Here is a 70,544-nt window from a genome sequence, read left to right as displayed (position 1 = left end):
CCAAGCATATTTGGATGACCTTTGTCTGGTTGATGGGAGAAACCCATTAAGCAGGTGACATCTCCAGTTTTGGCAGGGTGGGACAACACCAGCTGGGCTCTCCAAACCACTGCTGGGCCCCAGGTGACAAAGCAGAGCACAGGATAGCTTTTAGCATCTTTGAGGTGGTGAACAGCATTGGGGTCATTTTGGGGACCCTCTGCTGTTCATCAAGGAGCCCTCCCAGCAGCCTGGCAGGGTAAACATCCGAGTTCATGGAGCTGGGCACTATGCCTTGGAAAACAGCCCTCTCCCACATCCCCAGGGTGCTGTAAGGCTTTAAAAGACCCATAAAAGCTTCAGGGAGCATAAATGTCTACACTGCCTTTGAGCAACGTCATCGCTCAAACTACCTCAAATCCCCTCAATGACATAAACTTTTAAATCACCTTCAGTTTTCAGTGGGGCTGTGAGCACTTAAATCACTAAAACCACATCAGGCAGGTGTGTGCTTAGTCATGAAACAACTCAAGTCCTGGTGTGACCCTCTGCCTGGTCAGGGCTTGGGGACACATCACAGGAGAGTGGGGGAAGCCATCAGGGCTGTTACAGGATCTAGATTCCTGTGGGTTGGAGCTCGGTCCTGCAGGACCAGGTGATGCTTGTGGATGTGAACATTAATGATGACTGATTTGGATTTTTTGGCCAAAGTCCTGGGGTTTTGCTGGTGATTCTGTCCATGGTTTGTCCCACAGGCTCCTGCTGCAGGTGGGCCTGGTCCTGTCAAAGGGTTGGCGTGTGACCAAGGACTTGGAGATGGAGGGGGTTGATAGGGAACTGCTAAAATACAGGGAGAGGGGGGTAACCTTGTTCACCACTTTTGCTGGGCGCCATCTAATTGCTTTCCCTGTGCTGTAGTGAGGTTAAATCCATGCCAGTGTAGCCAGGCCTGGATTATTTCTGGGACAGACGCTTCCTGTTCAGGAGCACAGCTGGAAACTGGCTCTTCTAAGGATAATAAAAGAAAAAGACACACATGTGTTTATGCTTTTGGGGGCAAAAAATGGATGAGGTGGATTTGCTGTTCGCGTGGACAGCCCCATAAATGAAAAGCCAGTCACTCCAGTCAGACCTGTGCTGCACCAAGCCAGGTAAAGCTAAGGGGATGGGACAAGCCAGCCCAGTCCTGCTCCTTAGAGATGATATTTGGCTGCTGGTGTGGTGATAGTGCTTGTCCAGGGATCCTGAAGAGAATGAGCTGAAGTTCTTAGAGGGAGCAACAGGTTTTCCTGCAGAACGTGTTTCCACCCAAAATTGTCTTTCTTTTTTTCTTTCTTCTTCTATTTTTTTGTTGTTGTTGTTGTTGTTGTTGTTGTTGTGCAACGGTGAAAATGTCCCCTAAATTCAGGCTCTCCTATCTTTGTCACCACTCCTGGGAGAAATTCCGTCCTATAGCATCACCTGTCCATCTTCCAGTGAGCATTTCTACTGACCTATTTTAGAGTAAAATCTCAATTTTGTTGCCTCCAAACCACCCATTTTGTTCCTTGGTTGCAAAGGGAGTCCAACTTGCTTGGAGGAGTTGCCATTTGGGTCACATGTGTCCCAGCATAAAACCAAATCATTACCAAAAAAAAAGTTTTGGGGGAATGTATTTCATCTGGGATTTGGTGGGTGGGATGTGGCCATCAGCTACTCACAGGGAGCAGCATGAAGGCACAGAGCTGTCCTTGCTGTTCTCGTTGCAGTGGGAGGCGACCTTTCATGAGGACCATCTCTTTTTCTCATGTGGCTTCTCCTGGTTGACTTTCAGGGCTGGATACGTTCTGTGACTTCAACGGCAAGAAGTACAGCCCAGGGGAGAGCTGGCACCCCTACCTGGAGCCCCAGGGGCTGATGTACTGCATCCGCTGCAGCTGCTCTGAGGCACGTCCCCTACGAGGGGCCACGGGAGGTGATGGGGATACTCCTGTGCTGGGGCTTTGCTTTGGCACCTAGTTTGACCTGAGTGTCTAATTTGACCTGAGAAGCCCTTTCCAGCCCCATAACGACATCAGATTAATTTCTTCCCTTTTGAAAAAGCTGTCCCATCCCCCTGGTGTTGTTGGGTTGACCTTGTGAGGGAGTTACCATTGACTGTGGGGAGACCTTTTGGTACTTCAAGGGAGCTTGCAAAAAGATGGAGAGGGATATTTTACATGGGCAGATAGTGATAGGACTAAGGGAATGGTTTTAAACCAGAAGAAGAGATATTTAGATTAGATTTTAGGAGGTAATTCTTCCCTATGAGGGTGGTGAGGCCCTGACACAGATTGCCCAGAGAAGCTGTGGCTGCCCCATCCCTGGAAGTGTTCAAGGCCACGTTGGACAGGGCTTGGAGCAATATGGTCTAGTGGAAGGTGTCCCTGGCATGGCAGGGTACAGAATAGGATGATTTTTAAGGTCCCTCGTAACCCAAACAAGTCTGTGATTCCTTGATTCTGTCTCAGTAGTGTTGGTGGGCTGTGAGTGGAAGTGGCTCAGGGCTACTCTTGGACCGCAAGTGGTCTTTGCTGATGATGGACCATGAGCTGGCTGGGTTTGTGCACAATTTGTTGTGATAATGTGGCTACCACCCAACATCTCCCTCCTCTTGCAGGGGTGAACATGAACCGAATGTTCCCTGTGGGCTTAAACGAACCATCTCTGTCTCTCCCCAGAACAACAACATCAGGTGCTACCGGATCCAGTGCCCAGCTCTGCAGTGTGCCAACCCCGTCACGGACCCCCAGCAGTGCTGCCCAAGGTGTCTTGGTAGGTGGACATCCCTCAGGGAGCAGGGGACAAGGTGGCCGTGATCCTGCAGAGTGGTCCCTCAACTACTCACACCTGTGGCAAGGCAGCGATGCTGGGTCTGATCCTGCTCACGGAGTCACGACAGCTCAGGCTGCTCATGATGCTTTTTCCCTCCAAAACCGTAATTTTTGATGGAAAAGGGCTCTCTGCCAGTCCACTTTCTCACCCCCATCCTGAGAGCTTTGTAGGGACAAAATGTTATTTCACACTTCAGGGACAACCCAAAAACTGGTACTTTATTGTGATCATTTGCCAGCAAAATGTCAGGGAAAAAAAAAAAGGGAAGATTTTTAACAACCTCATTATCTACACTGGAGATCATCTCAAGATTTATCCCCAAAATTTTCCCTACCTGTCCACTACTGATGGCTTCAGTTTACCTCAATATGTTCATTCTCTCCCTGTAGATTACTATGATTTCACCCCCATAATTTTCACTACGTGTCCACTACTGATTATGTAATTTTTACCTTAAATCTTCTTTCTCTCTCCTACAGATTAACTCAAATTTTATGCCTGAAGTGTTCATTTTGTCCTCTCAGATTTTTCCCCAAAATATTCCTTGTCCCTTACACTTTACCTCAAGCTTTGACCCCCAAATTTTCCCTAACTCTCCACTACTCAGTTTACCTCAATCTGTTCATTCTCACCCCTATAGATCACCTCACGATTTAGCCCCAAAACTTTTCCTACCTGAGTGCTGGCAAAGCCAGTCAGAAACCATCAGTGATTTGAGAAATTAGGAAGAAAAACTAGGAAAAAAATAAACCCTAAATTTAATTTTTAGCTAATTACCCATGGGTGAAGCCCTTTTTATGTGACTCCATCTGAATTTGAAGATCATTATAACCAGAGGAGGGAAAAAATCAAGAACTTTTTCAGAGGTCAGACTTCCAGATTTTACCTCTGTGCTGAACTCAGTGCAGCCAGGGCAGCCCCATTCCCCAAAAGCTTTTGGGATCATAATTCCCAACCAACCCTAGCTGCTTTCCATGGGAACTGTGGTGTGTAAAGGGCTCCTTGTCCCTTTGGGTTGGGCTCATGGGGAATCTGCAGAGCATCCACGCTCCATCAGGTCCAGGCAGGGCTGCCTCTCATCCTGCTCCATTCTCATGTTCTTTTCCAGAGCCACATTCCCCTTCTGGCCTCCGGGCGCCTGTCAAGTCCTGCCAGTACAATGGGACGACCTACCAGCAAGGAGAGATGTTCACCACCAGCGAGCTGTTCCCCAGCCGCCAGCCCAACCAGTGTGTGCAGTGCAGCTGCTCTGTAAGCCACCTCAGAGCCCACGGGAGGTGGGGAGGGCTTGGGCTCTGCTCCTGAACCACTGTCCCACAAGGTCAAAAACATTGTGAAGACCTGGTGGTACCAGCCCATGGTGGTTTATCATCAGGATAAGATTATCAGTGCAGAAGAGAGATTTGTTGGAGATCACATGGGTCGGTTTTGGGTGGGCCCTGTTGGAGCTTTTTGGGGTGGACAGAGGGACATCTCTGTCCCCATCAAGCATCTCAATGCTCTGGGCCTGTGTCCGACAGCATCCAGCTGGGATGCTGGGCCCCCAGGGAACCTAGGGGAGCTCAATGTGCCTGCAAGGCAACGTGGACATGAGGTGCCAGCGCTTGGGATTCAGAGGTTCTTGGGATCCATAGTTTTGTAGAAAGGCTTAGATTGGAAGGGACTTTAAAGCTTTCTCCATTCCAACCCCCTGCCATGGGCAGGGACACCTTCCACTAGACCACGTTACTCCAAGCCCTGTCCAACCTGGTTGTGAACACTTCCAGGAATTGGGCAGCCACAGCTTCTCTGGGCAACCTGTGCCAGGGCCTGACCCCCCTCACAGGGAAGAATTTCTTTCCACTATCTAAACCAAATCTCTCCACGGAATATTGACCGTCCTGTTGAGCTGCTGGGATTTTGCTGAGCTCCAGAAAGGATTTGTTGGCTCCCAACCACTGCTAGGTGCCTCAGTTTTGAAGGGCCTCCAGCTGCCTCTTGTTCCTGCCCTGCATGGCTAGAGCTCCCCTCAGGGATGACAGCAGAGACACAGGAGTGATGGGCAGTCAGAGATGGCAGTGGGATGGCAATTGGATCTTCACCCCCCTTGCTTGGATTTAGGTGTGGAAGCTGAACCCAGGGCTGAGATGTGCTTGAGAACAAGGAGCTGGGCTCCTCTAGAATCTCCTGCAGTGTTCACCAGCCCTCTGGGCCAGCAGAGATGTGCCCTGCAGGAGGGCTGTGCACGTGCTTTTCAGGATGTCTACAAAAAGCTTTTGCAGGAAGCAGCTCCTTTTCATGCTCACTTCCAATGACCTTTGGCAGGACCATTGTATTCCCTTCTTCCCTGATTGGTCCTGATTGTCCTCCCTGAGGGCTGTGACAGTAGCCAGGGTGTCCTCAGTGTGCATCTCAGTGATCATCCACCCTCGATTGCTAACTCTGTTGGGATGTTGCTTCTCCATGAGCCTCCAGCAATGCCCTGAGACAGGGCTTGGCTCTGTTTTACCCAGCCCTCTCCCAGGGGTTGGGATCCTGTGAAAATCCATCAAAAGCCAAGTTCTGACACCTTCTCAGGAGGCATGAGGTCAGCAGTGATGGGAAGGTGTGTGGAGTGCCAGGAGCTGAGTGTCAGGAGATAAATGGAGCAGCTTCTCCTCCTTGAGATAGAGTGAGGAAGGGGGATTGGAAGTGCTGATACTGGACTTGGACACTGTGAAGAACTGCTCACACTGGCTGCTGCCTCTGCCATGAAAAAGAAAGTGAGTTGCAGGTGTGGCTTTCACCACCCATCATTCAGAGCCCTTGGATGGGTCCAACCTCCACAGCTCCATGAGTTGCAAATAATTGGACCAAGTTTGGCCAGGAAAGAATAAAGAGGCAGGAGAGCCCAAACCACCTCCCTCTCTCATACCAGGAGCACACACACAGGGGTTACACCAGTTAATGCTTGGTAGTAAAGTATCTGTGATACTGGAATAGCTGGTCTGAGCCTCCAGGGCTTTCACACACCTCAGAGCTTGGTGGCGAGAGGAATAGCTCAGATGTAGAAATTATACAGTTTTTGAGGCTGGTTCCTTTCTTAGGGACCCCAGATGGATGGTGGGAAACACCAGGAAGGAGCTCTTGGATCCAGCTCTATGTACCCACCTTACCCTGCTTTCCCACCTTATCCCCAGGAGCCTGTGGAGTTCTGCATCCCTCTCGGCTGTCACTCGGGCTCTGTTTATTCAGTAGGATAATGCTTGGATACGAAGAGGAAAATAAAAGGCTGGCTGTGGAGGGGTCTCTGGGCTGTGTGTGTTGTCAGCTGCTGGAACAGCTGCGGGAACAGCTGGCCTAACCCTCTTTAAAAACCTCCTTGAGACTGGAGCCTCTGGGATAAATCCTGATTTTTATGATATTTGCCCAAGGCAGGTCATTGCTGTGAGCTGCTGGTCAGAAGGAGAAAGAAGGAAGAGGCAGGTCTGGACTCCATGAAGAGAAGAGCGGGGTTTGTTTTGCTGTGACCTCCATCAAATCCTGTCATTTATCAAACTTTCCTCATGCTCCTCATGTTCCTTGTGCAGCCGTTTGGCTTTCTGGTGAGAGAAGAAGCTGCTCTGGTTTGGTTTTCTAAGGATATCCTTGGCTGACCTCTTGGTTTTGGTTGAGTGGGAACTTGTGGACACCCCAGAGAAAATTGCTGTATGAAGAAGAGGACCTTGCTGTTGATCTCTGGCTGCTGAACATCCTTCTTTTACCCTTCTGCAAAACAGCGAAAACTTAGTCTTGCAGTGCAAATCGACTGCCTGAAGTGGGACTGAGATGTACTAAGGTCAAGACTGGCTTTGACCTGTGGTTTTCAGTTTGAATCACTGCAGGAATGAAGTTTCAAACCAACCACCTAGCCAGTGGAAGAAGGTCTACACCTGAATGTCCATCCACAGCTGAGTCTGTGTGCTTGGTTCTGGTGTTATTAAATAACCCCAGCTGGAGGGAGGGCAAAGGTTTGGCATGGACCTGCGTCTGGGTTTGGCATCAGGCTTCCCATTTCCACCTGTCTCCTTCAGGTCCTTTTCCTGGGAAATGTCAGAGAAAATCTTCTTGTAGCCCTTCAAATCAGGGGGTTATTATGCAGAGTTTGAAGGTGTGTCGTGGCTTTTTCAGGTCTGGTAGCACTAATCATTGGTGAGGTTTGAAGATGGACTATCAGGGGGCTTTTGATCATGGAATCACAGAATCACAGGATGGTTTGGTTTGGAAGGGATTTGAAGCTCCTCTAATCCCATCCCCCTACCATGGCAGGGACACCTTCCACTAGACCAGGTTGCTCCAAGCCCCATCCAACCTGGCCTCCAGGGGTGGGGCAGCCACAGCTTCTCTGGGCGATCTGTGCCAGGGCCTCACCACCCTCACAGGGAGGAATTTCTCCCTAATGATTTATGATGGATCTGCAGTTTGAAGTGCTGGTATCCCAACACAGGGGACATACAACCTTTTATAATGCTGACAATGATTTCTTTTTCTTCCTACCATCCTAGGAAGGCCAGATTTACTGTGGCTTGGTGACCTGCCCGACGCTGTTGTGTTCCTCTCCGTTAACCGTGGCGGACTCCTGCTGCCAGGTCTGCAAAGGTAATGAGGCTGGGAGTGAGGGTGGGATATCCCAGTTGGTTGCCACCTGACAGCAGGAGCCATTCCAAGCCGCTTTAGCAGGATTTTGGAAGCCTGTACCATAAATCAGGCCACTTCCTATTTCTTGGTTGAACCAGGGAACAAAACACGGGGGCTCAGGTTTTTCCTTGCACATTTCCCCTCCCTCACTGAGTTGTGATCTGCCTTCCTGCAGCCCAAAAGATGGAAGGGCTGAACTCCTTGCCCTACCACTGGTGCACTGTGCAAGAGATGGGACCTGTGTGGAGGGAAGTCCTCCAGGCCACTCACCCACCAGGATGCAGAACGGACTATGTAAAGGTGGTGCATTCTACTGTTGCTCCAGAGAAGTTTCCGGGACAGTCAGGGAAAAACCCTCTTTCCACCCAGTACAGTGTGGCTGAGCTTCACTCTCACAGCTCACTGTGAGGGACAAACTCTTGAATTTGCTGCTGGTTCCCCTGTCTCACACCTGGGAGAGGGAGGAGAGAGTTAAGCTCCATGTCTCCAGATGAGACAGATCCGAGAGAGGATGGGCAGGTTCACACCCTGCTGACAGTGAAGTCACAGCATAAAATGACTCTTTAATACAAGAGATATTTATGAAGCTGGAAGGCCATGGTGGCCTCCTGGCCATGGACAGAGAATGACCTCTTCCAGGTACCTCCTCCAAACTCTCCTCTTCTGCCATTTGCGTTCCTCTCTCCTGGTTTTCTTTGGTGCAGCTGGGACATGTCACTGACTCAGTGAGAAATGTCTTTGGATTTATTTTTAATCATTCTTCAGGATGTCTTACTTTACTGGTGGGCTATTTTCATGCCACCTAACTTCAGAAACTACAAGGTCATGTCTTTCCTGGAGCTGAGCTGTTGTTGATAGTGGGATAAAATGTTTTTTGAGGTATGGCTCCATTTGCTTTGCGTAATGTGAATTGCGTGTCCCAAAGTTCCCCTCTTTCCACATCTCCCAGGTGGGCCAGCATCCAGAGGAGAGCTGCCTCCAGCCAAAGAGAGAGCAAATCTTCACCCAGCATCTCACAGGACAATGTTTTTCCCTTGCAGATGGCTCCTATGAGAAGTCCACAGAGGAGGAACCCCTGCAGTTAAACAGAGGTGTTGTACGTGATATTTGCATTTTAAAACTCAGATTATTGCTTCTGGCACACTGCAATTAAGCAGCTCAAAGAATGCCCTTGGCCATTGCCTTCTACAAAGAAATGACCCCCAGCAGCTCTTGGAGGGCATTCCAGTCCTTGGACTGCAGAACCATGGACACCTGGTTTGCAGGGGAATCATGTCTTGGAATTGAGTCTAGGTGAGGGATATCAGCACAGGTGAGACCTCAGACCACCAGGGAAAGACTGTTCTCTTCATCTGAAGCATCTTGAGGACGTGGTTTAGTGGTGGACTTGGCAGAGCCAGGTTAAGGGTTGGACTCGATGACCTTAAAGATCTTTTCCAACCTAAATGATTCTATGACCTCTTATGTCTTTGGAAGAGCAAAAGGCCTTTGCAAACTGAAAATCTTGGACAGTTCTCCTCCTTGTTTGCTGAGGTTCCTTCATGGTGACATTTCAGAGCCAGGTCTGTGGGATTAGGTCACTTAGCTCTTGGCTCTGCCCTTCTCCCTACTGCTCCACTAGCTATAAAACCTCCAAAATAGGCACAAGGGGACCCTTTGTGCTGCGTGTCTTGTCCCAGAACTTTGCTCTTGGAAGCCTGGGATGTTCTTGGGATGTTCCTGGGATTTCAGTCCTGCTGGATGGCAGCCCCACACCAGGTGGGAGAGCAGGATATGGCCCATTCTTACCTTTCTTACCCTGTTTGGGTCACACAGATGCCAGTCCTCAGTTTCCCAGTGGGTATCTCGGAAAAACCAGCCCGTTTCCCTGCCTGTGTCAGGGATGTAGGACCTCACCTGCTTCTCTGAGGGCTTTGGGTTGAGCATGGGGAGAGAAAGCTGCTGTCCCAATGAAGGTGACCCACTCATAGCTTAAGGAGGAACACCAGTGTGGGGCCTTGACTCCAATTACTCAGTGCTCCTTGGGCAGTGGCAGCAGCAAGATGGGGAAGGGTCTGGAGCACCAGGAGCAGCTGAGGGAGATGGGGGGGCTCAGCCTGGAGAAAAGGAGGCTCAGGGGGGAACTTCTAGCTCTCTACAACTCCCTGACAGGAGGGTGGAGCTAGGTGGGAGGTGGCCTCTGCTCCTAGGGAACAAGGGACAGGATGAGAGGAAATGGCCTTGAAGTGTGCCAGAGGAAATTCAGGTTGTATATTGGGAAAAATTCTTCCCTGAAAGGGTTATCCAGACCTGGCATAGGCTGCCCATGGCAGCGGTGGAGTCCTCATCCCTGGAGGGATTTAACAGCCATGTGGATGTGGCAGTTGGGGATATGGGCCAGTGGTGGCCTTGGCAGTGCTGGGGGAATGGTTGGACTCAATGATCTTGGAGAGATTTTCCAACATAAATGATTCTGTGATTCTATGGCTTCTGGGTCATTGCTTATCCCTGTGGTCTGTGGACCTTCCACTCCTGATGGAAGGCGAGCAGGACACTGCATGGCTTTCTCCAGCATGCTTTGGAGTGATAACAACTCAACTGCCTGGATCTGAGCCCCCTCCTTTTCTCTGACTGCTCACAGAGGCACTCACAAGACCAGTGCTTGGGGGAGGTGATGGGCAGGAAGCCACCCGGAGCCACTGTGTCCACTGTTCTCAGTTCTTCCCTGGAGTTCATTCCCAGAAGCTTCAAACCGAAGGGGGCAGGTGGCACCACCGTGAAGATCGTCTTGAAAGAGAAGCACAAGAAAGGTAAGGAATGGAGAGGCTGAGAAGTCTGTGTGTGGCTTGAGGTGACTTCTCCAGAACTTTGAATTCCCCAAGGAATCTGTTTCAGCAGCAGGTTTCCAGCAGCAAGTCTTACTTCCCACTTCTCCACTGCCAGCCTCCCCCTGCTATCTCAGTCCTGGAGCCCAGAGCCTCTTGACTGCATGAATCTCCCACTTTCCAAAAAGAGTTGGAAGGAAATGGGTCCTTGGAGCATTTTGGAGATCTGGGACCTGGGAAGCAAGGTGCTCAGCTGGAAGGCTCCACATGAACCTTCCAGTACAGTGCCACAGAGGGACAGGATGTTCCTCCTCGCACCTACCTGCCACATGCTGGGTCTGTCCCAGGTGTTCCTTCTGGAGGAGAGAGTAGGAAAGTGAGACAAGGAGGCAACCCCCTTGATCCAAAGGGGAAATAACAGGTCCTTTCTCCTCCTGGCGGCTCTTCCACTATTGTGCCTCCAGAAAAACTCTTTCCAGTCCTTGGAGACGAAGCCCTAGAGGAAATTTTGGGACCTCCAAAAATTTCCGTGGTGGAGTCAGCAGGTGGCACTCTTCACTGTGCTTCATTTTGCAACAGCCTCCGAGGGACCCTGGGCTTCCAGAGGTTGGGAGGCAGGTGAGGTCCTGCCCACACTTACCCCCGCCCACACCAGGGTGGTCAAGCCCAGCAGCCTCCATCTCCTGGTGCCTGGTCCCTCTGCCCCATGGCACCTCCTGGGCAGGGTGCCTGCAATATCCCAGTTCCCACTGCTGCCGAATCCACTGCTGGATCCTGTTCTCGAGGCAGCAGGACCACCCACGTGTGAGGTGGTGAAATGTGTTGAGCTCCACCAAGCCCTGGGTTTGCAAAGAGGAGGAGGGTTTATTTGCACCAGCAGATCTTTTCTCTGTCTCCTCCAGCTTGTGTTTACAACGGGAAGACCTATTCCCACGGGGAAGTATGGCACCCTGTCTTTCGGCTCTACGGCCTCCTGCCCTGCATCCTCTGCACTTGCAGGGACGGTGTCCAGGACTGCCAGAAGATCACGTGCCCCAAGGAATATCCATGTGACTATCCAGAAAAAGTAGATGGGAAATGCTGTAAAATATGTCCAGGTAGGTGGGATCCCACCTGCTCCTGCAACTGGCTTCCAGATCCTTCCCTACCTTAGTTTAAAGCCCTGGGATAGATGTGTACATTTCACATTGCTAGTGTCTTGAATCCACATCGGATGAGTTCAAATGGAAGGACTGGCTTGTCTTGGAGGGCAGCAGGACTTTCCCAAGGTGAGGAAGTTGCAGTGACCCCCAGTAAGTTCCATCTGTTGGAAGGGTGGAGTCTGGAGGAAGACACTGAAGGAGGGACATGCTCAGACAGACAGAAGGTGCTTTCTGGGGAGAGGGCATGTGGTCTGTTCTTCAGAGCTCCACGTGGGACAAAAAGTCATAGGGTTAAATTGTGGCAGGTGAGATGTTGGTGAAAGGAGAAGGAGAATATTTCCCAGGAATGGGGTTATCTGTGGTACTCACGATTTGTTGGAATGAGAGTTCCCCATACCTGGAAATGGAGGTTGGACACACAGCTGGAGTGGGCCAGGGGGAACTGGACTGGTGCTGGGACATGGGAAAGGGTCTGGAGCACAGGTCTGATGAGGAGTGGCTGAGGGAGCTGGGGGGGGCTCAGCCTGGAGAAAAGGAGGCTCGGGGGGGACCTTCTTGCTCTACATCTGCTTGACAGGCGGGCTTTGCTCCCAGGGAACAAGGAACAGGACAAGAGGAAATGGGCTCAAGTTGTACCAGGGGAGGTTTAGGTTGGATATTGGGAAAATTTCTTCCCCAAAAGGGTGTCCAGCCCTGGCACAGGCTGTTCAGGTTGGTGGTGGGAGCTCCCATCCATGGAAGGATTCAACAGCCATGTGGATGTGGCACTTGGAAACATGGGTGGCCTTGGCAGTGCTGGGGAAACGGTTGGACTGGATGATCTTTGAGGACTTTTCCAATCTTAATGATTCTGTGATTCCACGGTGGAGAAGACCTCTTTCCTTTTTTAATGTTCAGTGTGTTTTGGGTCTCTCAGCTGCTCCTTGGTCTTTGGAAAACTGTTTTCCTTGAACCACAGACCTGGCAAAGATGTGGCAGGGCTTGATATCTCCTCCTGTTCCCACTGGAGAATCTTTTCCAGGTTATACCTGTCTGTACTTTCACTTATCAGGAGATGTTCAGCTGATGGATCACCCACTGCTTCCCTCCGGAGACTTTGAGTGTCTTTGAGCCTGGCTGGAGGTCTAGCAGGTTCTCTGTGATCTCTTCTGATGAGTATCTTCAAGGGGGCTTTGTGGAAGGATCTCACCAGGGAGAACAACCAAGGGGCACTGCCACATTTTGGAATTGGGGCAAAGAGGCTGCAAAATCATTTGAGCTGCGATTTTCAAGGTTTTCCAGCCTTTGGGCAGGGAGGTTCTGGGATGGCCTCCATGGGGGAGCAAAGGGCAGAAGCTCAGCTTGTTTTAATAAGGTTTCTGATATGTTTATGAGCAGGATTTATGATGTGGTGCCTAGTGGGAATGGGATGTGATGACTGAGCAGAGCCCTTCCATTCTTGCATTCCTATTATTTTGGGTCTCTCTGCTTTCAAGTCGACAACTTTCCCTGCTTGGATCTCTTGTCTGCTGTTCAGTATTCTTTTTATTTCCAGTTAAACACCCTGATGCAGGCAAAATGATTTTGTTCTTGCTTTCCAGTTCTCCCAGACAGTGATCACACACACACATTGCTCAGCCAACTTACATCTTTGCCCTTTCCTTCACTGCACGGAGGTTTTGCCCATCTACTTTCTCCAGGCAGTTTCTGCAACTGTTCTCCCCTTCCTCCTTGTATCCAGTAGTTTGGAGAGAAACACTGGGTGATTTCTGCTTGCTAAAGGGATGCTGATCCCGGGATTGTGACCATGCATTGTTTGGATGGGGAGGTCATCGGAGCTGCTGTGGGCAGAACTAGTGACCTCGACCCATGTCCCTGCTTCTCCTTTCCAATGCTGTTGGGCCATTGAGTGGCTCCAGAGTGAAGCTCCAAAGCTGTTAAATGCCTGTTGAATACGGGGTTCCTTCCTTGGCTTGAAGGTGGGGCTTTAATCAAGGACTCCATGACCTTAGAGGTCTTTTGCAACTTTAGCAGCTCCATGATTCTATGAATGCCCTGGAGCAGGTGAAGTTTAATAGTCTGGGGCAGAGGTTTTCCTGCACCCTGACCCTGTGGTGGAAAGGATGAGGGTGCTGGGCTGTGGTTTTCCCCCTTCACCTCATGCTGAGCCTGCAGAGCTGAACGCTTGTATTCCTGGTGCTTATCCCTTTAAACTGGGATTTCCATCCCCTCTTGGAGAAAAGGAGCTCGGGACCACCTCAGAAAGCCTGGGGGAGAGCAGAATCAGGCCTGAAATAACTGTCCTACTAAAATATACCCCATGCATCTATTTATAGCCAAACTTTCTTTCGAGTAGCGTAAAAAGTTTCAGCGTCCAAAATGGCTGGGAGAACAAGGCTAAATTCAGCAGGGCTGGGCTCCTCTGCCTTCCAAGGCTCACAACCAAAGGCAATAAATCTCCTTCCAAAACCATGGGGGTTTCTTAATTACTCCAGATATATTAAAAAAAAAAAAAGTGAAATGTTAGCAGCTCTTCTTTACCGAGGATGTTGCAGAAGTCACGTAGGGCCCCGGTGTGGGTGGCACCCCACATGGGGAGAATGCTGGGGATGGTGCTGAGCTGGGCATGCTGCCCAGGCAGCCCAGCCACAGCTCTGGATCCTACACTGCTGGCTCATCCCTTTGCTTCCCTGGTGTTCCTCCTCCAGGACAGCAGTTGGAGTGAGATGGGAAATGGGGAATCCAGCCTGGGCTTTGTGGTGATGGTGGCACCAAGGTCCCTGTGGTGAGATCCAGGTGCTGAAAATCCCCTGCCCTGTTGCCTGAGTCAGAGGGAATGGAAAACATCAGGATGAGCAGGTCCACAGGTCCTTTACTATCATCTCCCTTCGCTACCAGTGCTGGGGATCAGATCAAGGTCCTATTCAGAGACGCAGCTGTGTCCAATGGCACCAAACCCAACCAGATGCCTTTTCCATGGCCTGGGTGCTGAGGCAGCTCCTCCAGTCTCCTTCCTGCCCTGATTTCATGAACTCTGTCCTTGTTTTTGCCCAGAAACTAGAGTCAAACCCACGGATGAAATAGTCACCACCCGGTGTGGCAAGAACCCCAGCCATGTCCTGGTGTACATGTTCGTGCCACCGCGCTTGGAGAACTCCAAGGAGATCCTCAGGACAATGGCCATTGAGAAGGAGCTGACGGAGGAGGTGGAAATCTACAACTGGAAGCTGATTAAAGGTGAGTACCATAACAAAACCAGCCAGGAGTACAAGGAGTATGTGGAAACCTGAAGCTTTCCAAGCTTTGGTCAATTTTTCAGGCTTTTCTAACAGTGCTCCAGCCCCTGTGGGGTGAATCAAAACCTTCTGACAGCAGGGTGGCTCTTCTGGCTCCCTCATTTCACCCTCTTTTCCTGCAGTTCTATGCAGATCAGGGGCTGGAAACCACTTTTGGCCCCACCACGAGCTGCAACACTATCTGGAGGCACAGCACGTGGGCAAACAAGACAAGGGCCATGGGGCTGTTCCCCTAAACCTCCCTGTTTTCATGCCAAATGCACGTGGAAAACAAACAAACAAAAAATTGTTCTGGCACTCCATGTTTTTGCTTTTGTTCTTTTTTTTAACCCTAGTCCACCCATAGCTTCTGAAGGGGGAATGAATTGTCCCCAACCTACTTTTCGGATGGGTGGATTTGGATGCTCCTCTTGGTGTGACCTCCAGAGGTTAAAGCATGGCAAATACATTGTCTCTTGCTCTCTCCCTATACCTTCAGCTTTGCAACACTGTTATGGACCAGAGGATCCCAGGGACTCCTGGTCCAGTAGATATTTGTGTTGAGTTTCTCTTGGGTCCAGGAAAGCATCATGGTGCCCCAACCCTGAGTTTCTGTTGGATGTTCTCTATCCAAAAAACTTGAGCATTTGAGGTTGGTTGTACCTTTCCTATGGATACAATGGCCCTCAGTCCAGGTGTTCTGGACATGTGTAGGCAAATGTTCTGGTCTCTTGCTTATGGTCATGTGTCACCTCACTCCCTAGGGAGACCTCAGCCAGGCTCTTCCCGACCACAAAGGGTGGGCGCAGATGGATATTAGCCAGAGAAAATAACCCCAGAGATGGACCCCTGGTTGCCACCATGATTCCATCCTCCCCCTGCCATTCTCCATCCTCCATGGTGCCCCTCTCTCCGTCCTCCCCCTCTTCTCCTTCACAATGGCACCTTGTAGCTAGAGGACAGCTCTGAGCCCACACTGTCTGGGCCCCACCGTTTCCTCTCCTCGCTCCTTGGCAGAAGTTGCCACCCAAACCTTCTTGGTACCTTCTGAGGCCAAAAGCTTCATGCCTGCATGGAGCTCCCGAGCCCTGCCAGCTGGGGACAGGGAAGGCCCTTGTCCCTGAGGCCAACACAGCTCTTTTGCTTGGCAGAGCGAAGTGTTGTTATTGGGAAAGAGTCACATATGGATTCCACCTCTCCATGGTCCATCTACTCTACCAACAGTGCAGCATGTGTGGAGTAAAGAGGCTGCAAGTCACATCTGGACCTCGTCCATCTGCCTTTGTATGGGCTTGTGATACCTATACGGCCTTCTCTGTTTCTGTCCTGGGAGGGTTTTCTCCATGAAGCAGGAGCTGAGAGGAGAAACCAGTGCCAACACCCAGCCAAAAGTCTTACCCAGCTGGCTGGTGGTGCACGACCAGCCTCCAGAAGAGCTGCAGTAGGGGCTTCCCCATGTTTTTAGGGGTCTGAAAACCACCAGGAGCTTTGAAAAGTGACTTTCCAGTGTTTTTGAGCAGGAGTTATCATGGGGAGAGAGGACAACAAAGGAACAGGCAGGATCAAAGAGGGGCCAGCATAGTTTGGAGGCTCTGCTGTCAATTCCTGCCCTATACCTGGATTAGAGGTGTGGTACATCCATGGACTCCTTTTCCACATTTACCCTGCCAGGCTGTTGATTAGACAGTGATCAAAATGCTCCTTTCTATCCTGAAAACTGACAGCTCTAAGACCTCCAGCCATCCCTGGGGTTTCACCATGCTCGTATTCCCTCACACCTGGGCTGGAGGAGACCTGCAGGGTTCACACCAGCCATCCCCATGCTTCTCTGGTGTTTTCTTCTGACATGGAGACTCTACAGCCCACCTACTTTCTTCCAGAGCCACAAACTCCTTCCTAAGGGAAGACTTTTCCCAGTGTGCAGCTCAAGCTCATACCTTCTCGTCCTCTCCACTGCAGATGTGAAGAGCACAGTCCTTTCCTCTGAAGATGGCATCAGCTCCCATCTCTGCCCTCTCTTACATGGTTTAAGAACTTGAATATTTTCATTCTTTCCTTGATTTTTGAAATTTCCGATCCTTTGGTCCTTCCCATAGCTCTGCTTTGGACTCTGTGTGTCTTTCTTGAAATGCAGAGCCCAAACCAGGGTGTGGGTCTCTGGCCAAAGGTTGTGTCCTGCTAGGATGGGTCTCATACTCCCATGTGCACCCAGGCTGCCACCTCCGACCACCCACCAAGGCTTTGTTTTGCAGATGATTTAGAAAGTCTTGAGACCAGTTTCTTGAACCAAACTTGCTTCACTCCCCAGCTCAGCATTAAGTACTGGTAATGCTGGATTCCCATGTAGCCAGCAGAGAGAATTATGGTATGTCCACCCATTTCAGGATGGGAAGGAAGGCGCTGCAGAAAAGCCTGTCTCTCCAAAATTAGGAAGGATGAGCTGCTCCATTAATTCATTCCTTGTGCTCTTCTGTACTTCACTTCTATTTGGATCCTGAGGCAACACCTAAAGCACAGAATTATCGAATCATAAACTGGTTTGTGTTGGAAGGGACCTTAAAGATCATCCTGTTCCAACACCCTGCCATGGACAGGGACACCTTCCACTAGGCCAGGTTTCTCCCCATCCAACCTGATCTGGAACATTTCCAGGGATGTGGCAGCCACAGCTTCTCTGGACAGCCTGTGCTGGGGGCCTCACCACTCTCACCATAAAAATTTTCTTCCTCCTATCTAGTTTTAATCTCCCCTTTTTTAGTTTAAAACAATCACCCACTGTCCTCTCTCTACAAGGCCTATTAAAAAGTCTGTCCCCATCTTCCTGATAAATCCCCTTTAAAGCACCAAGGAAGGTGGCAAGTGCTTGGCAGCCCCACCACCTCCCTTCATCTCAGCCAAAACGTTGCAAGGAATGATCCTGCCCGTTGGATGGGATCTGCTTGACAGGAAGTGGCACTGCTCTTTCGCAGCTCCATCCCCTCCTGTCTCTCTGGTGGGTGGACTGTTCTTATCTGCGCTGCCCTGTGCTCTCCTTGTGCCTGCTGGAGCATCCTCTGCATTCCTACACTGCTCCCCACCTCCTGGCATCTGTCAGGAACGGTTATCCCAGGGCAGGCAAAGGTCTCAGCCAGCTCTGAGAGAGCTCTTGGGGGAGCATTATCTGGGTCCGTTGATTAAAATTGTTTATCTCTCCTAGCTCTTGTTTAAATATCCTCTTCATTACTAATGTGCTGGAAAGTGCTTCATCAGCCGTGGGGACTGCAAGCACGGCCTCCTGCCCCTTTCTAAGTATAGACCAGAAGGATTTATTGAACACTTGTGCCTTTCTTGTGTCGTTAACAGTTATATTACCTCCATCCAGTATCTTCTTTTGTTACTGGTAGGACTTCTTTTCCCAACCCACTGAAAGGACTTATTAATAGTCCAAATATCCACATATTTCTCTGTATGTCTTTGACTTCCTGTATTAATTTTCCACAGTCCATAACATCTCATTTAGATGGATTGCAAGCTGGTTCCCTTTCATGACGTACTCTTTTTATGTGTAATTGCTGCTGGGAATCAGGGAAAGTGTCTTAACCAAATAAGGGGGACCACATTGCCTCTCACATCTGCTGGCAGCAAGAGGCTGGATGCTCTGGGAGCCTGGGTGAGAGGTGGGGAAGGATATGCCAGGCATACCTACCTGGTTTGTCATGCTTCGGAATATCGTAACCCCTAATCCCACAGAAAGGTCACTTCCATTGCTAAATGCAGGTTCTGGTTTGCTTGGGTCAAACGCCTGAGTCAGGCACCTCTACTAATGGGATGATGCTGGCACGGCCAGAAATATCAATCTCTGCTGAGGTCACTCGTGTTTTTTCCTGTCCTGGAGGAATTTCAGGGCTGGTGACTGAGAGATGGAAAACTTTGGTCCCTGGCTGCTTCCAGGAAAGGAAAACATCCTGGATGGAGGGGTCTCAGCAGTCAGGGGAGATAGGTGGTCGAGAGAGAGCAGAGGGGACAGGGATCTCAGCATCTTCTTGGTCTCACCTTTATTTCTTTTTTGGTTTTTGGGGAAGATTAGAACCTCTCCAGCATGAGATGTTTTCTGGAGCAACAAAATCTTACTGTTTTCACCTGCTTCACGGTGTCCCTGCTGTGTCCTGATTTAGTGACCAGTACTGTTTGCATTGAACCATAGGATCATGGAATGGTTTAGGTTGGAAGGGATTTAAAGCCCATCCAGTTCCACCTCCCTTCCATGGGCAGTGACACCTTCCACTAGGTTGCTCCAAGCCCCATCCAACCTGGCCTTGAACACTTCCAGGGATGGGGCAGCTTCTTTGGGCAACCTGTGCCAGGGCCTCACCATCCTCACAAGGAAGAATTGCTTCCTAATATTCAATCTAATATTCAAATGAGATCTCTCCTGACCTTGGCCAGCCTTGGTTTCATTCCCAAACTCCCACTAGGCTTCGTCAGCAGGTCCTGCACCGAACCAGGACCCCAGGGCATCCAGGGCAGACAGTTTCCCCTTTGCATCTCAGGAGGCGACAGAACATCCAAACCTGTGTGAGCCCTAGATCAAGAATCTGATGCCCTGTGTTCCCCTCTGCAGGAATATTCCATCTGATCCAAACCAAGAAGATCAGCAAACAAGAATTCAAGCAAGAAGCACAAAACTTCAGGCTGATTACCAGGACAAACGAAGGTAGGGAAAGAAAAATCCCTTTTCCTCACTCGTCCGGCACATCCTGCCCCAAACAACCCGCTATTTTCCTGCTCTGCTCTGGCCATTCCAAAAAGACTGCATAAATCCCGACACGGCATGGGGAGCTGAACCATAGGGAAAAGGCTTGTGCAAGCTTAGCAGGGCTGGAACTGACCTGTTTTCACACCCATATGCAACACTCCTGGTTAACAGCCACTTTATGGTATTGGAAAGGGCAGCCAGCTTTCTAAAAGTGGATGCACCCTTGTGAAATCCAAAGGATTTGTCTCTCCAAAGCCCATAAAACTGTTTGATTTTTATACCTAATCCATCTGGTCTTAAAGGGTGGGGGGATGAGGGAGAAAAAAAATAAATGATGCAAGGGATTAGAAAGAAAATAAACTGTTGAAGTGTTTTTAAAAATCACTCTGAGTGTTCTTGGATGTGCGTAAATGTTGCGAAAAGCAGGAATGCCAGTGCACATGCCGGGAGCGCCTGTACGGAGTGAAACTGCCATGCTATTTCCTGCTGGCTGCCTCTCCTCCTGGGCTGTGTTGGAGTTTAGTGGGATAGGCTGGGATCAGAGCCATTCCCATATTGTCCAGCACCCACAGGTCACTGGGTCAGTCTGGAACAGCTCTGCTGCCCAGTGCACCCAGTGCACCAGGGAGGCTGGAGATTTGTTTTCACCCCCAATCCGCCTGGGATGACATCTCTTGAGCAAACACTGGGTGATTTTCCAGTCCCTGCTCCTAGGTTGTGTTTCACACCTTCATGGAGTAATGTGCTGGCTTCTTCTTGCCTCAGTTTCCCCTGGCAAATAATCCTGTTGAGAATCTGCAGCTCGCTGGTGAGGCTGTTGGGAATTGAGGGGGGTTCCTTCTCCTTCTGCAGTAGGATTTTCCTGTACCATAGGTAGAAGGGCCAGGGCTGATGCAGCAGCAGGAAAATGAATACAAGTGTAGGGGCTTTGAGCAAGCCACCCCAAAGAAATGGGGCTGACAGAAGGGAGGAGAGAAACCTACCTGCCCACTGCCTATGAAACTGAAATTTTGGCTTTCTGAGGGTGAGACAGAGGACAAGCAAAATGCTTCTTCCCCCTGAGAGGCAGGGAGTCATCCCAAATCACAGATGGGCCAGGCAGGACATGGCCCTTGATCATATCAAAGCACCTTTTGAGGAGGTAGAGAGAGGGATTTATCCCTGTTTCAATCTGAGCTCCTTTTCTTATAAGACCATGTGAGGGTTTACCAGGAAAAGCATTGGAAGTGCCATTGATTGTGCTATTAATTGCATTGCACTGGGTAAGAAAGCCCTTCTTGACCACAAATACAATTTTAACTTCAAGATGACAAAGTCTAGAGCTGGATGATGAATCACTGATGAGCTGCTCTGGCCATGGCTGGTGTTGTGGGTAGATCTCTATCCCAGCCTCTCTCCCAGCATGGTCCTTGTGGATCCTCCAGCAGAGAGTGTGCTACTCATGGGGGAAATTGTGCTTTCCTGCTCCAAGGTTGTTGCTAATGTGTGTCCCTCTGCTCATCCAGGTCACTGGAATATCTTCCGAGCCCAGACGTCAGAGCTGAGGATGACAGAGAGCCCAGAGAAGGAAACAAAGAACTTGTAAAGCTAAAAAACTTTACCCCCGCTTTTGATTTATCTACACCCCCACACATACACATATATATGAGAACCAGAGCTGCATTATTAAATAGACTGGCACTTCAATAAAGGATACACTAGTGTAAGTTCCAGAAACTTCAGATCCCAGTTGATCCATGTGAAAGCCGCAGCCATGGAGGTGCCTCTCTCCGCTCTCTCTCCATCTTCTGCTATCCTTGGATACGCAGAGGGAAGAGGGCGAACCGGCAGAGGTGTGAGACCTGGTGTGACATGAAGAGGTGGAATACATCCCTGACACCCCGGCATTCTCAAAGAGCACCAGGAGCAAAGCTTGACTGAGCATCTTTCCAATCACCGATGCAAAGATGACCTGCAAGGAAAGAAAAATCATTCTTATTTCTTTTCCTGGAGCCCCTGTGATCTGTAAAGGGTTTCTTTGGCTGAAAACCCTCCAAAGGGTGTTTTGTGAAAAGTCTTCTGTCTTTCCTCCTCTGTTCCAGCTGGGAGGATCCTTTTCCCTTCTTTGCAGATCTTGTGAAGATGTAGTTTTTGGGAGGACCCACCTGCTGACAGGGTCTGGGACCCTGAACACTGCACTAAGGTTGCTACTAAGCAGGTTATTATGCTATATATTTATATATATCCTACATAATATCTACTGGGCTGTATTCACTGGAGGCGCATCTCCCAGAGAGTCAACAGGACCATTTCTGCAGCGTGGGGAGGAGGGTGTGCAGCAGCATCACCTTCCCCCTGTCTGGAAACAGCTTTGGGGGATTTTCAAGTTGGTTTTGGTATGTGTATTTATCCTTGGATTCTTGTTTTATTCTGTTTTGATAAATCTATTTATTTGGAGATCCAAATCTGTCTGATAAATCTAATTAAAGCATCTTCTTGATTCAGCTTCCTGTGCTGGTTTTCCTTTCCCTCTACGGTCTGTATTACATCTCTGGAAGGGACCCCATCCTAGTGGGGTCTGACCCCCTTGACCTCTCAGAGTAGGGATACAGGATCCCATGGATGCTTTGCTCATCAGCAGGGGATCATCCTTTCCCATTTCCTTGTGGTCTGCACATGGTTTTGGGCTGAAAACAGATCTTAGGGCTGGTGATGGGCATGGGGGGACAGGTCATAAGCCCAGATCAGGAAATGGGAAGTCCTGGAATGCTGGCCAGGAGCCCAAGCAAGCTGCTGAGTGCAGGAACTCTGTCTTGGACAGGCAACCACTCACATGGGACTATGAAAGGATCAACGTGAGCAGCTCTCATCCCATGCTTTCCCCTTCTCTCTTCATTATGCTCCAAAAAACCAGAGTTGGTAGATACAAAGTGGATGGAAACAGGTGCCAAAACTTGGAGGAATGAAAGAGGACCCACAGCAAGGAGCAACCAGGGACAACTGGAGTAGCCAGCAGGCACTGAGCTGGCAGCACTCGCCAGAGCCAGGCAATGATCTTGGGGCTGAGCTGGTTCAGCTTGTCCATGAAAAAATCCCACTGATGCTTTGGGTGTTAGGAGTGTTTCCCATGGCACGAGGTAAAGGGAGAGGGGCAAAGCGACCCCCTCGCCTGCATGGCTGTAGCTGCAGGGAGGATGCTGCCAGCCCTGGGCAGAGCCTGAGCCCTTGCTCGTCAGCCTAATTAACTCACCCTTGCTGATCTAATTGGAGCTGAGCAGAGGTGCAATTTGTACTCATTTACCAGAAGCAGCAGGAGTTTCAAAAAAAGCTGCTTTGTTGGGTTCATGGGGAAGGCTGGGAGAAAGTCAGCAAGAATTCTCATCCATATGAGGTTTCCTGCAGGTATCTCTGGGTTACTGAGCCCATGCAGGTTGTACTGGGCCCATATAAGTTCTACTGAGCCCATATAGGTTATATGGAACCTATACAGGTTGTACTGAGCACATAAAGGTTATTCTGAGGCCATATATGTTGTACTGAGCCCATACAGGTTTTACTGAGTCCATGTAAGTTCTACTGAGCTCATAAAGGTTATACTGAGCTCATCTAGGTTGTACTGGGCTCATCTAGGTTGTACTGGGCCCATAAAGGCTGTACTGAGCCCAGACACAGACAGATCTCTTGGGTTCCATGAGTGAGCTGAGTTCCATGCACACAGAGCTCCTCTACCATGTCCAGGAGGGTGGTGGATGCTTCCAGATGTTCCATGACCAGGAGAAACCCTTTGGAGAGCAACAACAGAGGAACCCTCATGGAGTTGGTAATTTTTCCCAGGTAACAAGTGATAGGGCAGGAGGAAATGGCCTCAAGTTACACCAGAGGAGGTTTGGGTTGGATATTAGGAAAAATTTCTTCTTCAAAAGGTTGTCCAGCCCTGGCACAGGCTACCCAGGGCAGTGGTGGAGTCTCCACTGTCCCGGAGGGATTTAAGAGACATGTTGATGTAGCACCTGGGGACATGGGTCAGTGGTGGCCTTGGCAGTGCTGGGGGAAGGATTGGACTTGATGGTCTTAGAGGGCTTTTCCAGCCTTAATAGCTCTATGATTCCATAATTCTGTGGATGTGCTCCCTGCTATCCCTCACTGAGTAATCCCTACCCACTGCGTGGTGCTTTGTATTTCTTCCCAAAAGCACCACTTGTCTGAAGTGACCACAGATCTGCATCACCCCAGTGCTGCCTTGCCTGGAGCCCTGGCTGAGCTCTGCCTTGGGCAGGGAGGTTTGGGGATTAACAGTGATGTACATGATAGAGGTTCATGGGGACACAAGATGGAGATGGAAAAGCAGTCTCATCCTAGGGAGCATCCCACCAAGAGATGAAGCTGCTGCCTGGTCCCTCCCTGGGAAACATGCATGTCAATGTCCTGGTGCAGATGCTCTGAGGTGCGCTGGGGTGGCTCTGCTCCTTCTTCTGCTGTTGTCCTTGCACTGAAAGTGGTCCCAGCAAACAGGGTTTGGTGCTGAGTTGGTGTTCAGTGCTCCCATCACGAACTGGAGATGTGGAAGTCTCCAAAGATGCTGTTTGAGCGATGTGGCTGTTCCATCCTCCCGTAACTTTCTTTATTGCCCAGACCCATCACATCCACTTTCCCTGGCTGCCTCCAAACATCATCTCATCTTTTGTGGTATCAGCTTCTCCCCCGCCATCAGGCATCATGCCCCTGCCAGCTCTTTGTTGGTGGGAGTCAGGCTTTTTGCTGCCTCTCAGTTACCCCTTTACTGCAGCCCTGCTTTGGAACACTGTCATAAAAGGCACCCCATAAATTTTATATGGAACAGTAAAACGTTTTCGCCTTGGCTGCAGTTCCCTTGCTGTTCACTTGCTCCGGCAGCAAAGACCAAAGGCATGAGCTCCAAGCTCCATATCTCGCTGCTGGCTCCTAGCAGACAAAACTGGGATGACATTGCTTTTTGATGGTTTGGTTGGAGGAATAAGCCTTGCACTGGTCATGGAGCAACACTGATGCCTTCTGTCTGAGGGATGCAGCCATGGGGGCACAGGACATCTGGTCTCCAAAAGGAGACCCATAAGTCTCCCCTCTGCTCTCTGCAATGAGGCAGGAAGGGCTCTTAACCCTAACCACAGCCCTAACCCTAACTCTAACTCTAATCCTAATTATGAATCAGAGAATCACAAATAGATTTGGGTTGGAAGCGACCTTAAAGCTCATCCAATCCCACTCCCTGCCATGAGGAGGGATACCTTCCACTAGACCAAGTTGCTCCAAGCCCTATCCAATCTGGCCTTGAACACTTCCAGTGGTGGGGCAGCCACAACTTCTCTGGGCAACCTGTGCCAGGGCCTCACCACCCTCACAGGGAAGAATTTCCTCCCAGTATCCCATCTAACCCTGCCCTCTGGCAGTGGGAAGCCATTCCCCCTTGTCCTGGCACTCCACGCCCATGTCCAAAGTCCCTCTCCAGCTCTCTTGGAGCCCCTTTAGGCACTGGAAGAGGCTTAAAATTCTCCCTTGGAGCCTTCTCTTCTGTGGGCTGAATACCCCCAGCTCTCCCAGCCTGTCTCCAGAGCAGAGGGGCTCCAGCCCCTCAGAGCATCTCTGTGGCCTCCTCTGGACTTGCTCCAGCAACTCCACATCCTTCTGATGTTGGGACTCCCACAGCTGGAGGCAGCACTGCAGGTGGGGTCTCACCTGAGCAGAGTAAATGTGACCCCTGATCCAACAGGGATGTGAGGGGTGGGCTGAGCTTTCCCTTCAGACAACAGAAGTGCAACCATGGGTCCCCATTCATCATCCCTGTCCATTATTATCCAGCCAGCCAGCTGTCTATCCACATCCGTACTTTTCCAGACATAACTTTTTGGGTGCTTTGGCTTTCCCTTCCCTGAAGTGGCATGGAAGAGAGAAGAGCTTCACCTTGGTTTACCCCGAATGCTGACCAGTATCAAAGCCCTTTGTTTCTCCTAGGACTGTAAAGAACCATCCCAGAGGAGCTCTGGGAACACACACAAAGGCCACGTGGGCTGGTGACCACCCTCTGCTCACAGCAGCTAATGACCGGGAGCCTGCCCTAATGACCACACCTCCCCACAGGGGACCTCTCAGAGGCCACCTTCCCCGAGGGGGTGTCTCTGGGGATTAACCCTTTTAATTGGATCAGCAGCCACAGATCAGAAGCCAACACTTCGCCGTGGGTGGCATTGCCTTCCTTGCCCTGCTCCTCCTCCCTGCGTCCGTTTGCCTCGGCAGGGATCACCCCATTTCCACCCCGAGCTGTGAAGATGGGGCTGATCCGGGGGCTGAGCTGACACAGTGCCATGGGACCTTTCATCTCTTGCAACACTGGCTGTGTTTGCACAACTGTGAGTGAGGAGAAACCTCAGCTTGTGGTTGCAGAGATGATCATGGAAGTGTAGAACTGGGTTTGAAAAGATCTTCTCACTCTCCACAGGAGGCTGGAGTCAGGTGGGGTTTGGGCTTTTCTTCCGTGTGACAGGACAAGGGGAAATGACCTCAAGTTGTGTCAGGGGATATTTAGGTTGGATATTAGGGAAAATTTCTTCCCCAAAAGGTTATTCAGCCCTGGCACAGGCTGCCCAGGGCAGTGGTGGAGTCCCCATCCCTGGAGGGATTTAACAGCCACATGGATGTGGCACTTGGGGATATGGGCCAGTGGTGACCTTGGCAGTGCTGAGGGAATGGTTGGACTACATGATCTCAGGAGGGCTTTTGCAACCTAAATGATTCTATAATCAGCTCAGTCATGGATTGTTTGGGAAAAGATGAAGCTTTCCAAGACCTCTCTGCATAACCTGGCTGACACATCAGAAGGAGTTTCAGCCAGCCTGGACCTTTGCTTATATGGATAAAATCCATGATAAGAAATCCAGCACCAGCTGGTTGCACCACCAAGCTGGAGGAGTGTCATGGGTCTCGATGGTGTCCCATGGAGGCAGCCTGATGTCTTTAGAGCAAAAAAACCTCACAGCAAACACCCAAACCCAACTTTGGGATTTCAAATATCTTGTCCAAGAGAACCTGGCGTGGACTCAGACACCGTCTCTGACCCAAGCCAGGAGGAGAGGGGGACATCAGCTCTTCTCGATCCTCAGGGAGATGTCATGATTTAATTGCTGCTTCTACAGGATTTGCATCTCCTGGCACTTCTGCAGGACCCAGATCTCCTGCTGCATCTTCCCTGGGACCTGTGTTTCCTGCCAGCCCTCTTGTAGTCATCTCTCCTTCTTCTGTGGTCTGCTTGGAGTTCAATAAGTGTGTCAGGTCTCCCATGGCTGGTCCAACCTGTGCTGAGACACCTCTGGACTCCGCAGAGAGCGTTTGGGCAGTGGGCACAGTTTGGGTCCCCAGTACTAGGCAGGCAGGGATTGGCTGGACCCAGTCCAGCTGGAAGATAAACCAAAAACGTTTTCCCCTTCAGAAATGCTGGAACTGCGACCAAGGGAAGGAGGGGCATCCCATCCTTGGAGAAACTCAGCTTTTGCCTGGACACAACCCTGAGCAACCTGCTATAACTTAAAAGTTATCCCTGCTTGGAGCCAGAGGTTGGACCAGGGACCTCCTGGGGTCCCATCCAACCTGAATTGCCCCATGGCTATGTGCTCCAGGATGGATGGCAAGTCACCATCAGAAATCTTGGCTCTACCTCTGGGGTCTTAGGGCTTTTTTATGTCAGAGCTGTGCTATTTCATGCTCTATTATCAGGTCAGTCAAAATACTTCTCCAAACTATATGTCCATGCCAGCTACACTCACTTCCTTGGCTCCTGCTGTTTTCCATTGCATCAGATTTTCAGTCATGCAAAATATCTACTTTCACCTTTATCTGCCTGAAGGGGAAGCCAATACCTCTTGGTTATGTTCACTGGACTCTCGTTCCCCACTGGGCAAGACGGGAAGAGCCAGTGCTGGTGACGTGCACTGCTCAGTTTGAAGTGTCACTGCATCATTAGGGTTCTGCTATGGGGAAATAAAGTCACATAAATGAAGGCTTTGTTGGGTTTGGTGCTGCTCCAAATGTCCTAGGTGAACCTCTGGATATGGGTTGAATTTTTAAGCATCTCCCAATGAACTGGGATGTGCATTTTCATGTCACCTTCCCCCAGCCAAAGCGGGGGGGGGGAATTTCTCCTGAAAGGGATAGGATTTGTCTTAAAACAGGGCTTGCAGCTCTCCATAGAGACCCACGTGCCATGTTGGCTCTCCTCTGTGCATCCTTTTCTTTTTCAGCCATGAGAAATGGAGAAACCAGAGGGCTGTCCGTGCCGCACAGCTCACACGCTGTTCTCGTGCCACCACAGACCTGTCTCCTCTCCAGACTAAACAGTCCTAACATTTCCTGTCTCTTCTCACAGAGAAATGTGTCTGTGATCACTGTTTTCTCCTGTTTCTGCACCTTTTTGGATGCCGGAGCAGCTCAGGGTGTACCTAATCTGGGGGGTTGTCCGAGCTGCTGGGGAAATGAGCTCGCATTTCCTCGCCTCCATCTTTGTCAAAGCTCCCCAAAGCTGAGAAGCAAAGAAATCCCTGCAGAGAAAAGCTTTGCCAGCAAGTCAGGAAGGACTAACTAGACACTGGAAAAAGCCCCTGACTGCCTGGAACATGGGTGCAGGGAAAGAGGTGATGAGAAAAACAGGGAAATCCTTGGAGATGGTGGCTGGTGGGGCTGGAGGTAGAGGAGGGATGGGAGGTGGAGGAAATGTGACCAGCATGGCATGACCAAAACCCCGTAGGTCCTTTCCTCCGTCATGATGCTTCTCTGCTTTCCACGTGTGATGTGGCCATCCCCAAATGTGGGGTTTCCAAAGGACAGACCAGTGGCACAAAGGAGCTGGTGGATTATCCCATGGTTGTCCTGGCCTGTGGGATGTGGGAGAGCCACCCACAGGGAGGGTTTTTCTCCCTCTCCTATTTTTTTGGCCATGCAGTCCCCGGGCGAGACCCCTGTTTGTACAGGCTGGATAAATGTGAAGGGAACTGCTTACAAGTCCTTCTCACCAGCGTTGCCAAAAGACCATGATTCAGTGCTGTTTTTTAGGGTAGAAATGAATTAGTTCAGGCCCATCACAATTATCTAACTCAACAGGCACAACAATAGCCCACTGTTTAATGGTTGTTCATGGCCCTTTAGCACCATCTGGGTCGTCTGATCAGGGACTTTGAGAACAGTTGAAAATGAAGTAAGAAGGATTGCTTGGCCCAGACACCCCTTTTTGCCTCCCAGCTGCACAGACAATGAAAATAATCCCGATGGACCCATTAGACACAGGGAGAGGGACTGTGGAGCAAACATCAACACATGCCCTCTGAGCTGCAGGTCAGTGTCCCCAAGTGATGGGTGGCGGCCTTCGGAGAAGTAGGGGAGAAAAGCTGGCCACATGTCTAAATAGCAAAGAGTTGCACCCTAGACATGCTCCTCTTCAAGCTTCGGGGGTTGAGTTTGAGTGGGTGACGCCTGAGATATTCCCGTGGCAAGGCTGGGGGTTGAAGAGGTCTCTGCTGCTGCTCAGAAGGACTCGGACCACTCTGGAGATGGGGCCGTTTCTTGTGCATGCTGGAAGATGGATTTGGAGGTTTGCCAAGTTGGGCTTGGGCTTCCCTCAAGGTGGGAGGGCAGCTGGGTGCTCACCAGGTGCAAAGCTACCCTGCAAGGGGCTTGGAGCCTGATGGGAATCCAGGACAGGCTCACTTAGTCTGCCCTTGTGTGGCCACTTGAGAAACAAGGCTCCCATATCGTGTAAGTGAAGTGATGCCACCCCTGATAGCCCCTGCCATGGCCTTCCCAGCCGCCAGCCTCCAGGTCCCAAGGTCTCTCCAGTAGCTGGCTGTGATCTCCCAGTCCCACCAGTCCCAACTTCCAGCCCCACAATCTCTCCAGTCTCCATCCCAGCTTCTCCAACACCCAGCTGTGAGCTGTGTCACTGGCACCCAGACCTCCAAACACACACACACGTACCTGCAGAATAGAGCCAGGACAGGGAAAACAGTCGGAAATGGAGCTCAACAAAGGAAATGGAGATTAATGAGACAAACTGCTCTAACTGGGGACAAATGCAGTGCCCATCCAGCTGCTTTGACAGAACTGGCCCATTTATCTCCTTATCCCTCTATTTCCACATTTGTTTCTCTCCAGACCCTCTTCATTCCTCCCTTTGCCCACGATCAATCTGTCTGGATAGGAAATGTAAGCAAGTGTGTGTGTCCCCCTCCCCTGCAGTGTCAGTGTCCATCCAAACAGGCCAAATTTAGTTTTTATTAATTTCTTTTTACACCCTGCCTGTCTCTGTGTCTAGTTTTAGCTTGGTGCTGAGTGCTCCAGGCTGCAATTTTCACAGGAAAACCTGGTAAAGTGGAGTTTTGCTCACTGAGGCAGGAGTTTACAAGGAGGATTTGGCAGGGCGGCTGCAGAGAGACCCTCGGGGGCTCCTCCAAACCCTGTCAGGCTTCCGGCTCCTGTTCTGTGGCAGGACAATCCTCTTGAATAATGAATAATGAATGGAAATATTGATCCCCTTCCAAACTACTTTTAGCACGTCCCGAGAAGTTACGCAGACACCGTTGTGGGCTCCTTCTCCTCCCAAGTGGAGTGAGGGAATCTGTATCCTACTGACGCAGCAGAGGAGAGCTGCACATTGTCCTGCCCTCCATGACCTTCCTGGGAAGTCAGGAAGACCCAGTTCCACAATGGGTGGAGGCTTTTAATACGTGACCGTGGTTGCATCGATCCATGGTGAGGCTGTCAGGGATCACCACCTGGGCCAAGAGGTTTCCAGGGGAAAACCTGGAACTGGAAATCACTTTGCTGCCTTCTCAAGATTGATTATTGGCATTTGAAGCCGAATGTGAATCTCAAAAATGAATAAAAAAATGTCAGTTAGAATTGAATATAATTTGGCCCTTCACCTAAACAACCATCAGCCAGTGACAGATTCCCAGAATTACTGGGACAAACTCCCCAGACAGTGTTCTGCTAATAAAAAAGAGATCACGTGACTGGCATTGGATTTCCAGATCAGCCTCACCAAATGCTGACCATGGTCCCCCAAAAAGGCATTTGGATGCCTCTTGCCCTTGAACCTGCCCCGCAGATCTGAGCAGCTCTGGTGCAAATCAGGAAACAATCCAAGGGAGTTTTTTCCTTCACGGCATGGCCAGAGTTAACTCTAACACATCCCAAAGAATTTGAGGAAGGTTTTATCTTTGAAATGGCAACTTAACCCTTTCTAGCTGATCATTGCCTTGGTAGAATCCTCTTCCCATGAGCCAAAACTTGAGTTTTACCTCTCTTCCTTGGCCAGGCCAAGGAAGAACTTGGTGGCCCTTGGGGTCATGTTACAGGTCCCAGGGGAAGACAGAGTATGGGCAGCATGTGGAGCAGTTGTGGGAGCTGGAACTGGCTTGGTTCTGGCTCATTGCTCTTTCTTTTGGTGAGACCAGCCTGATCTCTGCATGAGGCTCCAAAATAAGCCTAGGGTGATGCTCTTACCAACCCCTGTTCGTGGTGGGGATGGTCCCTCCTCCCCCTTGAAATTTTGCACCCCCGGGGAGCAGCCGTGCTCTCCACACCTGGTCTAGGGAGGAGGGATAACGTCATCCACAGCTCCTTGGCACACAGGCGATGGCAAAATCCCAGCCAGAGGAGAGGCCAGCTGGGGGAAAACTTGTGGGTGAGCCCACGCCAAGTCTCCCAGCTGGGAATTGGTGGGGAGGGCTCAGGCTCTGCTCCTCACAGGGCCTGCGGTTTAATTCCCTTTACACCAAGGTAAGGGCAGGGGGGAGGAAACTCCTGCAAGCAAAAAAACCCCCAGGATTTTGTTCTTCAAATGTCCTGGTTAGGGATGATCCAGAGGGGAATGTCAGTGGAAGATTTGTGGGAAATGACATCCCGGTGGCCCTTTGGGATGGACTCAGCAGGGTGGGCGCCCCAGGACTCTGTGCATGCTCCTCTCCTGTGTCCTTGTCTTCTTCCTTCTCTCCGTTGTTTGGGTTTTTGACAAATCCTAGAGCTTTTTTAAAGACTCATCAGAGCATTGTGATGGGTCAGATGGGCTCCAGTCCTCGCTTTGATGCCAGCAGGGCAGAGTCTGCTCCCTTTCTAGCCTGCTGGAAGAGGTGGGATGTTGGGGAGCAAATGCTGCTTCTTGGGTGGTTTTTTTTCCCACTGTAGTGAGTTTTGAAGTTCCCAACCCCTGGCTGTGGCCCTGCTGAGACTGACAGAGGGGAGTGTGCAGACACCCCACCCCTACAGCCTTGTCTCCCCAAACTAAGGAAAAACACAAGAAACAGGGTGGGTAGGAGTTTCCCCTTCCTTGGGGTGATTCCCCTCTCCAAATTCCTTGCAGGAGATGGGTCAGGGCTTGGATGAGGATGTCACATCCCAAACCATCATGCTCAATAGCCAGGGACTAACCTGGTACCCCCCATTTGAACCCACCCATAGTTTTTGGTCTTGGAAAAGGTCTGAATTCAAGGCTGCAGCACCAGGAACAACTTTGGCCCCCAGTTTTAGGCCTTTTTCAACCTAAGTGACTCTATAATTATACTCCTGATTTGCACCCAAGTGAGTGACACTCCCAGCACTTGGAGATCAGGTTAGAAATGCTTTTCTTTATATATGATATTCCTGAGTTTCCATCTCAAGAAGAAATCAGAGGCTTTTTCCCGCCTGGTAGACATCATTCAACCAGCCCAGAAAACCAAAATGCTGTTTCCCAGCCCATAGGAACCGGATTTTCTTTCAAGCACTCAGCTTTGAGACAGGATCCAGGCAGTCCTGGCATAGGGAAGCCTTTTTTCCCCAGCTTTATCCACACAAGTGGCAGTGCTGGTGTGGGATGGACTTGGATGGACAGAGTGAACTCCCTGAAACCCATCCTTAATTTTGCCCTCCACAAAGACTTGGAGAAGTTTCGAAGGTGGGTCCAAGCACGGATCAGGACCAACCCAACCAGGGATGGGATACGCTGGGATTTTAGCAAAGCTTTTGGTATCATCTCTACCAGCATCCTCATGGTCAAAACTGGGGTGATGTGGAGTGATGGGGACACTCCTACTGCAGGAATCCCAGGGATACAGGGATGGGACTGGCTCAGGTTGGTTGTGGGTGATGTAGCTGGGCTCCTTTGCAGCACATCTGCCAAGTCCCATACCTCCCAAATTTACTACCCAAATCCTTTCCTAGATGAACACAATGAGTGTGGGTAAAAAGGGTTGGGGAGTTGTGGCCATTAATATTTGAATATTAAAATATAAAATGTATGGTGAAAATGGCTGTGGTCGTGGTGGGTGAGCAGGACCTGGAGCAGCAGCAGCAGAAGAGGAGGAGAAGGATGAGGAGGAGTAAGAGGAGGAGGAGGGTCAGATCTCCTCTTGGATAAACAGGTCAAAAGCCTTCAAGACCCCAAATTTAGCAGTTTGGGTGACCCCAAATTTAGCAGGACTAGGGTGTGCAGGTGCCATGGTGGTGATGTGATGATGTGCTGTGCATCCACAGTGTGGATGCAGCCACCAAACCCATGGAAACAACTCTCAAAAATCTGCAAACAGCCCCTTGGCACCTACAACACAAAGGGTAGGTGAAGGAGGAGATTTAATTCCCTGGGGAAGGGGGTGCTGTGTCCCAGCTCCAGCATCCCTGGGTGGGTGTAGCCCCTCAGTTTAGCTCCATTGGCTACACCAACGGGTAAGGTTGTTTCACTGCTGGAGCTACAACAACATCCCAGAAAGTTAATTCTGGCACCTCCTGCCTTGGCACAGGGCAGGCACCACATGGCACTGAGCCAGACCCTCTGCGATGCCGGGAGGGAGCGGTATCAGCATCAGCCATGCCAGGCACCCCATCCCAGGGCTGTGTTCCTTTGTCAGGGAGGTGGCCTGGGGGCAATGGAGTGGCCTTTGGGGATGTGGCTGGGATACAGGGGCATGAGAAGGAGTGCAGGGCTGAGATCCCAGATTTTAGGGGCCAGATCTTCCCATTAATGCCTCTCTGGCCTCCCTGAGTGGCTCTGCCTGAGGCGTTTCAAGGACCATGGACAGGCCTTGGTACAGAAATGGGGCTCAGCCCCAGGGACGCACTGCCGGCTATCCTGTGAACCACAAGGGACCTGAGAAGAGCAGGGATGTCCCTGGGTTGGCTCAGACCTTGCAGCTGGTGTCTGTACTCCCCCAGCAGACACAGCTCTCCAAATTGGCAGGACCAGTCCCCACAAGCATCCCTGTCACTGGGGATGACACCATTCATCAGCAGCTGGCACTGAGCTCTGCCACCCCTCCCCAGCCTCAGTCACACCTTTCTGTGTGCAGGGAAGGGTAACATCCCAGTGCCAGCTCCCCAAACTCCCCTGACAGGAGGCTGACGAGTCCCCTGCACCAGGGTCCTCTCCAGCTGCCTGCACACCCCCTCAGAGCAGAGCCGGTAGCCGAGAACCTGTGCCGGGACCAGAAGCCCGTCCAGGGAATATAATAAAATTAAAGCTCATTAAGCACTTAGAGAAGGGTTTGCATTGAGGGGGTGTGGGCGGGGGGGCTGGTGGGGCCGTGCATCTCAATACTGGGCTATTTAGAAGGGAGAATTTAATAACAGGGGGGGTTGGTTTTTATGGCAATAGATTTATTCCACCTGGGCTAAGAAATACATTCCACATCTGCCGAGCCGTGTAACCAGACTCTAATTAAAATCGTGTGCCAAGCGAGGGCCTGGCTGGAAAACACAAAGCTGGCTTTTAGAGCGGCTGGGAACCACGGCCGCGCCGAGCCCGGCCCGGGGCCAGGCGGCTGTGGGGCGACGGTGGCAGGCACTGGTGGCAGGCACTGGTGGCAGGCACTGGTGGCAGGAGCTGGTGGCAGGAGATGGTGGCAGGAGGTGGTGGCTAGCATGATGGGTAAGGAGCTGGTGGAGGGGCTGTGCCACCGCTTGCCTTCCCCATGGTGGGGTAGGAGGGGTGGTGGAGGGCGGGTGATGTCCGTGTGAGGACCCTGGGACAAGGTGGCATCTGCGTGTGTGCCAAGGCCTTGGGGACAGAGTGATGTCCATGTGTGTGCAGGGACCCTGAGACAAGGTGACGTTCCTGTGTGTGGTGACTATGGGGACAAGGTGATGCCTGTGTGTACACAGGGTCCCGGGAACAAGGTGACATCTCTCTTTATGCAGTGACCATGGAGATGAGGTGACACCTACGTGTGTGCAGGCACTGAAGGACAAGGTGACATCTCTCTGTATGTAGTGACCACAGGGACAGAGCGACACCCATGTGTGTGCAGGCACCATGGGGCAGGGCCATGTCCATGTGTGTACAGGGATCCCTGGGGACAGGGTGACATTGTGTACATGGTGACAGTGACACCTGTGGACATGTGGTGACGGTGGGATGGGGCAATGTCCTCGTGTGCATGGTGGCCACAGAGGCAGGGGTTTGTCCCTGCACAGGCAGTGACAGGGGGACAGGGCGATGTCTCCAGGTATGTTGTGTCCTCAGGGACAAGGCAGGTGGTGGTTGTGCACAGTGGTGGTGACACCCATCTGGGGGATGGACCATGGGATGGCTGATGTCCCTGCACAAGCAGTGCCACGCGGATGGGGTGACACCCACACGTGTGTAGCAGCAGCGGGGACAGCTTGACACCCCTGTGTATCTGCAGTGATAACAGGGAGAGGGTGACACCCATTTGTCCATGGTGTCCACAAACATAGGGTGACATCAATGCATGTAGCACCATGTGGGTGACATCCACGCACCTATAACGATCACGGGATGGGGTGACACGCTGCGCTAGTGACATGGGGACAGGGTGATGGCCATATGTATGCTGTGACCACAGTGACATCCACAGTGTGGGATGTGTGATGCCCCTGAACAAGCAGTGCCACGGGGATGGGGTGACACTCGTGACAGGGTGACATTGGTGATAGGGTGACACTGGTGACCTGGTGTCCACACAGCTGCTGGCACTGGAGCGACAGTTATGGGGCTGAAAGGCCGCCCTGTGCGCCCCAACACGGGACAAATTTTACAGTCCTGCTAAGTCAAGCCTAAAATGTCCTGAACAAACAGCAGTTCTGTCTCGGGTTTAATAGCCCTGTCCTCCAGACAGCGGCAGGAGCGCCAGTTCTGATGGAGAAACTCATGAAACCTTTGAAATAGTTTGTACGGGAGTAGTGAAGTGAGAAAAAACCCCAGAGCACTGGCTGCCAAGGAAAACACACTTACCTAGTAAAGCATGAGTAATAAGTGGCATTTTTTACAGTGTGAAGATATAACTTTTCATGAAAATACCAAATAAGGCTCCGTGCAAAAAGTGGACGGCCTTTCTAGTTGATTTTTTTTTTTCTTCCCTTCTCTTTCTTCCCTTTCTTTTCGTTCTCAAGGCACACGTGTGTTTTCCCCAGCGCCCGTTTTGCAGGAGCCTGTTTACAGCGCCGCCTTCCCGCCACTCCCGGGTTCCTCCGCCGTGAGATGAAATTGAGGAGGGAATGGAAAAACAAGGGCTGCTGTTCTGTGAGACTTTCTATTTTTAAAAGGTTAAAAATATCTATTTTCAGACACTCAGCCCAGGAAGCTGGGGTGAAGCGACGCGGCAGGACGGGAGGAGTAAACAAGCGCCGGGACGTGCCGGGAGGCGCGGGAGCTGCGGCTCCGGGGATGCTCAGGGGACGGGGACAGCACGGGGCACCACGAGCCGTGGGCGTGGCCACAAGGAGATGTGGGATCACATAAACCTGCAGGGCTCGGTGCCAGTGGGGATGCTCAGCCCCGAGGGAGGATGCTCTGCAACAAGGTGGGATGTTCAGCCCCTCAAGGGAAGGTGGTCCACATCCAGGGGGATGCTCAGCCCCCAGAGGGATGGTTTGCACCCATGGAGGATGCTCAGCATCAAGACAGGGTGCTTGGATCCTGAGGGGGGATGTTCAGCACCCAGAGGGAATGCCCAGCTCTTGAGGGGGATGCTCAGCATCCAGGCAGAACGGTTTATCTCCCTCCACATCACAGGTCTTGGAGCCCCCATGGCTAAGTGTGAGGGATGGAATGCTTGGCTACTGCACATGGAACCCACTTCCTCCTCATGAGAGGAAGGATGTGGAAAAACCATCTCCAAAATCTCACAGATGCTTTTTCTCCCTGCGTTTTGCAGCTTTGCTCCTCTCTCCACCAAGGTGAAGGTCCCGGTGATGCTCTCTGGGCTGGCTCCAGCAGGGGCTGTGCCCTTGTGCTCATCCCTTGGCCACACCTGGGCACCTTTTCCTGTGGTTTTCTGTTGCAGACATCAAACGTGCCACATCACAGCCCAACAGTGATTTTAGGGGTGACCTAATTGGGGCCTTCCAGGACCTGAAGGGAGCCTACAACGAGGCTGCGGGGGGACTTTGGACAGGGGCCTGGAGTGACAGGACAAGGGGGAATGGCTTTAAACTGACAGAGAGGAAGGTTCAGATTGGATATTAGGAGGAAGTTCTTCCCTGTGAGGGTGGTGAGGCCTTGGCCCAGGTTGCCCAGAGAAGGGTTGTTAAACATTGGAAGGGGTTGCCCAGGGAGGTGGAAGAGTCCTCATCCCTGGAGGTGTTCAAGGAACAACCGGACGTGGTACTCAGTGCTCTGGTCTGGTTGACAAGGTGGGGATCAGTCACAGATTGGACCCGATGATCTCAGAGGCCCTTCCCAATCTACCTGATCCTGTGAGTCCATGATCCACAGCACTGACACACAGCCCTGGCCCTGGACCGCTCTCCCCTCTGCCAGCGCTGGGACTCGCTGAGCAGTGTTTTGCTTCCTTATAAGGCCCTGCTGTTCCCTGCTCCAGTATCTTAGCTGGCATTGTCTGTTGGGAGGGCAAACAATTCCCAGCAGGCTGTCAGGACACCCTCCTGCCCAGCTCAGTTATCCTGGATTAGCAGCACTTCCCCACATCCCTCCTGTTTTCCTTTTATCTCCCCCCTGAGCGGGAAGAGCTGGAGGGTATTTTCTGAGCAGGCTGCCTGTGGGAAGGAGGGTTGTAAATCAGCTCTGCTATCTCCTGAATATGAGATGGGGATTTTTCATCCCTTGGAGCAGCGTTTCCAGCCCCTTCCCAGGGGCTGCTGGTTCTCAGGTACCTTGCTCCGACTGGAGCCTGGTGCATCAAAAGTTCTAGCCCAGAGGAAGGTACAGCTTCTTAGCCCACCTGGAAAACAAGGATGAAATTTCCTCTGCCTGAAAAAAAGGCTTTCAGGGAGCGAAGAAACACTATAAAGCACGCTTTATTTAATACATGAACAAATACCCTCTCCCACTGCCTCTTCTGAGGCTCTTCCAAGGGTGTAAATGTGGTGGGAAGGGAGATCCAGGGGGAAGAGGAGAGGAGGTCCCCCTTGGACATGGATCTCCAGCTATAAATCACACATACACAAATATAAAGACCTCTGCATCTCCAGGAGGAGGTTTTGGACCCTGAGCCCCTCAAATACCACATCCCGAGGTAGATGTGCTCCCTGCTCCAAGAGCCAGAGCCTGACTCCTGGACATTTCACCCCCTGCCAGCCCCCAGGTGACAAATGGATGACATCCACCCACAAAGGAGCCTTCTCCCTCTAACCAGTTCCAATTTCTTGCTCCCAGGCAGTGTCTGGGGACACTTTCAGCCTCGGCTGAGGGGGCATCCAGGGACCTGAGGCCCCCCTGGGGCTGGCAGACCACAGAGTGTGGGAGTGGGGAGTATTAGATCATAATTTTTAGAAGTCTGAAGTTTGCCCAGGTCCTGCTCCTTCAGACATTAAGTCATTTTCCTGAGGAAGTGGCGTGTGACGTTGATCTGGTTATAGAGGGAATATAGGGGTGGAGCAGGGAGCTCCAGGGAGACCACGGCAGAGATGAGGACCAAGAGCACTGGGACACCATGTCCTGTCAACATCTGCCACAGGAATAGGACTCTAGGGGTCCAAATTCAATACAAATCCTGCTATTTTGAGGTTTCAGATGCCCTACAATGCTCAGTTCAAAGCTTCCAGTTTTGATGGAAGAACTCTTTATACACTTCACCAGGGAAACATCTTTGATTTCCATGCAGTCAAATACCATGCTGACCCTTGGAATCCAGGATGTGACAAATCATTTAATGAATACAGACAATAGAAAAAAATACCTGTGTTTAATGGGATTTTTGACTTATTGTTACCTTTGAAAATACACCCTCTACTCTATCAAGATAAACAAAAACACTACAGCAGGGTGGGTTTTTCTTCTAATAGTTAACTTTTTGTTTTTTCTTTCCCTGGGACACCGCAGGGGCACAAACCCAGCGATGCCACTGGTTTGCAGGGGATCCTCTCACACCTCTTGGGGGTACAAACTGCCTTGGGCGACATCACTTCAATCCAGCCAACTGGTCACAACTGGTGTGTGCTGGGATTTCCCCAGTCCCTAACCCAATCTCCAGGTCAGAATGACTGTAAACACACTCAGTTGGCCCTTTTACTGACCACAGGTCAGGACATTTTCAGCTGGGTGGCATTTGTTTCATTGTCACAGTCTCCACATTATATCTCTCTGCCAACCACAAACCCTTTATAAACCAGCGTGTACATCCATATCCATACATATGTCAGGCTCACACCACTCAACCAACCACTGGTTGGACATTGTTTGGGAGCACTCACTGGCCCAAGCTTCAGAAATGCTCAGCATCAATCCTTTGGGAAAATCTGGTTTTTTACATCTGTCTATCAACTGAAGCACCAGAAAAGCAGGAGGCACCCAAAACAACAGCTCCTTTCTGATTTACAGGCCCGTGGTGATTTACTCCTCTCCATTAACCAGGTTCCTCAGGACCATGTGCTGTGACACGCTGCCTTCAGCAGGCAGATGACGAGGTGTCCCAGAAAACTCTTCTCTTGTCTGGGTTATGCCTGTAAAAACCACTTCAGGCAACCCCAAACCTAGCAACCCCAAAATGCAGCAGGTGCCTGCCTGGTGTTACCAGCAGTGCCCTCTAATCACTCTCCCCTCTCACTCATCAGCCTTCAAGGTTAAAGATCCAGTTGCTTTCCCAACAACAGCAAAGCCTTCCTCCAATTCCTCTGCAGCCAATTGGGTGGGAAGTCTCAAAGCTGTTTTTGTCAAGCCAGAGCACCAACAGTGTCCTGATCTATAATTAGGCATCTGAGCAGCTTACAGGGGATACATTCAAGGAAGAAAAGAGTAAGAGGGTTTTATACGCACTTTTTTGTCCAAAAAAAAGGTTATGAAAGGCAGGGCAAAAACTATTTACCAGTCTTAGGGGAGAAATTAAATTCATTTCATTCAGTTAAAGCTGAAGCAGATGTTCAATATTTGTGCCTGTGTCTGAAGACCTGCTACGTTACGGCTTCTACCCAACGTGAACGTTCAGAACAATCTGGAGAGCTGAGGGTGTAAAAAGAGAGGAGAAAAATGCCACAGCTCATCTAACTTAGCAACAAACAGGTGAAAGGCCAGATAAAAAAATATAATTTCATGTGAACAGATTAACAGTCTTCCAAGAGTTCCTCTAGATGTTGCTTCTGGCTGGCAGTTCCCACACTGCTTAGTGAAGATGATTGAAGTTATTGCAGTAACAAATAAAAAAACTTTTCTCTAATACAAAATCTAGTCCAGAGGGCTTCCTTACACAGTAAGCAGGATCCCTTATGTAACCCAGGGTTGCACGTTGTCTTCCTCCCCCAGCAGCAGCAGCTGCTTGCAGAGAGATGCACAAAACCAGGGAGCTACACTCCCAAGCTGCCAAGAGGACCAGGAGAAAGATCCAGTTCATTTCTTGTGGAAAAAGCCCATGATGGAGACCTGTTTGTTGGCTCTGTTGGCAGGAGCTGCTCCTTTCTTCAGGGTCTTCCTTTCTTCCTTCGGTTCTTTCTTCATGGGCAGCACAGGCTGTTTGTGTGCAGCTGGTGGCTTGGGCTTGGGGAACTCCTCCTCGCTGTCTGTGCAGGATTCACTCTCATATACCTTCTCAGTCACTGGTGGGAGGAAGAGAAGAGCAGATGATGATGATGATGGTTAAGGCTGCATACCAAGGAGTAGAGACCTCCCCACCACAGCCTTCCCATGGCATTTCTGGAAAGGAACATTTTGGGTTCAAGGAGCACGTGTCAGACACAGGAATTAAGTCCATTGCTCAAGCTTAAGCAGTAGGAAATGGCCTCAGGTTGTGCCAGAGGAGGTTTAGATTGGATATTAGGGACATGGAAAAGGTTTTCCAGCCCTGGCACAGGCTGCTCAGGACAGTGGTGGGGTCCCCATCCCTGGAGGGATTTAACAGCCATGTGAATGTGGCACTTGGGGACATGGGTTAGTGGTGGCCTTGGCTGTGCTGGGGAAACGGACTCAGTGATCTTAGAGGGCTTTTCCAACCCTCAGTGATCCTGTGATTTGAATTCATCTTGCAGAGGCTGACAAACAGCCATGAGAAAGTGATGAATCTGAACGAATCAGTTTAGCAGTAGATGATGGAACATCTATTTTATGGTTAAAAACCACCATTCTGACTTGGTCTGATTTTCCACAGGGGCCAAAACAATGAGATTGTCCAGAAATCCAGACAAGACAACCTATAGACAGCCCCAGCTTCCCCTCACCAGCACATCAGACAGTCAGGGAAGACCAAGCAGTTTTCACTCAACTCACAAGAGACAGAGTAAAAAACCTTTGGGGCAGCTTCTTTCCACAGAGGTGGCCAAACGTGGCAGATATAAAAAAATCCTTTTGGAAGAAATAAAACCAAAGCCGTGGCTGAAATCAGGGATATGCCTGAAGGGGATTGCCAGCTCACTGCTGTCAGCGTTCGGTGATGGAAAGCCCAGGGATATAAAAGCAGGCTCACGGAAATTAAACTGGAGGCAGCTCCCCTGATGAAAGCCACCGTCAGATACTGGTAAGTGTTGTTATATCAGCTTTCCCAGCAGCGTTCTGGGATTCTTCTACTAAAGCTATTTTTCTTTAGCAACTGTATTCTTTTAAATAAATGTCTTAACTTCCCTTCTTCTGGGAAATGGGCTTTCACTTGTATTAATGCATCAAATTTAAGAATGTTTTCTACGTAACCAGAGATCGGGAAGAGGAATGCTATGAAATCCTGCTCGGCAGCACTGAGAGAACCTCAAACAGGGACTGGAAACCAAGCAACCTCCCTTCAGAGGTAACAGGCTTTTCAGGGAGCAGCTTTCACAAACCACTGGCCACTGGGTGAGCTTTAAAAACTTATTGTGTTGTCCACCACTGCAAGGAATCACTGGGAAACTCCCAAAGTGTGCATTTAATCCCCTCCAACTGCAAGATAACAGTTTAGATCAACTTTCTTTGACTGCAATCTCAGCTGAACTTAAAAGGTCTGTATTTGCAGCATACAGATACAGTAATTGATGCCCCACTACCAGCCAGACTCCCCAAAAATCACAGTAACTCAAACATGAGCTCTAAAATGCTGTCAAACAAGTATCTCTCCAATGCACATGTCTATATTCCAATACTCAAGCCCACACGTGTCCTTTCAAGCTCCAGAAAGTGCAAGGTAGAAGTGCTCTAGTTTAAACCTTGGTAATTCCCCTTTATTATAGACTAAGAGCAGAAACTCAATCCATGAAATCCCTGTTGATACATGGGAACATGTCTTGTGCTTAACTCCACACATACTTTAATTGCACAATTTCCCTCAGGGCTAATCCCTAAATTAGTTTTGCTTTTTGACACCAATTCCTTGCTATTGCAGCTATTGTGAAAACCATCACTCAAAATTGTGGGGAAATATAAAGTACAGCCTCATTCTAATGTTAGGATTTAAAGTCTCTTAAAATCTAGTCCTGGTTTAAAACAAAAAACCCCGCCCCTATATTTCAAAGAATAACAACAATCCACATTACTCCGGGAAATGTGCGAGTTATTTAGCCTTTGAATTATTAGACTTGTGCGTGGAAAGGGTGGGGGAAGGAAGGGAGGGGAGAAACTGGGCAATAACCAGACAGCCAAGTTCTGCACTACAGGCTTGGAGGGTTTTTAGTAGGGAAAGCAGCATCTCCTCCCTAGTTCCTCAGTATCCCGGCATCCCTGTCTATCCCAGAGGATCTGTCTCCCAGGGGCACAACAGGGGCTTGCATTTCCCTTTTCATCAAATGGTAGTGGATGTGAACTATAAAACCTAAACTCTAGATTTCCCAAGGGACTATGAAACCCCATGGGGGTGAAGAGCAAAGAAAGAAAGGCAATATTCCAGGAGTGTTCCATTGGGAAAGGCTGAAGAGAGGGAGAAGAGCACTATTTGCTGGAAGCTGAACCCGGAACAGTCATTCCTCTGCTCTGGACGCAGAGCTTGTTCAGCTCAGCTCCCCAGCTAATGCTATTTTGTTCCATTTTCCTTCCAAGTGTTTTAATGGTTCTATCTGGGATGGGAAACCAAAACACTCCCTCATGTCAGGAGCCAAAACTGTCAGTAACCTTGTGCAAGTCCAATTCTTGGACAGAAATCCAGACCTTGGGATTTCAGTCCCTAGTGCAGCCAGTTGCTGAGTGCTAGAGCTTTACATTTCTTTAAAGGAGACACACACCAAGTTAATAGGAAACATAAGATCCAGCTCTGCAGACAGGTGCAAACAGACACAGGCTGACTCGGGGCCAGGCAGCTCCGGAGCCGGGCCAGGAATGCCCGTGTCTGTCCATGCTCAGGCACCACAACAGACCTGGACAACAGCACCACATCATGTCCCAGAACCGGTTGAGCTCCCTTGACATCCCCTCTGATCATCAAGGCTGGAGAATGTTAAGCATCCTACACAACTGTGTTGACAACAGCATTATGAAACATACATTCCACACTCTTAAATGTATAAAACCTTTAAAAAAACAAACAGCGAGACCCAAACTAACGTTATTCTGAACTTTTGCAGCTCTACTTCAATGTCAGAACACAGAGGAAAAAAGTACAGCAACTTTCTCCAGGTCACAGGAGGAAGCAGTGTCCAGTCAGGCTGGAATTCAAAGCCTGTGGCTCCCTGGACTTCTGTAGGGACTCTCTTCCCTCTCTTTCCTCCACCTTCATCAGAAACATAAACCCTCTAAAGTATTTAACCCCCAGCTTATTCCTTGTTTATCTGGGATAATGGAAGTTTCTTTAATATATAATCAAGTTCTGTTGCATAGCTCTGGATTTATCCCCAAAGGAAAAAAAAAAAAACAACAACCCCAAACTTATCTCAGCCAGAATTTATCCCAAACCCTAAACCTCTTTCTGCACCACCTTGAAAAGCTTGCAGCTTTGGAGAGCAGAGTACATGAAGGTGGTGCTCATGCTGGCAAGAGGAAAGGGAAAAAAACTGAAAGAAAAATCTAAGGATAATCAAAAAGGGGTAAGGATTCAGTTCCAGCTCCCTGACTCCCTACCCAGGCCTTCACCAGAAGGGCAGTTCCCTCAGTCTGAGAGCACAAGTTCCATGTGGAATAACAAAGTGACTTCATGAACCTGTAAAAGTCATCAATAAAGTGAGCTCCACTGAGGGGTAGGGCACAGCCAGCCTTACCCATGCAGCCTTCTTCTTCATCAATAAACATCTTGGATTTCAGCACACGCTTCCGCTTCCTCTTCCTCCCTCCAGCTGACACCTGAAGGGCATGGCAGCATTGTGAGAAACCAAGAGTTAAGGCCCCATCACGTACATAGGTCATAAAAGTGTCAGCTCCAGGCGGGAAATTGGTCTCTCTAATGAAGATGAGCATGATTTGATAACTAATTTTGCCCTTTCCCAGGATATCTTAGTCAAAATACAACCTCAATGAGACAGCAAGCTCTCCTGGTGCCAGCACAGGGAGAACATTCCTCCTCTGAGACACGAGACGTTTGGAGATGTGTTTGGTTATGTGAGAAGGGATGTCCCATCACACCTCCAAAGAATGAGGAAAGGACAAGGTGTCCAGGACAAACTGTTGAGATTTCATAGAATCCTGGAATGATTTGGGTTGGAAGGGACCTTAAGTATCATCCATTTCCACTCCCTGCCATGGACAGGGACACCTTCCACTAGACCATGTTGCTCCAAGCCCCATCCAACCTGGCCTTGGACACTTCCAGAGATGGAGCAACCACAGCTTCTCTGGGCAATCTGTGTGAGGGCCTCCCCACCCTCACAGGGAAGAATTTTTCCATCTATCTAACTCAAATTTCCCCTCTTTCAGTAAAGCTACACCTATTTTCTCAACTCAGAGTTTAACTTCTTGCCAATCTCCCTCATGTAGCAGCTCCCTTGCGATAAAAGGTTGAATACCAAGACTGTCTGGTTTAATTTCTGTAAGTTAATCACTTAATTTGCTCTTACCTCCATGGTTGCAGGCTCCAGTTCAGTTTTCAGAGCAGGTACAGGTGGTGGAGATGGAGCTTTCTCTTCCTCAGGTGTGGGAGGTGGTGGGACATCTGCTAAGAAGAACACCTTGATAGCACACGGGTCTAATGGCCCCCTTCGGCTCCTCTTTTGTCTCAAACAATTCCATTTAACTCATTCAACCTGTGTTTAGACCAAGGTTTACAATTTCTCACTCGGATTTGTTGAATTCAAATCAGGACACATCACTGGAAGCAGTCAGAGAAGGTTTACCCTGTGCTAAGGTACGACATGCTGCAGTTCCCAAAGAAAGGAGGGTGGGATAGGATGGGAGAAGTGCATTTGGGATTTTTGCCAAGGCAAAACAATCAGTTCCACCAAATGAAGCTTTAAAAACAGGCACAGAAACTGGCTTGTTTAAGCCATACATTTCACTTGCACATTAAAAGAGTGACTGTAATTGTTCAGAAGTCAAGAGAGTCAGGGTATAGTAAAACAGTTGTTGCTTCACTAGTGGTGCTACACATCCCAAATGATCCAAGAATTAAGAGCAACATACTACTACTCATCCTAAAAGATTGTTGGGGGTCTTGTGGTTTTTTTTTTTGAAAAAAAAAGACCCAAAATCACAAAACCCCAAAACAGTACAAAAAAAGAAGCCCATTCTCTCTTTGTGCCATCTCCTTGCTCTCCTCTGGGTACAAGGACAGGGACACTGAAATCCACTCAATGCCAAGACTAACTGAACCATTCAAGGACACCTTCACAAGTTTGTATGGAGCAAAAGGCAAATGAGCAAGGCAGGGTAACCCTTCCATGAGGCTTGAAGAGCTCCAAGAGATCCAAGTGAGAAACAGTGTCACGTAAGCTCCCAGTGTGTGGCAGAGCTGGGAATGTGGGGGAAGAAACTCCTCATCTGACCTATTGCTTCATCCCAACAAGGATGTGGTTGGCTGGGAGGACAGAGGCTGCTTGGCTCCTGCTCCCAGCCCTGCTGGCTGTGGCACCGCCTCCATCCCGCTGGCCTGACACGGATTCGGGATCCGTAGCTGTCCCAGAAGATTAGGTCAGTGTGAAGAGTTATGGCCCTGCCAGGCACGTGGCCAACTGACCTTCAAGGGTTAAGAAGGGCTCAAGTGAAACAGTGGTTGGCTGCCAAGGCTGAATAACAAATTACATTCTTCAAACAAGGACTCAGCCTCCCAACTACTTCAGTAAGCGAGGTACGGAAACGCAAATGGAGTGGGATAACATGACTCGGGGTTTCACCTTACTCCAGAGGGCTGGGGCTGGCAAAGATAAAGCCAAACAACAGCTCTGCTCTGAGGTGTAAGTGCTGGGGCGGCCAAGGAGCTGCGGGGAGCTCAAAACTCTCAATATTTTATTTATCACAGTCTCACGGCAACTGCTGAGCACCAAACCTGCTTCATGCACTGCCCAGCCTGGCCATGTCCATTTGAAATGCATTTTTAAGGGAGGACAGGCTAAGAAGGGCTGAAAACCAGCCTCCAGCAGAGGCTGCTAAAGGTTATTTTCAGTGTGCCCGCTCCACTATGGGGGGAAATTTCCACCTGGGGGAAATTTGGGCTTCTTTGGGTTTTTTTCCAGCCTTCTTGAAAAAAGTTCCCCCAGCTTTTGGCCAGCAGAAGGTACCTTCTCCCCACGTCAGTGTTTAGGACTATTATCAAGCTCTTTATTACTTTATTATCCTCCTCTAGCCAACACAGCCCTCTGACATGTGATAACTCCTGAGTCAACCTCTTGCTGCTGCCCACAGTTTACTCAACAGGAACAGCTGCATGAAATGGATACAAGTTGGGCAACTGGATGTACCAAAGATGTAAATCCTGGCTTTGTTTGGTTTGCTCTGACCCTGCCTGGAAAAACTGTGAGAAGCTTTAGTGCTTCTGCTGTGGCTCTAAAACCCACAGAGTTTGCAGGTTACAGTGCCACTGAAATCACCCTCCAAAGTGGCTGTAAAACACTTGTCAACACTGCGAAAGCTGCCTGTGTTCATACGGCTGAAGCTGCCAAAACCTCCTGTCCTCTGTGGGCACATTTGTGGAGTTTATTCTGGCACTGGAAGCAAAACAACCTACACTGACTAAGGAACCCTCGTACCAATATAACTTTTTAATGAAAAATCATTTAAATGGAGAGGATTGTGCCTTATGCCCTCTGTACTTGCTACAATGTGCTGACGCTGGTGTAAGAAGAGCTTATTTTGGGCTCCTTTCAGTACACCAAGAGCAGATTAATACAGAACAACGCAAAAGACTTGCCCTGACATAAAAGTGCCCATACAGTGCTTTGCATCAGCCGTATGGGCTGAGCCTCAAACCCACAAAACCTTCCTAAGTCTGCCTGAAAACAGGGGCCGTGGTTTTCATAGAATCAATCATAGAATGACAGACTGGTTTGGGTTGGAAGGGACCATAAAGCTCATCTCATCCCACCCCCTGCCATGGACAGGAACACCTTCCACTAGACCACGTTGCTCCAAGCCCCATCCAACCTGGCCTGGAACACTTCCAGGGATGGGGCAGCCACAGCTTCTCTGGGCAACCTGTGCCAGGGCCTCACCACCCTCACAGGGAAGAATTTCTTCCCAATATTCCATCTAACCCTGCCCTCTGGCAGTTTGAAGCCATCCCCCTTGTCCTGTCACTCCAGGACCCTTTAAAGTCTCTCTCCATCTTTCTTGCAGGCCCCTTTCAGGTCCTGGAAGGCTGCAATTATGTATATGTATATTGTTATTTTTTAAATGATTTGTTTCATCCAACTCACATTCTTCTACTTGAATACTGAATGTAATATTACCAGTTTGGATTCATTATGAATATTCCAAAGAATTCCAATCTACCTTCTTTCATCCAGTTGGATTTAGAAGGGCAAGTAGCAGGACCAAAGGGCTGAGCTCTCCCAGTTCTCACTTTCCCTTTTGAAAGGGGCAATCTGAGGGATATCCAAATTTGTATACATGTGTTGTAATTTGCATACATTTACAATTCTAATGCACAACACAAAGAAATAAAGAGGAGGAGCAACAGCAGTGACAAAAAAAACTTCTCCAGTGCCTGACCAGCCTCTGGGAGAAGAACCTTTTCCTGATATTCAACCTAATCCTCTCCTGACACAGCTCCAGTCATTCCCTCAGGTCCTGTCACTGGTCACAGAGAGAATAAACAAAAACCATGGAATAAATGAGACCCCACATACAAAAGCATTAACTGTTCAGCACATGTTATGGTCCCACAGGTATTCTACAGGAGACCAGAGAGCTCTAATATTCCAGAATCCCGCCTGCTCCCACTCTCTCTCACTGAGAGATTCCAGCCCAGCATGGACAGGCTGATTTCAATGTTCCCTCTTCAGAGCTAAACAACGTGGTAGGTGAGTGATGAGGAAATGGAATGGTAAACCTTTAGAGAAATAAATACCAGAGTGTGGACATGTACGCATTTTTTTTACAGCCAAACAAGAAGCTCCACACAGGAATTTGATGAAATTAAGGCTGATCATGAAGAATAACTTCCTGAGAGATTTATCATCCTGTGGAATAGTCTAAGGAGAGGTGATGACAAAGTTCACTTGAAATTATGCTGGGTAGAAGAGACAAAAACAGGCCTAAAGGTGGCATGGAGACTGCAGAGATATCCAACAGAAGCCTCCTCTCTCACTTGTATTGCAGATTCTCCTGATTTCCCAGTTGTTTCCAATGTGGCAGCCACACTAAATGAGGAAACAGCACCAGCTCTCCTGCTGGACCCCTCCTCCTCACCAATACAACCCATTTGCTGTTTCACTTTCTTTTACTGGAGCTCTACACCAAACTGGTGGTTTCAATTATTCGCCCATAATGATCCCCAAATTCTTTCCCTGATCAGCTCGTTGGATGCCAGTTCCATCTCGCACATACTCCAGAGCTCAATCCCCACTTATTTTCCAGTTATCTGTACTGAACGGCATTTGACGCCTCAATTATCCACATTCTTTGGAATCCAGCCCTGCTGTTCCTTACTGTAAGCCCAAATCTTGAGATGTTCTGGGCACCCAACTCCTGTCAAAGCCAACAGCTACTGAGGAGACGCCAAGTCGCATCAGCTCAACTGCTTTGCCTCCAGTTTCCCTATTATCTGGTTTTTGGGTTTTTTTTTTGGAAGTCTTGCTTCCAACACTGTCTTCCAAACCATTTCTATAAACAGACAGAATAAAGATACTAAAAGTGACCCTGGGAGGAGGGGAAGGTCACTTTGTGAGTGTTTACTCACCAAATAAACTGGTTATGACCAGTCCTGTGATTTTGGAAGGTGTCATATCTTTCACAAGAGATTTGGGAACCTCTTTCTCACATGTCCATGTGACTGATAGCACACTTGGGGAGGAGACAGCCAGGTCTGAGCTAAGCTAAAACAAAGACTGAGGCATCTCAACTCTATGGCCAAGTGCTTGCACAGCACAAAGATAAACAGAGAGCTCAACCTAAAGCCATTTCCATGGTCTTTAGTCCTCTAAACTATTCCCTCAATCACTGACCAGCAGTCTTGGATAGTCATGTTGTGGAAATCAGGCCCCTGACCTACATGACTGGTTTGTTTACAGATCTTTTTACCTTCCTCATCACTGCTGTCAGACTGAAGTTGTTTGATTCGCTTCCTCTTTCTCTTTGCGTTCTCGGGATCTCTTTCCTCCTCGTTATCTGACCTGTCCACATGCTTCGTTCTACTGCCACAAAAAAGGGAAAAAAAGGGAAGGAACACCTGTTATCTCTTATGTGTGCATAAAAGCATCATGTGTATTTGGCTAAGCACATTCATTATGGAAGGAACTCAAATACCTCTGTACCTCCTAAAAACATGAGGTGAACTATACACTCCCCTACACAATCAGGAATAGGTGCACCAGCATTTCCAAGCCTCTCATCCTAACCCATATCCAGCTCTCCAAAACAAGGAAGGTTTATTTAGCCCCTCTGCAGTTCAGCCCAGTACCTCACCTCGCTTGGCCACGGCAACAGCCTATTTCTGATCTTGTCTCTTTAGCTCAGGCTCCCGATGTCCCCAAAAGCATCACTCAGAAGCTCTTTTGACAGACTGCTTGCCACTGACTGACTATGAGGTAGTGTCTCAGAATCCTGGAGCCATTTTTAAAGACTACTGGAAAAATAAAATAGCTTCTTTCTTTTTAATGTTGGCGAGACACGTCAGACCAACAAGCCTGGAGGCTACAGGCCCACGTATCCTCAAAGAGCTGGGACAGCCCCAGTGGCTTTCCCAAATCCATGCTGCCAACACCTCCAGGCCCTTGGCTTTTTGCACAAGACTATCAATAAGACAAGCAGTTAGTGCTCAGTGTGATGGTGGGCTGGGTGGTGTGCTTACCTATTTAGTAAGAAATGGATTGAGACCACCAATTAATTACTCATAGGCCACCAGAGAGCCATCAGACTTAGTGATTCCTTGTCTCTGTCAGTTTGGGTTGGATTACACACAAAAGGCTGAACTTAAAATTTACCTGGAGCCTCAGCCCAAAGTAAACCAGGGGCACTGAAAGCAGCAGTGCATTAGCTATGGGAACCAACAAGCAGAACTTTGTGTGCTGGAAGCTGTGTACATATAAGCTTGGGAATATACCACCTTCCCTGCAGGACAGGTGCTCCTGCCAGTCCTCAGGTCTATCCTAAATCTGCTCACAGTGTGAGGTTGTCTCATGGAAAGCCACCCCCTTCCACTGAAGACAACCTGGACTGTGTCTCTTCCCATATGTAATTGCCCTGAGGCACCTACAGCACCAAAGGAAAAGAAACACCAGGAAGGAGTTCTCGGAGAGATAATTTTAGCCAGGTTTAATGCAATTTAGTAGCTGGAAACAGGAGGTGAGCCAACATCGTACGACCAGACAGCTCCACGCAGACCACCAACAACCAGGTTCCCAAGTGACAGGGACACTCAAAGGCACAACCTACCTTTTTCTGTCCTTTTGTTGAATTCTAGCAGACTCTGTTCTCTTCCCAGGTTTCTCTACTACAGGATTAGGGGATGACTCTGGTTCTGCTACAGCAACTGAAGGCTTGACTACTTCTTTCTCCTCCTTTGGCTGCTCGGGCACAGGGTTGACTTTGAGTTTATCTGTGAATAAACCATTCAAAAAGAACAAACACTGAGCATTCAGTATGAATGAAACTTAGAGAGGAGCTGGCTGGCTCTGTGCATCAAGAATACAGAAAACACTCCAGATGATGTATTTAGGGATCTAGACTGCATTGGGGATTTAGCAATCCCTAATTTAGATTAGGGATCTAGATTGGTCAAACTGTGTCATACATGGGAAAAAAAGGGCATGATTAAATTTCCACCTGATTTCCCATGGTTCTGCTGTTCCTGATGCTAAGCCACTGGTACTGCAGCAGTGAAAACTCTGTGGAAGAGGGTTGGGAAGCAGTGGCAGAAGCCCTTATAGTCTCCAGGTGCCAAGGCACTGCAGAAGGATTGGGAGCCCCTCTTCTAGACACTCCTTTGACACAACACTACATCTGTTTTCAGACTCAGTTTATCCCTTCTGAATTTCACTTATAGTTAAGCACAAACATGGCCAGAAACAGGAGAATTAGGACTGATGAAGAGAACAAGAGGTGTGTGCAGTCTCCTTGCATAACATTACAACCCATGATTAGTATTTTCAGTAGTACAGCAGCTTGTTGTCCCACCCCAATATGAACATGATCAACAATCTCAGAATGGTTTGGGTTGGAAGGGACCTTAAAGATCCTCTTGGCAGAGAGGTTGGAATCAGCCTCTTTTGCCTATGCAGCATCACATATAAGGACAATTCTGCTTCAAAAGGCTTCACTTTGTACCAGAGAAGAGATAGTAGATGGGAGTAGACAACAAAATAATATATTTATCAATATAACCATCTAAATACAGTCTGTGAGCTTCATCCAGCAGTTTTCCACACCTCCACAAGAGAGGAGCAGGTGAGATAGAAACCTGTGTTACCCCAAGCATGAAATGCCCAAGAAAAAAGAAAATATTGAGCAGTGAGATCAACCGGATCATCAGCAGGGTCAGAGGCTGCCGGGAGGGTGATGACTCCATGCCAAAGCCTTTCTGGCAGTGCTTGGAAAACACTTGCTGCTTCCTGGAGCAAGGGCAAACATCTCCTACACCAGCACTTGAATGACAGCTCTTGTCTATGATCAACAGCAGAAAGCCCAAGGACCCTATCACTGGTAATTTAGGACTTTCTGGCAATGGTGGAATCTTTGAAGCCAGGAGAGACGTACATGTAGGGAATAAATCTTCCTCCTGGAATCCCCCTCTCTCTTCTATGCACATAATCATTTCCAGTTCTGCTCGGTTTGCTCCTTCCCTGTTCCCACCTCAATCTTTCCTTGATGTGCTCCAGGACAGGACTCAGCAGAGAAGGGAAACCCTTTGGAAATTGTGGAAATGCATGCAACAAGAATTCCCCATCCTCAGTGGGTTACTTTTACCATGCCATTCCAACTGATTGGGTTTTCAACACATGAACTTTGGTGTAGGGCTCTTCTCAGACCTTCAGAATTTACTCTGGTTAATTGTGGTGACTGTCCTCAGGCTGAGCGTCCTCAACTCCCTCAGGCTCACCAAAACAGGGACTCAAAGATTCCCAACAGGGCTGTGCCTTGTGTGCTCAGTGCTGGAACTGTCACCTGCAAACTCTGTCAGATGCCTTTTAGAAAGTGAACTTTGTTGCTTACTCTCTTCCAAAATTCTTCTTTGAAGCCTCCTGTACTCACTGTTGTAAGGGAATCTTTGAAGGAGGTCCTACAGTCCTTTTCCAACATCTATTTAAAAGCTTCAGCATATTTTCTTAGAATTGGATAATTCAGAAGGGATCTCCAGAGGCCACCTAGTCGAAAGCTCAGCTCAAAGGGGAAGGCCACCCTTCATTTTTACTCTCCAGTTGTTAGTCCTTTAGTTTTTTGGAAAAAAATTAAAAAACTAACTATGGACTCCTCAGCACTGTGTGATGAAAAGCAAGCACTATTAACATGCCCTGCAAAACAGGTTTTGGCAAATATCTCCCCAATAGCTGATCTTCCAGCCAGGAGTACTCACTTTAAATCAGATTTCTTCTGCACTAAAAAATCCTTCCTGGGTTAGTCTGCACAAATATGTCATTTTAATTGATCTCCCTCCAGCAAGCTTTTTGTCTGAAAAACTCTACTGAAAAGTCTTAATTTTTGCCTTAAGAGTTGCATGCCAAAACATTAACCCCTCTAAGGCCAAAAGAGCAAAACAGTATGGAAGAATATTGGGATAGAGGGAATATAAAAAAAAATCCAATGAGTCTGGCAGTGTGGGGATCGGAAGGAAGAGTTCTGCTCTTTTCTATATGTCTCCCATTACAGCTCTTTAACAAAACACTTGATTCCACTGAATATTTTTTAATTGCTACCCAGATTAAATAATATATATATATTAAAAAAAAGAGATAAAGAGATTTCCCAGAACCCTCAGGTTTGGGTTTGTTTGTTTTCTTTTTTTTTTTTTTTAACTACACCAGGCTGTTCCCTGACCACCTCTGAAAACAGAAAAGCACTTACTCATAGCAGCTTTCCCAAAGAAGTTGTTGATGATGTTGTTTTTTGTTGGTGGTTTGCTGCTAGCTGTGGAGACCTAGGAGCAAACAGAGGAGTAACCACAGGAACTGTTCACAGCCCTCAAATGCACAGAACTGCTTCTGGACAAGCAAAATAAACAGGTATGATTTGTTCACCACCGTCTTTAGCATTTAGGAGAATTTGAAGATACTTACTAGATACTACAGGCATCAAAGGGGTGAGAGTAAGTTACTAAGGACTCCTTAGCCAGGCCTTCAAATCTAACTTGGGGCACATTCCCATCTGATGGTGTTGCTGAAATAAGTGCTTGGGACTTGGGTCAGTTCCCAGGAAAGAACTGTTCTTTTTGCAAACTATCAGTGCCTCAATTCACAGCAACAGAGGAAAGAACATGGATTGACCACACCAGAAAGGTTTTATCCAGCTCCTCTGGCACGTAGGCTGTTTGCAGAGGAATATCACTGCTCTTTTCCACCAGTACAGCCACCATTCAAGTAAAAAATCACACACAGACCCAGGAAGTATGGCCTCCTAACCCCATTAATTCCCATGCAAATAAAAGGCAACCAAACACTAAAGTTGCCAAAACACGCACATTTCACCAGTTCTAAATTCACTATAAAAATCAGAAAAAGGAACCAAAATGTACTCAGCTGTTATAAAAAACCCAAACCATACACAGGGAACGTTACCATTTAAACACTCATTTTTCTGGCCAAATAGCTTTAAAAACAATTCTACTAATTAAAATTAAAACGTAATCCTATCCTGGAAAAACAGCAGTGGAGAAGATAAACAATTTAGTCTTGCACAGGTCAAGTTCTGAGACTTCCCTCGCAGCCTAAGTTTAAACACCTTGATACTTTTAAGACCTGAGCTTCTCACATTTCACGTATTGCTCAAAACAAATCCTTTTAAGCACAATGGGGAGAGCAAGATCCTCAACTGGTGTATATATTGGGATAGCTGGAGACAACGGAATAATTGTCTCCATAAGGCAGCTATGCTGGTTTATACTCACCGGAGACTCGGCTCAAGGGGGAATGTCAAAATTATTGCAAATACACTTTTGTGGAGAGATCAAGAGTGTGGCACAAGGTATTTTTGCCCCAGATGACTGCACATAGTTAAACACTTTCAGAGGGTCACTGAGCATTCCCAGTGGGATGTGAGTTTAGCAGGAGGAGCAGCACTAGGTGGTTGAGGTTACTGAGGTGGTGTAAAAGCGGTTCATTAAAGCCATTAACCCAGGGGGGGTCTGAGGTAACTTACACCTGAGGCCTCTGCTTTGGTCTCCTTATTTGTGTCCTGGGGTTTGGAAGCCGCTTTGGCTGCAAACATTCCCATGATCCCTTTGTGCTGCTGCGAGGGGTGTTTGGCAGCCAGCGGCCCGTGGCCATTGACTGCAGGAGCGCTGGGAGCACCAGTGTCATTTTCCCTCTGGGAACTGCCCTGCAGGGACGTCTGTGCTCTGGGAATGTCAGGCGGCATCCTGGGGACTGCGGCGTCACAGTGGATGGCACTGAACCTGGGTGATGGAGAAAAAAATTCAATTAGCCTTTTCAACTCCTGAGTTTTCAGCTCGTTTTTTCCCTGTTTCTCCGGTCCTGCATTTTCCTGTTATGGAAAAAAGAGCAGTTTAATCTGTGTATGGGACAAGAAAGAAAGGCTTGCACAGAACAAGAGACCTCTGATGAAAAGATCAGCTGGACCTGTCAGCAAGAGGCAGAGCATTCCCATGCTAAACAAGTTGTTCAGCTTTCCTGGGGGGAAAAGAGCCTTCTCCATACCCAGGGTGGAGAGAGAGCAGGCTGCATTTTATTCCTAAATGGGTTAGAGTTTGTGGCATAAGTTGTATGGCTGTGTGAGGATCTGAAACATTTACAGCCTTCAGATGCTCTGACAGAGGCCACAAGGGTTGCAACTTCCCAGGTAAGTAAAACAACTGAAACTGAACGAAGCACAGAAGATATTCCAACTTAACTATATAAAGTCATTTCCATGTAATCCCTGGTAGACAGAGGTGCAACTCAGCTTATAATACTTGATTGTTTGGGGATATGGAGATACAAGAACCAAATGACATGCCTGCAGTTACAGCACAACTCACTGACAGTCAGGAATAGCAGTTCCCAAAAATAACTGAACTCTGCTCCCCACTGTGCAAATCACAGGCGACGCTTTCCAGATTTCCCACAGAAATGCCACAAAAGAGCCCAGGCTCACGCCTCCCAACCCACTGAATTACACAGCAGATTTCTATTTGCATAAGTAACAAACCAGTTCATTTCTGTGCCTCAGCACTGGCCGCTCACGTGCACAGGCCACTTCACTCAGATCAGGGTCTGTAATGTATTAACCAAACAACACCATCTCTACGGCATTCCCAGGCTGCAGCAGCAACCTCTTGACATTCAAACCTTTAAAGGAACGAAAAGAGACATTGAAGGAAAATATTCCTGCTCTCCTTTATACTTTTAACATGGTTAATATGGCTCTCAGGACAGCTTGTGCTCCAAATCTAAACACCATCAATCCTCCAGATTACAAATAATATTGTCACCAACCTTCTAGGTTACAAATAATATTGTCAATGATATTGACTGTGCAGCAGAGCTCAGCTAAACTTCCCATATTCCAAATCAGCTTGCCTTGATGCTGCCATGCGACTGTAGCTTATGGGCTTGCCTCAAAATTCACTAGAAAATCACTGAAAATATAAGCAATGCTTGAACTATGCTCTGCCAACAAGGAGCTGCTTCCAGTTGATGATGGCAACAGGCACTAAATTCAGTTACTGATATCAATTAGTACATCTAGTTACCTCCAATATCCCCACAGCAAAGGAGGTCCTATAGAAACACGGAAGGGAATAAAGATCCTTCTCCTAGAGCTGTGAGATATTTGGACTCACAGGGAGCCTCTGTTTGCTACAAACCTCACACAAAAACCCCTGGATTTTGCAGGTCCTGCAGGAATCTTTTCCCAAGTGCCAAAGATAATCCAGATAGTTGACAAGGGAGACAGAACATTGTCAGGCTGAATTAAGTTCAGCTAGGTCACAAATGAAGAAGCTGAATTTTTCTTAAGTTTGCTTAGGAAATTCTACTCCAAAGCCAGACAGGGCTTTACACCCAGGCTTTGGAGAGCTGTTTCAGAATCTAAATTATCTAAACCTTCTGGATGTACAAATCCCACAGGCAGACTCCTCCAAGGCACAAATATCACCAAACTGGGGTGTCTGAGAATAAACAGAGTGGAACAAGGCAAGTGCAGCCAAATCTATGGCATGTGGCTCCATTGACAGGGGGGTTTCCAGCACCTTCCAGGTCATTGCCTCTTGTGTCAAACAGCTTCTAGGACAATATTTTCTCAGCCACTCTCTTGTCAACACATTGCAGACAGCTATGTTTGTCCTTTCAAATTCTATACTCTTCCTATGACACAGCATTCAGGCATCCCCCTTTTAAACCAGATTGGTCACGGCACTGTACATCCCCATGACTTCAAGCTGAAGCTGTCATGGTGGGGAACAAGATATAAATGAAAAGTCACAGCTGCCAGGCACTGCTCAGGAGGGGAGACAGTGACTCCTGGAGACTGCAGTCCCTCCCAGTTCTTCTCCAGTTCAGCCACAAAGGACACTTGTGCTGCCTGGGCTGTTTTGTGTGCTCCTCCTAAGCATTAGACTCTCAGAGACCACAGAATATTCTGGGCTGGAAAGGACCCACAGGGATCAAAGCCCAACTCCTGGGGAATGAGTTCCTGTAAGATATCTTCGGAGAGGTGGATGAAAACACGGTCTCACAAAAGAGAAAGCAAACTCATGTTTGCTGAGCACATCACTCATGGTTTTCTAAGTCTGTTTCAATTTACTTTTCCTGTGTGACTGAGAACTGGATTAAAATAGTCATGATTAAGTGTGACCTGGAAATGAGAAAGAACCTTCTAGCCATCAGAGGAGAAAGGTACTGGAACAGTAACCAGCAAGTGAACCAAGTGTAACCTGGAAATAGCTCAGTTTACAAAACAGTCACATGATGTGCTGTTTGGTGACTGGTCTGGCATGATTTGGAGGATATCTTTTTCTAGCTTTTTAAAAGTCCAGATCTATCTGGTAAGCACTGACTGAAGAGCAACACCAGTCCAGAATCACAGGGTTTAAGAAGAAAAAGCAAGATGGGACTTACTTGCTGCAGTTGTGGAGGTTTGTTTTGACAATGTCATAGTCAGTGTTGTAGAGTGGGGAGCTGTCCTTGAGCAAGGCCTTCTGAATGCTGTACACATGCACACTCGCAATTGTGGACAGTTTAGACTTCATTGCTGGGGGGAAAAGAGAGAAAAACAGTCCTTTATTAGTACATAGGATGGAGTTGACAGATTTTCTGAATATAAAAAGGTCTAATTGCACCTCCTCCCAACACTCACTAATCAAGAATTCAAGGCAACAGACTCCACAAGCCTGTCACATTTTCCACTATGCACTCTTGGTTCTTGCACAACTGAATTAAGAGTGATCTCTGTGTCTACCTTCAAACCATCCACTGTTTGGGATCCAGAATATCTGTGTGAGTACCTAAAGCTAAGGAGGAATGTAGATGGTCACAGCTCTGCTGGAATTGTGCCATTAGTGCAGTGTCACAGTGTCATCCCTAGTAGAGTGCTGGAATCAAAATTTTATTTCTTTTATGGTACTTAGACTGTAACCCCCTTGAGACGAGGGCTGTTTTTCAGGAATTCTTTGTTCACTGCTTATATTGTTCTTTCCACACAGTCCTGGTCTGAGGCTGAGCTTCGAGGCACTGTAAAAATACACACAGTAATCATTTCTTGGGGCTGGTCCTGGACTGTGCAGCTCCTTCAAAAATTCCAGCCTTTTCCAAATACAAGTCATACCTTTGGCCTGCCTTCCAATAAAAAAATCCATGAGCAACCCTTTCCTCCACAGCAAAAGAGGGTGTTACAGAGCACAGATAACTCAACAAACATGACAGGTAGTAGCTGCACTGTTTGACAATCTCCTACCCTTCAGCTTTAGCTAGAAATCCACTTCAGATTTCCAGAAGGAAAATAACTCATCTTTCAAACAAGGTGAGATCATTAGCATGGATATTTAGGGTCACAAATGCCACAGTGTATCCTCAAATGACAAAAATGTTATCTGAAAGCAATGAAGGGCCTGAAGTTGTGTTTCAATTGTTATGGGTAAAGTTTCATCAGCAGGACCAGACCCGGAAAGATGGTGAGACAACTGACAGGACATGCAACAGTGTTACAATGCTGGCGTTTTTCCAACTTTTACTGTGAAAGTAAATACAAAAGTGAGGTAAATGTCCCATGAGAACATTCTAACAACCACAGGACTTGGGGCAAAGACTGCAATTGCACTGAACCAATAACCAGAATTAGCATTCTTGGGGGCCTGAAGACTCATGATTGTTCTGAGACACTACTTGGGTATTGTTGTCTTTAAGGACAGTCAGAGGAAAAGAATCACTGACAAAACGTTCAGCATCTAATAAAAAAAAAAACTGCAAGACCAAATCATAAGCCTGAAGGTACTCAGCTGTTGGCTCAGATGCTTCAAGTTCTGAGAAAAAGCTGGTACAAAAGGTACACACCTGACCCCAAGAGCCTGGCTGGGCACTGATGAGCAGATGGCAAGTTCTGAGCTTTGCTCATTCTGCTGTTCTTGCAAAGAAAGAAACTAAAATCCACGTAATTTTCTTACCTTCCAGTTTATCCTCCCTCACTACTGCAACCTTGTGGCACTGGAAAAAATAAACACATGGCAATCTTAAAATTTCAAAAGATCTGCTGTGTGCAAGACTAATATTTTCAGTTATAAGAAAGTCTAATGATTATTTGTGCGGCTTCATAGCTGCAAAGAACACTGCCTTTAAAAACTCATCAGCCACTAGTTTTTAAAGCTCTGTCATCCCACTTTTCAGTTTTACAGATCACCAGATCCCTAAGAAAGGCTTTGTACTCCATTCATGACACTGGGAGATGAGACACAGATGAAACCAAACCTAAACAACTGTGCAGCAGAAGAAAAGCAAATTAAGAACAGCTAGAAACCTTCCTCACCAGCCCACATCACACTTGGATATTAAGATTGCCAGGACACTTCAATCCAGCAATCGGCAGCCCAGACATGGCACCAGAGAAGCCAAACAACATGAAAAATTAAGCATTAATTTTATTAAATTTATATCTAACCTAACCTAAATATATAACCTAAATTTAATTAAAAAGCCAAGAAGGAATGTTTCTGAAATGGACAGTCTTCAAGGTCTATACCTGCTCCAGGACATTTACCAGACTGTGGTTAATACAGAAAGGATCCAGACTACCACCATTAATTGTGTTTAACAGATACCACAAACCTGCTTGAAGTCAGGGAAAAACCTGTTAAACTCAGGCTATCAACATGATACCAACCTGTGCAGCTTTAAATTAATATATCCCATTGGATAGAACTAATGCACTAAAAAATTACCACAGTCTTCTTTTAGGAATGGTGAATCTCAGGGTGCCTTGGCTTTTATTTGTAGACTGGAAAGCAACACCAACAAACCTTTTCTTTTTTGTTCTCCTAAATAATAAATCGCTTCACATGCACAAAATATTGTCTTTAAGTGTCCAAATCTGCCTGAAATGGAAGGTAATTATTTATTGTACTAGTTCTGTATGATGGAATATATTTATTTAAAGCTGCACAAGTAGTGTGACATTGACAGCCCGAGTTTAACAGGTTTTTCCCTGATTTCTTTCGGAAATAAGAAGTCTCTTGGCTCACTAGAGTTGGAAGTCAGGCAGGAAGACCTGCCTGAAGTTTTAGATGACACTCCTGAAAATCTGACAAGAAGCAACGAGAAAAAATAAATCCACTAAGCAGCAATTCCTTTGCTTAATAAGACAAAGCACTTTAAATACAAAATACTGTTAATAAATTCATGTTTCTTTTTTAAAATCAGTATTAAGAAGTTGCTTTAATTAGTCAGCAAAAGAGTAAGTAAATAAAGATAGGGAGTCTTGGCCCCGCACTGTGGCCAATAAAAACCAGCAAGGAAAGGGTTTGCAGTGTTTAATGGGAATTATTTGTGAAGGAATTGTATCCCTCTCTCCCTTCAGGAATCCTGCAGCTGAATCCACAGCATTCCAGCTACACCTACTGCCAGCAGGCAGTAGTGCAGGGATACCAGCAGGCACAGGGATGCACCTGGAGCTTCCACAGCCCTTTCCTACCCAAAATTGACTCAGACTGAGGAACTTTGAACTCTTGGTGTGGATTATTCCTAATCCTGGCATTGCTTCATCTCTGCCCCCAACACCTTCCTGCACCTGCAGCTCACCCTTCTTAACAGGCACTGACACTGCAGCATTCGAAAATAAGAGATTTAAAAACAAGGAGGGGGGAAGTGACCTTTATATGTTTATGGATCTAGTGGAAGATTCCCTGCCCAAGGCACGGGGTTGGAATTAGATCATCTTTAAGGTCCCTCACAACCCAAACCATCCAGTGATCCTATGAACTTGTTTAACAAATACACAAGCTGCTAAGACAGAGTTAAAAATAATTATTTGTTGCTATGTCAGAAGTCACTTGTTTGTTTTAAATACATTTTGGCAAGTTTAAATATAATAGTACAGGTTGACAACTCACTAGCCAGTTCTAGTGAGCCAAGAGACTTGTTATTTCTAAAAGAAATCAGGGAAAAACCTGTTAAACTCAGGCTATAAATGTCACATTACGTGTGCAGCTTTAAATAAATATATTCCATCATACAGAATTAATGCAATAAATAATTACCTTCCATTTCAGGCAGATTTGGACATTTAAAGGTAATATTTTGTGCATGTGAACCAGTTCATTATTTAGGAGAACAAAAAAGAAAAGGTTTGTTGAGGTTTTTTCCAATCTACAAATAGAAATCCTGAGATTTACTATTCCTAAAAGATGACTGTGGATCATACTGCAATAGATACTTGTGTATTTAAAAACACTTAGTGGGATGTCAAAGGCATTTTGTGTTTGGCTCATAAACTCTTCTGTGAGCAAAGGGAAACAGGAACCCAATTTCCTCATCTTCTTTTAAAAACTTCTGGGGTACCTGTCTCAAGTTTTGGATGACATTCCTGAAAAATCTCACAAGGAGCAATATGGAAAAAAATAAATACATTAAGCAGGAATTTCTTTCTTAATAATTTTTAAATCTTCAAATACTGTTAATACATTTATGTTTCTCTTTCTTCTTTACCAGGATTAAAAAGCTGCTTTAATTAACAAGATAACTTCAGCTATTCATTTGTTGTTTTGTTTGTTATTATTCCATTCTAAAAGAGTTCCAAGCTCTCTCTACACTTCCACCCCACAGCTGATGCCAGGAAATGGATGAGTTGATCTCAGAAGGGTCCTTCCAGAAGGTTTTATAATCTTTGCTGCCCAATAAGAGTGATGAGAGAGATGACTGGTAACAGGATTTGAGTTAATTAATTAAGAACCCTGGTGCATTATTCAGCACTGTATTCCCAAGCCATGGCCAACTGATTCTTCCTCCACATCATCTGCACACTGAGACAGACACTGTGCCTTATTTTGTACCTGTCCAGGAGACCTGTCTGGAAGTGTCTTACTGGAAAAAGAGCAAGTTCGGCTTTCGACCCAAAGATCACAAAACAAGGTGGAAGAGATACAAGAACAAAGAGCTCACAGACACTTTAGAGAAGTGAAACACTCACCACGTGTCCATTCTGAAGGAGGTTTCCTGCTACTAAGTAGGTGACATGAAGCTGAGCTCCTGAGTTCTCCTTCCGTTTCCTCTCCACATAATCATACAGCATCCTGCACAAAGAAACCACTGTTAATCACCCAGAAAGGAAAGAGCCTGTAGCCACCACTTCCATGCAGGTTACATAAAAAAAAAAAAAAAGAGTAAAGCCACCCTGACATGGAAACTTTTCACATTTATTAACAAGCACAGTTATTTTACCCAGGATTAAATTAATCTTCCCGAGTCACCCTCCTCCTCGGCCACTTCAGAGAATCTCAGTCCAACAACTATAGAAAGCATTTAGTAGCTGGTTGCAGATGGTCTCATATCCTCTAGGCAGCTTGTCCCAAAATCTCCCCCTCCAGAAAGGCATTTCTGAAACCCCTGACTGAGGAACTGGTGACTTTTTGGTCCGTAATCACATGGCCAGGTGTGTATGTACAATCCCAGTTACATCCATGGATAGGGTGATCAGGAACAGCAGGGAAGAGTGTGATTAGGGAGGATTGAGCTGAGCCTCAAGATATCAGCTCCCACTCACACCACTGCTCTATGATGACTGTCCCATGTACCTGGGCAGAGACACTCCATAGGGACACTGCCTGGGAAAAATACTGGAAGATCATTACCACTACAGAGACAGACTGCAAAGACCACACTGTCACATCCAGCACAATCCCTAGAATAATTCCCTTGTGTCACCAGGCACTTGCCAGCTTCTAGGAGAGACTTGTAAGCACAAAAAAGCCACAAGAATTCTTCATCCCCAGGTTGCCTCTGCTTCACCAGGGCCACCTTCTTCCCAGCAAGGAGTTCTAATTTAGTCTATGATGAGAATTGTTCCTAGCAGGACTCTCCAGTCAAGTCTGATGCCCACTCAGATTTACACACTACCTAAATTGCTCACACACATGCAGAGGAAAGAGACCAAACACTCTCTTCCATTCCATGAGATGCTTGAGTGGATGTTCCAGTGGTTTGGGCAGGACAGAGCACAGCAAATGTTTCTTTAGGTCTGGGCGGTAGCCAGAGAAAAGGAGAGAAAATATTCGTATTATGGGGCTTGGCACTCTCAGGGAGCCTTCAAATCTTATAATCCACTTTCCCTTGCATTGTGGGAACAGCTCTGGAATCCCTGAGAGCTCATTCTTTGCTTTATAGGCCATTCAAGAGGTTACAGTCATTCTAGTTCTCCATCTTCCCACCCCTCCCACATTTACCTACGCCCACAAACCCTGGTAGAGAGCCAGGCTCGTGGAACAACACAACTGACTGTGCCTGAGAAGGGTTTTTTTAATATTTCCAGAGAGATCATTTTAATATGCTCACCACAGTAATTAAAACAGGAATTAAAAGCAATTAACAAAGCTTCAGGGGATGTAGCAACACCTACTGTTTAGCCTGATTGACATGGACTCCCAGAGTGTAGCTCAGCCATTTATATGTCACCTGTAACAAGAAAAAAAACCACAACAAAACTCTTCAATATGAAAACCTCAACCTCTCAATTGGTTAAATCCCCTGTGTCAGACAAAATGCACCAACTTTGCTGCACCAGTATCTAGGCAAAACGCCATTTTAAAAATTTTTAGTTATTTATTTCAAAATAATTTTTGAAATAAATTTTGGAAGGAATGCACCCATGCACAAGCCTATCATTTTTCTGAACTGTCCTAAAAACAGGTAAGGAAGGGGGCAAGAGGAGAAAGAAGGAAATGGGGGAGAGGAGGAAGGAAGGGAAGGAGGAAGAGGGGGAAAGGAGGAGGAAGGAAGGGAAAAGGAGAAGGAAGAAAGGGGAGAGAGAAGGGGGGAAAAAAGGAAGAAAAAAGTGGGAAGGAGGAGAAATAAGGGGAAGAGAGGAAAAGGGGGAAGAGGAGGAAGGAAGGAAGAAGAAGGAAAGGGAGACGGAAGAGAGGAAGAAGGAGGAGGAAGAGGGGAAGAGAAGTAAAAGGGGGGGAGAGATGGCAAAGCGGGGAGAGAAGGAAGGAAGGAGGAAAGAGAAGGAAAGGGGGACAGAGAAGGAATCCCCTGACTGCCCCCGCCGCCGGAACTCACGACGCGGTTCTGGTCGGTGACGAACTCGTCGATGTTCTCCAGGTACAGCTCGTCCGCCATGGCGGGGCCGGGCCGGACCTTCCCGCGCACCTCAGCACCGCCCGCCCGCCGCCGCCATGGCAACGGCACCGGGCCGACGGCGGCCGAGAGGGGACATGCGGCCCCGGGAGAGCGGGCGGGGACAAGAAACGGGGCGGGGACCGGGAGCGGGCGGGCACTGAGACCACGCGGGCACAGGGAGCGGGCGGGCACTAGGACCACTGGGCATCTGTGGCACTTAGGGACATGGTTTAATGGTAGGCTTAACACTGTTAGGTCTACGGTCAGACACAATGATCTTTAAGACCTTTTCCAACCTAAATGATTCTATGACTCTACGATTATCTCCACTGCCCTGGGGAAACATCAGCTCTTGTAAGAGGAACAAGAAACACAAGAGACAATTGTACTGCTTTTTACAAGGATCAGGTTTCTTTCCAGGCATATGTGAACACACTCCACTATAAATGGAAGGGGTACTAAGCAAGTTTGCAGACGACACAAAACCCAGAGGAGCTGTTGCCTCCTCTGGCAAAAGACTCAATTTGATCTAAGAGTGGTTTGGATTGGATATTAGGGAAAATTTTTTTACAGAAAGAGTTGTCATTGGAACAGGGTGCTCAGGGAGTCACCATCCCTGGTGGTATTGAAAAGACATATAGTGCTCTGCCACCCTCAGTGTAAAGAAGTTCTTCCTCATGTTGAGGTGGAACTTGTGTTTCAGTTTATGGCCACTGCCCCTCGTCCTGCCGCTGGGCACCACTGAACGGGGTCTGGCACCGTCCTCTGACACCCCGTGGATGTGTTTGCATGGACTGATGAGATCCCCTCTGCCTTTTCTACAGACTAACCAAGCCTAGCTCCATCACCCATCTCAGAGGCCTTTTCTGCTACTGAGATTATACTTAAAAATAAAAATAAAAAAAAGCTGATTAGGTGATCGGGGGAAAAACAATACATGACAGAGCTGACAACTGGCAGCAAGAATCAGCAGCTCTGAAACAGACCTGCTGCAGTGACGAGAGGGGGCACGGATTTAGTAGAGCTTGGGAGAGGCCACACAGCAGCGACTCTGGGAATGCATCGGCCTCACGTGGAGGCGTGGGCGCCGCGTTCCCAAAATAATTTCTGCTTATGCAATTCCCTCTCCGAGTCAGCAGGTGACAGCTGGGCACCACACTTGCCTGGCAGCCCTGGAGCCGCTCCTGCTGGAAATGCTGAGAGAATATGTTGCTCTCCAGCTTGTGCAGACCAGAACTCCTGCTGCTCTTCCCTGCCAGCTTCCAGCACCCACCGTGTGCTCCATGCTGCCGCAACGAGCAGCCTGAGAGGGCCATGGCTGTGTCTGTCAGCACCCCAGGCTTGTGCCGGTTTGAAATGTCGATGGAGTGGTGGAATGAATCCTGGCATCACAGAACCATTTGGGTTGGAAAAGCCCCCTGAGATCACGGAGTCCAACTGTTCCCCCAGCACTGCCAAGGCCACCACTCCATATCCCCAAGTGTCACATCCACACGGCTTTCAAATCCATCCTGGGATGGGGACTCCACCACTGCCCTGGGCTGTCTGTGCCAGGGCTGGACAACCCTTTCCATGAAGACACTGTAAGCCTTTCCTGGCACAGCTTGAGGCCGCTTCCTTTTGTCCTGTTGCTGTTCCTTGGGAGCAGAGCCTGACCCCCACCTGGCTCCACCCTCCTGTCAGGGAGTTGGAGAGAGCAAGAAGCCTTGTCAGGGGAAGGCTTCTCCTGAGCCCCACCTGGCGCCTCCTGAGCCTCCTCTTCTCCAGATTGAGCCCTCCCCTCTCCCTCAGCCGCTCCTGGTGCTCCAGCCCCTTCCCCAGCTCCATTCCCTTATCTGGACACTCTCCAGCCCTGCAATGTCCTTCTTGCCATGAGGGGCCCAGAACTGCCCCCAGGACTGGAGATGCCTCAGCAGTGCCCAGGTGCCCTTGGCCTCTTGCCCACCTGGACACACCTGGGCTCGTGTTCAGCTGCTGTTAACCAGCACCTCCAGGGACTTTTCCAGTTTTCCAGCCACTCTGTGTCCAGCCTGAGGTGCTGCAGGGGGTTGTGGTGGCCCAAGGGGAGTGCAGGCAGTGATGTCACCTGAGAGTAGCCACATTTATCAGGAGCGTCCCTTGTCCTAGGCGAAGTCACTCACTCCATGAGAACTCCAGGCGGATGCAGATCCTCACTTGAACACAACAGTTTTTTTACCTGGCAAATAAGGAAATTGCCCATGTTTAATAAGTGTTAAAATAAACTCACGTGACGCACATGGCCCTGCAGTGCTGGGGTGTTTCTCTAGAGCTCACAACAATGGCGTTGTTCAGCTGGCACCGTGCTTGTTTTCCTGGTAAGAAAATGATATACATCCTCTTCCTCCTGTGTCCTAGGCACCTTCTCTCACACTCTTGTTGTCTCTTTTTCTTTGTTTCACTGTAGTTATTCTTGTACTGTGACATTCTGCTCCTGGCTTGACATTTCCTTCTCATGTTCAGGTCTTAAATGAATTACTCATCTATTTTTTTTTTTTTAAAGTCTCTCTTTTCATCTTTTGTTCTTTCTTCCTTTAAGTTTCCTGCTTTGAGCTTTCTGGAGGGTTTCCTGACGTGGGTGATTGTGGCTGAGAACTGTAAAATTACACTTTTCACCCTCAGGGCACAGTGTGTGTCTTGGTACTGCACACTGCAGGTTGGCTTTAAGGGTAAGAATAAGAGGTAAAAATCCTCTAGCTGAGGATTTCTTTCCTCTATTAAAATTCTATGGAATCTGATTCTGATGTCACTCATATCTGCTTTATACTCTGAGGGACCTATATGGGCATAAGTTAAAATAAGGGAGTTTCGAACGGGATGTAAGGAGAAGTTATTAGAATCCCAGAATAGTTTGGTTTGGGAGGGACATTAAGGATCATCCCGTTCCAAATGCCCTGCAATGGGCAGGGACACCTTCCACTAGACCAAGTTGCTCCAAGCCCCATCCAACGTGGCCTTGAACATTTCCAGGGATGGGGCAGCCACAGCTTCTCTGGGCAACCTGTGCCAGGGCCTCCCCACCCTTAAAGGGATGAATTTCTTCCCAATATCCCATCTAACCCTGCCCTCTGGCAGTGGGAAGCCATTCCCCTTGTCCTGTCACTCCAGGCCCTTGTCCAAAGTCCCTCTCCAGCTCTCTTGGAGCCCCTTTAGGTACTGGAAGGTGCTCTAAGGCCTCCCCGTAGCCTTCTCTTCTCCAGGCTGAACACCCCCAACTCTCCCAGCCTGGCTCCTCAGCCCCTGGAGCATCTCCGTGGCCTCTGGACTCACTCCAGCAGCTCCACATTGTTCTGATGTTGGGTGCCCCAGACCTGGAGGCAGCTCCTGGACGTTCCTCTGGTGTCCCTTCTGGAGCTGCTGTCCCCAAAGTCCGGCCATTCTTCCCCTGAGCTCTTCCAGCAGATCCTTCTTAAAAACACTGTGAGGAGTGTTTAACCCAAGTGGGATGATTTTGGCTGGTCTGTGGAGTTGTGCTGGTTGTCCAGAGGGCAGGGTGACCCCTGGCAGGGTGACCCCTGGCAGGGTGACCTCTGGCAGGGGGTCTGGCCAGCAGCTGGAGACAAATTGGAGATGAGAGAATCTTCACTAGTACTGATGCAGGACAAACAACGCATCCAAGCTCTGTGAGTGGAAACAGCTCCTGCTGGCAGGGGAAGCTTGGAGGAGCTTGCAGCCTGCCACGTTGGCTACAAGGTGGGCCAAAAAATGACGACTGCCAGGAGAAGTGCAATCAGCACAGAAACACGCATGGGCTCTGACCTGTCTCCCTAGGCCAGCAAGGAGCTTCCTTAAGTACTTCCTTAATGCACCCTGTGGTGCACAGCCCTCGGCACAGCCTGACACGTGCGTTTCCTTGTTTTTCTTCCCCTCTGGCACAGCTTTGGGAACGTGCTTCTTTGAGTAAATGAATAGCTTGAAGGGGCAGAAGTGGTTCTGTCAGTGGGACACATCCACCGAGATCCTGCCCAAATGAACTGAGGATCTCAGCCCGAGAGATTCCCTGACAACAGCCCTAGGGAAAAGTTTTTTCTGGAATAACATGCAGTGAAAATGTCCTTCTAAATAACTGCAGGGCTGGTAGCTGGTGCTTGCAGGACTTGATTGATGCTGGTATTCTCTGCAGGGAGGTTGGTTGATGCTTCCAAGGTATCACATGAGGACCTGGTGTCATTGGATCAAGGAAAAATCAATCCATAGCTTAAGGCTTCCCAGCAGCACCTCCGTTTGCACCAAGCCAAGAGGTTCCTCCATCACCCAAAGTCTTGGAGACCCAGTTGGATATCAGGAATGACCAGCCAGGATCAAACTCCATCAGGGTGAAGGGTGACTTCTGAGCTCCTTCCTGCCCTATGGGAGAAGGAAGGCAGGCAGCGATGATTCCAGAAACACGACCAGAGATGCTACTTTGGGATAAGTTGCTTCTCCTGAGCCTGTGGGCCCATATCATAGCTGGGCTCCAGCCCATCCATTGAACTCCTGCCCGTTTCCAACAATTTGTGTCATTAGTACATGCAGACAGTGCATGCAGCCCTCGAGTACAATTTCCTTGGAAAAAAAAAGAAGAGATTTTGCTGAAAGACTTGTGTGGAGGGGGCTACTGTACCAGTCTGGGCACTCCACTCCCAGCTCTGCCCGTGACGCCAATGCAGCTCTTGTCATCTCTCTGTGACATCCTTGCCTTGCCAAACTCAACAGGAATTTTGTCCCAGACTTCACTGGAGCCAAGATGTTGCCCTTTGCATCTGTCTGTAGCTCCCTGTGAGCTCTGACAGTCCCTCTTGCCAGGCACCTGTTTCACAGCCACCACCTCTGTCCTCCCCTCCCCTTCCTGCTATTAAGCCCTGATTTGCATTAGCTCAAAAGTTTCCCTGCCAGAAAAACTCTTCAATCCAAGGAATTGGTGAGGATTGAAGAGGGTTGGCTAATGTTTAAGGTACCCAAAGGAAAAGGTATGACAGAACAGCAAATAATATGAAGACAAACACCCCCCCACACACACACTTTAAACCCACTCAAACTGTGACAGAAGGATAAAACGTGATCCATCTGTGGTTCCCTTCCATACAAATTTCCTCTCTGCTTCAAAAGCAGGATACTGACAGTAATTACCCGAGTGACACAACCACGCTCCCCTCTGTCGTCTTGTTTACGAGGATCCCAGACCTGTGACACACAACCCTCCTCATCCTACGCAGGCAGTGCTGCAACCAGCCAAAAAGGAAGAGCCCTTGGCTTTGATCTCCAGGCAAAAAGTTGAGGCTTAATCATAAAAAAAGGAAATAACCCGCTACACACACAATGTTGGTGCAAAATATGAGTCTCTCCTGCCAAGGGCAGAGACCCAGAGCAGCTCTCCTGCGGTTGTTTGAGGTGATGATCCTACCCTGGGTAGGATTCCCAAGATGGGTGCTGCTCCATGCATTGACATGACCACCTGGTGAGGTTTATGCTGTCTTTTTCCCCAATTTTTCCCCCCTTTTCATCAAGAAAATGACTGCACAAAGGGAACACTTTCCCTTCCTTGCCAGCAACAGAGAAATTAACCTTGTCAGACAACAGACGTACGGTGACAAAGGGCAGATTACCAGCCCAGTTTTTTGATAAAAATAAGAGTTTATTAACACAGTCGATTGCTCTATAAAATCAAAACTTACTTTCACACGCTTAATCTCATTGATAAGGTGGAAGTTTTGCAGGCTGGGAACAGTTTGCTCAGGGTTTAATGGTTGACTCATTAGCGGTTCGACCAGATTTGAGTATTTTCTACATTTGGAATAAAAACCTTAGACAAGAACATTTTATCTCTTTCCCAGTCCCCAGGTGACCAAATGCATCTCACACCAGCACCTTGGCAATACAAGGACCTCATTTACAGTCCATGACCTTGAGGTGCAACCCCAGAATCATGGAATATTAAAGGTTGGAAGGGACCATAAAGATCTAGTCCCACCCCCCTGCCTTAGGCAGGGACACCTTCCACTAGTCCTGGTTGCTCAATGCAGTCTGACCTTGAACACTGCCAGGGTTGGGGCATCCACAGCTATCCTGATTTTAGTCCTGAATCCTAATTTTATCCCACTTTGAGCAGGTCTGTGATTGCCCAGCCCCAACAGGACACCGTGTCCCTATGCCCTGCCGTCACTCCCTGCCTGTCACTGCTGTGCTGTGCCCCCCTCACCCCATCCCCCACCCTAATGCCCTATGTCCCACACCCCATGGTGACAGGGGCCCTCTCTCCTCCTCGTGGCCCTCCTGCAGCCCTGGGCCCTGTCAGCCACCCCCAGGCCCCTGAACTTCACCCTGT

General features: G+C 48.5%; 2 protein-coding genes across 5 annotated transcripts in view; one reads left to right on the top strand and one right to left on the bottom strand.

The window, feature by feature from the left end:
• Window positions 1–21,329, top strand: part of CHRDL2 (chordin like 2) — a 27,082-nt gene extending 5,753 nt beyond the window's left edge. The window contains exons 2-11 of the mRNA XM_017807890.1: window positions 1,793–1,905; window positions 2,679–2,772; window positions 3,941–4,083; window positions 7,335–7,428; window positions 8,508–8,563; window positions 10,088–10,256; window positions 11,174–11,368; window positions 14,447–14,629; window positions 19,268–19,360; window positions 20,908–21,329. Of these exons, the coding sequence (XP_017663379.1) occupies window positions 1,793–1,905; window positions 2,679–2,772; window positions 3,941–4,083; window positions 7,335–7,428; window positions 8,508–8,563; window positions 10,088–10,256; window positions 11,174–11,368; window positions 14,447–14,629; window positions 19,268–19,360; window positions 20,908–20,987 (1,220 nt within the window). The 3' untranslated portion in view covers window positions 20,988–21,329. The remainder of the gene's footprint in view (window positions 1–1,792; window positions 1,906–2,678; window positions 2,773–3,940; window positions 4,084–7,334; window positions 7,429–8,507; window positions 8,564–10,087; window positions 10,257–11,173; window positions 11,369–14,446; window positions 14,630–19,267; window positions 19,361–20,907) is intronic.
• Window positions 21,330–37,648: 16,319 nt separating this feature from the next.
• POLD3 (DNA polymerase delta 3, accessory subunit) lies at window positions 37,649–64,293 on the bottom strand. 4 transcript variants are annotated; one of them, XM_017808036.1, is made up of 13 exons: window positions 64,163–64,293; window positions 63,501–63,556; window positions 62,076–62,178; window positions 59,062–59,101; window positions 57,521–57,653; window positions 54,603–54,858; window positions 53,313–53,385; window positions 50,688–50,850; window positions 49,335–49,447; window positions 48,994–49,098; window positions 44,720–44,817; window positions 43,928–44,009; window positions 37,649–40,378 (listed from the first exon to the last, which is right to left on the bottom strand). In XM_017808036.1, exons 1-13 carry the CDS (start codon window positions 64,220–64,222, stop codon window positions 40,173–40,175), a joined length of 1,488 nt encoding a protein of 495 aa, XP_017663525.1. In that variant the 5' UTR covers window positions 64,223–64,293; the 3' UTR covers window positions 37,649–40,172. The 4 variants fall into 4 exon arrangements, with proteins under 4 accessions (XP_017663525.1, XP_017663526.1, XP_017663527.1 ...); XM_017808037.1 differs by having other exon boundaries at window positions 44,720–44,814; XM_017808038.1 differs by lacking the exon at window positions 48,994–49,098.
• Window positions 64,294–70,544: the final 6,251 nt, after the last annotated feature.

The sequence above is a fragment of the Lepidothrix coronata genome, unplaced genomic scaffold, assembly GCF_001604755.1.
Source record: "Lepidothrix coronata isolate B3197 unplaced genomic scaffold, Lepidothrix_coronata-1.0 Scaffold21, whole genome shotgun sequence".
NCBI lineage: Eukaryota > Metazoa > Chordata > Aves > Passeriformes > Pipridae > Lepidothrix > Lepidothrix coronata.
Note: the sequence above shows the minus strand (reverse complement) of the source record. Positions and strands in the feature narration are given on the sequence as shown.

Coding starts and splice junctions, on each gene's coding strand:
- POLD3 (XM_017808036.1), bottom strand. CDS start 64,222: ATGGCGGACGAGCTGTACCTGGAGAACATCGACGAGTTCGTCACCGAC. Junction 44,818..48,993: donor GGTCATAACCAGTTTATTTG/GTGAGTAAACAC, acceptor TGTTCTTCTTAG/CAGATGTCCCACCACCTCCC. Junction 40,379..43,927: donor TGAAGAAGAAGGCTGCATGG/GTAAGGCTGGCT, acceptor TCCTCCCACCAG/TGACTGAGAAGGTATATGAG.